The sequence below is a fragment of the Rhipicephalus sanguineus genome, chromosome 1, assembly GCF_013339695.2.
Source record: "Rhipicephalus sanguineus isolate Rsan-2018 chromosome 1, BIME_Rsan_1.4, whole genome shotgun sequence".
Lineage (NCBI taxonomy): Eukaryota > Metazoa > Arthropoda > Arachnida > Ixodida > Ixodidae > Rhipicephalus > Rhipicephalus sanguineus.
The window spans coordinates 246,126,711-246,198,509 of NC_051176.1; the positions used below are offsets into that span (position 1 = coordinate 246,126,711).

At 46.6% G+C, this 71,799-nt stretch overlaps 12 non-coding genes across 12 annotated transcripts; all 12 read left to right on the top strand.

Annotated features, from left to right (window-relative positions):
• Positions 1-15,529: 15,529 nt before the first annotated feature.
• Trnas-uga (transfer RNA serine (anticodon UGA)) lies at positions 15,530-15,611 on the top strand. The gene has a single exon. It is a non-coding gene; the product is annotated as a tRNA-Ser (tRNA).
• Positions 15,612-15,687: 76 nt separating this feature from the next.
• On the top strand, positions 15,688-15,769 carry Trnas-uga (transfer RNA serine (anticodon UGA)). Its single transcript has one exon. It is a non-coding gene; the product is annotated as a tRNA-Ser (tRNA).
• A 6,067-nt stretch (positions 15,770-21,836) lies between these two features.
• On the top strand, positions 21,837-21,918 carry Trnas-uga (transfer RNA serine (anticodon UGA)). The gene has a single exon. It is a non-coding gene; the product is annotated as a tRNA-Ser (tRNA).
• Positions 21,919-21,994: 76 nt separating this feature from the next.
• Trnas-cga (transfer RNA serine (anticodon CGA)) lies at positions 21,995-22,076 on the top strand. The gene has a single exon. It is a non-coding gene; the product is annotated as a tRNA-Ser (tRNA).
• A 76-nt stretch (positions 22,077-22,152) lies between these two features.
• Positions 22,153-22,234, top strand: Trnas-uga (transfer RNA serine (anticodon UGA)). The gene has a single exon. It is a non-coding gene; the product is annotated as a tRNA-Ser (tRNA).
• Positions 22,235-30,612: 8,378 nt separating this feature from the next.
• Trnas-uga (transfer RNA serine (anticodon UGA)) lies at positions 30,613-30,694 on the top strand. Its single transcript has one exon. It is a non-coding gene; the product is annotated as a tRNA-Ser (tRNA).
• A 76-nt stretch (positions 30,695-30,770) lies between these two features.
• On the top strand, positions 30,771-30,852 carry Trnas-uga (transfer RNA serine (anticodon UGA)). The gene has a single exon. It is a non-coding gene; the product is annotated as a tRNA-Ser (tRNA).
• A 76-nt stretch (positions 30,853-30,928) lies between these two features.
• On the top strand, positions 30,929-31,010 carry Trnas-uga (transfer RNA serine (anticodon UGA)). The gene has a single exon. It is a non-coding gene; the product is annotated as a tRNA-Ser (tRNA).
• A 76-nt stretch (positions 31,011-31,086) lies between these two features.
• Positions 31,087-31,168, top strand: Trnas-uga (transfer RNA serine (anticodon UGA)). The gene has a single exon. It is a non-coding gene; the product is annotated as a tRNA-Ser (tRNA).
• A 76-nt stretch (positions 31,169-31,244) lies between these two features.
• On the top strand, positions 31,245-31,326 carry Trnas-uga (transfer RNA serine (anticodon UGA)). Its single transcript has one exon. It is a non-coding gene; the product is annotated as a tRNA-Ser (tRNA).
• Positions 31,327-31,402: 76 nt separating this feature from the next.
• Trnas-uga (transfer RNA serine (anticodon UGA)) lies at positions 31,403-31,484 on the top strand. The gene has a single exon. It is a non-coding gene; the product is annotated as a tRNA-Ser (tRNA).
• A 76-nt stretch (positions 31,485-31,560) lies between these two features.
• Positions 31,561-31,642, top strand: Trnas-uga (transfer RNA serine (anticodon UGA)). The gene has a single exon. It is a non-coding gene; the product is annotated as a tRNA-Ser (tRNA).
• Positions 31,643-71,799: the final 40,157 nt, after the last annotated feature.

A 71,799-nucleotide genomic window follows, 5' to 3' on the forward strand; every position in this document is an offset into this window, starting at 1 on the left:
TTTACAGTCAGAACCCCAACGAAAGGTTCGACCGCGTCTCATACCTCTCTGAATGATCACTCACACCTCCACATTAGGAAAAGCTTAATGATCCGCTCATGTGATCACTCGATCATTAATTCTTCACAAGAAAAAGAACAAAACATAATGTTATAAACACTGCCTTCTAACAGGTTCATTCGGTTGAAGTTACCTGCCCATGCCAACGCCTCTGATAAAAACCACTGTGCTCTCCTGAGCGCTTCAATTACCTCATTCCTATAGCGTTGCACAGGACGAAGTACAACTAACCACTCACCTAATCCCTCTAAGTTCTTCTAAAAGCTGGTCCTTACGTTACGTTACAACACACATTGTACAAAAAAAAAAATAACCCCAGGTGCAATACACTTCAAACATTTGTATTGGTTTTATGCTAAAACCTTGCACCAAATGCCTGTCAATCCAACTGGCGCGTAACGAAAAGTGCACCGCTCAGTGCCAAACTCATTTTGCAAACTGATTTGGTCGCATGCTGGTATATCTCCTCAAATGCCTGATCACCCCAAATCGACATGAAAGTGAACGCATACGATATCGCACATAAACCTTTCAAAACTAGAAAAATTACAGCTTTCGCGCTAAAAACACCTTCATAATAAAGAACTTCGATGTCTTTTCCGCCTTTACTACTGTGCGGTTTTTCTTAAAACTTTGCACCACATCTCGTAACACACAAAATTAAACTGGCTGAATTCTACATTCCTAACAAAACCATGAGTAACCCTATTTCGCACGCATGCAAAATTACTCGAACTGCCCGTTCTCCTTTCTCTTAGACTTCATTTCTATGCGGCTTTTCTCTTTTGAAACCTCATACCACCTCTCATAACTTACAAAGTTAAAATTAATGAAATCTGCTCTCCTAAAAAAAAAAAAAACGCCAGGCCTGCTCTGAAACCGCAGCACAGTCACAGCGAAAGCTGGAAGAGCAGCGTTTCTACAGCCCGTTAAGCTCTCTTGGGGCTACAAAACAAATACACTAGAAAGGTACCCACTACATCACAATTTTTGTGAAGTTGGGAAGCACCTACTAAGCCCTTATTCGTCATTCTGCGGAGAAGCGAGGCACCAGCTACACGTCAGTAAGGCATCATGTGCACTTTGTTGACGCGACGACTGATGACGATGAAGAATTATGGCTCAGCCCTTTGTAATGGGTTGGAATCTTTAAACGGCCCACCAGTTATGTAATTTGCATTGGGTGACGCCCGGTCACTATTTCCCTCTCCCGTCATGCTGTATAACATACGTTGACGTGGGAGAGAGACGGGGGGGCGGGGGCGAAAAACTTTACTGAGACCCCGAGGAAATGGATCATGCGCTTATGGGCTTCCTTGGCAACCAATACAAATGCACTTGTGAGAAACCCACTACGCTATAAATCATTGTAATTTTTGAGAAGTAGGGCAGCAGGCATTGTGCCATTTTTCGTCATTCTACGGAGAGCGTTGGTACCTGCTATACGCATGTAAGGCATTATGCGCACTTTGTTGATGCTGTGCCTGATGACGATGAAGAATTATGGCAGAGTCCTTTGTAATGGGTTGGAAGCATTCAACAACCTACTCGTTGCGCAATTCGCATTGTGTGACGCCTGGTTACAGAATTCGCGTTGTGCGACGCTTGGTGCTTATTTTACTCTTCTACCACGCTATATTGCATATGCTAATGTGGTTCCTTTCCGACATGAAGCCTGCATAGGACCTTTTTGCAAAGCTGTTTCAAGCACCGGCATGGCTCAGAGGTTGAATACTGGGCTCCCACGCAGAGGGCCCGGGTTCGAACCTCGTTCCATCCTGGAGTTTTTTTCTTATTTCGTTTTTTTTTTCTTATTTCGAGCGATACTGGTTACGGACACCGGCGGCGGCGGCGGCGGCGGACAACTACGGCGCCAAAAACGGCCGGTGAAATGATCTCATAACAGCTTTCGCTGTAAAACGATTTACATTATGTTACACGCCCGTGCAAAATTACTCAAAATGACCGTTCCCCCTTTCTCAATTAGATTCGCTTGAATCGTACCCGATGGGGTCGCGGTCCTGCCGGCTTTCTAGCTCGCCAGAGGCCCCAACATGCACGAGCCAACAGCTGCACTCTACCGTCACACTTCATTCGGCACCTCGGTCGGCTCCCCTCAGGAAGGCGAATGGAATGCCAGAAACGGGGAAAAAACAGTGTCCGTTCTCCCTTTGTGCTCGCCTCCGCGCGGTGCTTTGTTACCCGCCGTACACTGGCCTTTCGACTTTGACGACTCGGACCCACCTGCTTTCCCGAAGCTGTCAATCTCAACCTCGCCTTCTGTCGTGGGAGCGCACCTTGCTTTCTTCCTCTGCGCCTCTCGCGCTGCTTGCGGCTGAATGAACGCCTCAATTTACGTTTCCGCAAACTGTCCGTTGGCCTACGCTGGCGTCTTTCTCGCTCCGGGGTGGGACCTTTCTTAAAGGACCCCTGACACCAAAATTGAAACCTCGAGATCTTTGTGTTGTTTGACTTTCCTGTATACGGGGGCACATCTGACCGATTATTAGTGACGAACGTTGCCTTTAAAATATCTTAATTTGGTTTTAAAGTAAGCATGAGTGCTCACATGAGTTGGCTGCACCTTGCGACATCCTGGTATGACGTAGATAGAGGCCCCGTGTGACGTTCCAAGTGTAAAGCAAGTATTGTGGACGTCACAGAAGGTTCGCGGGGCGCACGTGCACAATACGACGACTGGCACCCGGCGAGGCCTATTGTTCCTCACCCCTCTGGCTCTGTTGTCGGGCTGCTCTCGAGGTAGTTTTCGTGGTTTAACCCATACCGAGGCACCCACATACTTTCAATCTCTACCGCGCGTGGGGCCCCGATTTGAAAACCGCGCTGGCAACGTCACCACAGCTTGAGTGCACGTGGTCTTTGACGCTCCCCCGCATGGGGCGCCAGTTTCTTGTGGTTTTTAGGCGGGCGTTTTGAAGTGATGCTAAAATGGTCACAATTAACTACGCTAGAATTAGTTGTACGATACGCTAGAGCATTTACGATTTAATTTAGAGATTACCAGACACAAAGCTACAAATTACAGCCAAAAAGTCACCAACAAAAATTTCGCTGTCAGGGGTCCTTTAAGCTTACGCTGAGCCGAATGTTTCCGCCGCTTTCTTTTTCTACGATGTCGGCGAACCTCCTTTCTCTCGATGCCTCGATCATCTCTTCGGGTCGCGACATGCGGAGTTGTGCAGCTCGTTGGTGCTTGTACTACACCTTCATTCTCGCGCAAGCTTTTCGATTTCTCCGCCACGTCGGAATGTCGGGCCAAATTATTTGTGTCAACACTCACAAATTCTGAAACTGGGCCCTCTCCGATGGTATCGCTGCACCCCTGGAGCGTCGCGTCTTTACTACACTCTAAGAAAAAAGAGAGTCAAAAGAGGGTCATGGAACCGTGACTCTCTTCGGGTGTCCATCTGACCCCTTTTGGAAGGTACAGGCAGAGAAAAAGAGTTCGCATTTGGGAAGGAGTCACTGGACCCTCCTGAAGCGCGTTTCGCTTGGCTTCGGTATACGGAAGAGCCGCCGTATACGCCATACATATCGCACGCTCGCCCTTTGGCCACTTTGGCGCCGTTGTGGCGCCTTGCTCGGCAACGTAGACGGGGTTGGCGCCGGGGTGGCGCGCCGCTCTCCTCTCTCAGTCGTCTCAGTCTCCTGGTCTATTGGAATGCGTTGCGTGTTGCGTTGGTTCCACGTCTTCGGTGGTGTTGACGCCGGCTCCGTGCACAAAGTGACGCTTGGAGGGCGGAATATTCATGGAGCTGCGGACACCGACAACGGGCGCCAGTTAACGGTGAGTGTACTGCTTTCGTAGGCACTAATTATACAGCTTTAGCTGGGCGTCTGCAGCAGCTTTGCGGAAGTTATCTGCCAGCCATTTCCAACAGCCGTCTGTGTCCGCCGGGCTGTTGCGGATGCCCAACTAAAGCTGTCAGTTAACGAGTTGCCACCGTTATGCGCGTTGCTGTACAAGCTCCCATAAAGTGAGCTATGCAAACAATTATCGAGGGTCATTTCTTGCTGATCGCACGTCGTGTCTGCACTACTGAAGGTGCAAGATGTCGTTTTGAGATGCCCTTTAGTCTACTTCATAATAACATTTCCATCGACCTTGAATGTGCAGCGTGCTTCCACGCGTGGGAACGTGAAAAAAAAAAAGCTTGTGTACAGAACGCTCAGACGCACTATATATAATGGTTTTTGTTGGCTTAAAGACGGTAGTTTGAGGTGCAGATATAGTACGGTGGATTCCAGAACGTACGCGGTAGTCATTCAAGCTGGACACGCCTCGCCGGTAAAGTGAAAAAGCTCTAGACTTTCGACGGCGCGCGTTGCTGCGGCCGCCGGCGTGCAGTCTTTTCCCTCGTTTCTGTTTGCTGTTTTCGTGGTTTGCATACACTGCGATGACGTTGGGCGCTATAACAGAATCGAGTGAGTGTACGTGATTGTGGGAGTTATGTGCGCTAATTCTAGCATATGACACGTCTGATCTCGACGTAGACGGCGTACGCACGCGCTGGGTGTCGTTCGGGCCCTAGTACTCGCATCTGTTTATTTGAGTATTTAAGGATGGGTTACGTTTGTAAAACATGCGGTCAATAACCGCTCACGGCATGCCCCTGGCTGCCGGACCATGTGCTTTGTTGTTTTGTTGTTAGCCTTTAATATGTCTTTGTGAACCACTTATTGTGTAGGTTTTGCAAACCTTTACTGCAATTTCATTTTCTCATCATAATATCACGTTCTGCTTTTCAGATACCGTTTTTCATGGTGCTCACGCTGGACAGGAGCGACAACCTAGCAAGCCACAAGTCTGATGCCTCAAGCCGTCACCACTTTTTGATTTATTCTTAATCACAATGAATAAATATGGAAACTATGATGGCGATTTCTGCTGTTCATTTAGCACCATATGACACTGTGCACATCACAGTCACACATTTTAGTTGGCTATACTCATAGAAGCATGTAAATGCGGAATACCCAAACTTCTTAATTGGAAATCACAGGCCATCCTTTCGCGCTTTCTATATAACTTTGCTGAAAAATATGTGTTGTTTTGACGAGTTTTATTAAAATAATGCTAAAACTGAACTATTCTTTTTTTACAGTCGCTGGGCAGAACGGCAAGTATTATTGGACTTGCTTAAAATGAATACTCCACTATTTTCAACAGTAGTCGCGCAAAAGTAGAGCAAGGATCAAATGAGTAGCTTAAAATACTTGTGGAGTCGCTTGATGCTTCGGTGTGGGTCCCTTGACCCCCCTAGGAGCGTTACCGGCAAGAGTCATCTGACTCCCTATAAGTGGTAACGTGATCCTCCCGATGAGAGTCTTTGCACTCTTCCTAGAGGGTCAGGGGACTCTCCTAGAGCGAGCCGACCCTGACCCACCAAGAGAGTCACCGTGACATTTAAAGAGAGTCCTATACGTGGCAAGTCGGAACTCTCCGAAAAGAGTCACGCATACTCCTTTTTTTCTTAGAGTGTATGGTCGGCCGCCCCGCTAACCGTATCTACTTTTGACGGTTCTGAAACGTCCGCAGAACGCTTTCGCCTCTTTCTTTTTCTGCGCTTTCGGCAAACATCCTTTCCCCCGACGCCTTCATCATCGCTTGGGGTCGCGACATGCGGAGTTGTGCAGATCGTTGGTGTCTCTGCTACACCTTCTATCTCGCTCACACCTCTCGAATGCTCCGCCACGTCGGACTGTCGCGCCAAATTATCTGCGTCAGCGCTGATAAAATTTGAACCTGGGCCCTCACCGACGGTATCGCCGAACCCTTTAAGCGTCGCGTCCTTGCTATTGTCAGCCACTCGCTAACAGTGTTTAAGTTTGACGATTCCGAAACGTCCTTTCGAGGCACGAGGAAGGTTTCCAGCTTCTCCTTGAGCCCATCAGGGCGGCTGGCACAAACCTCGTCCACGCCAGGAAAGTCTTTCGGAATTGTCTCTAACTCTAGACCGGCCAAGACCTCATTCTCAACCTGCTCTGCTTTCATGCTCTTTTGAAACGGCGGGCCTTTCTCTGGCGCGATCTCGAAAACGGCGACCTGTCGCTCGTTGTTCTCAGGAGAAGGATCCCTTTGCATACCATTCTTGCTTTCCTCTCTCCTACCAGATATTCCGAAACTCCGGAATAAAGATGCCTTCATTACATCGTAGTTGTCCGCGTCCTTCTCACTGAGTCGCGCCACAACCTCAAGTGCCTCACTGGGCAGAACTGACATTAACCCCTGAGACCAAGTGTCTCGCTCAAAAGACAGTTCTTCACACATTTGTTCAAATTTTGCAAGATATAGGCCGATATCCCCTGATACCACATATGGCAGCATATACCTTGACATCTTGAACTCTGCCTTCTTGTTGAGAAGAGGTACCACTCGCTGGGGACAACTGCCCGACCTCTTAACTCCAGGAGTTCTACCTTCACTTCTAGTTTGCGGAGCTCAATCTCTTGCTCACGCCACCTTTCCTCTCTTTACGCTTACGCCTCTTTTCTTCCCTTTCGAGTTCTGCGCGGCGTTCCTCTCTTTCTCGCTGTCTGAGCTGCTCTTCCTTTTTTTGGTTGATGAGTTCCCATTCTGCACAGAGCTCCTCATCATCGGCCCCCAAATCAATGATTGCCTGTATGATTAGGGATTTTCCTGCCAAACCTTTCGTATCGATCCCCAATTCCTCACACAACAGCAACAAGTCCGGCTCCTGCAGCTTCTGTAAATCCATGATCGTTCTGAGTGCCCGCTAATTCCAAAACAACTATCCGAAAGTACGTAACCTTGAGTCTTTCGGCAAAGTTATCTGCCAGATCTAAAACCCCCGTTTAGAACCTGGTCCACATCAAAGGAAAAGCCAAGCACTCACCCACGCGTGATCGATGTCTCGAGACAGCTGCATTCCCTTAGGCCGACTGTTGTTGTCGCTTGTAGCTTCAGATCCCAGCGCTGATCACCAGTTGTCGTGCCTGGGTATTTGGATCCATCCCTCCTCGGCAACCATGCTGTTGCTACGATAGGGCAGCGTCGTACCCGGACTCCGTTTGGTAGCGTAGTCGAGTTTCCGGGTTGAGGAACTGATGCTAACAAAATGGGAAAACAATAACAAGTTTACTGGCACTTTTCGTACATTCAATTACATCGTGACAAGGTCAGAGTTCAGCGACGAGCGAATTGGATGAGCCTGTTACCGAGGGCTCAGAGCCCCATTTCTCACTTAGCATCGTCGTTTTAACTCCTCAGGCTGGCTCCTCCTTCTTGATGACCACCAATGACACACACGACCCCACCCACCATGGCACAGTCCATTTCACTGTTGCTGAGGGGTCGTTGCATTCTTGAAACAGCAAGGGTCAGGTGGTCGACGGCACGCTTGTGGGGGAAGCAAGGCGACAGGTTCCTCAGGCTTGTTCCTAGGACTCTTCCCCGAAGGGCAGAAAAGGGTCTGCGGCGACTCCTGTTAAAACATACAGGTCAGGTCGTTTCGGCAGCACACCAAGCCAAGCCCAGGTGGCCCATTGTCTCCGGCTTTGCCGTCCCCGACATTGAGGTCGAGACTCTTCCTTTGTCGGTCGTTTCGCGTACCGAGTCAGTTTCTGCGATGGATGCAGGTGTTCTAGCAATGTGAGAACGCATCGCTCGCCCATTCTCAGGGTCAGCGCGTCGCCACCGACTGCCGGTCATAACAATGATAACGACCTGGACGACGTTTATGAATGTCTATAAGTGAACCGTGAAGTCACGTATCGGCCGCGAGATCGACCTATAGGTGGCAGCAGCGTCGCCGCGTTAGTGTGGAGAGGCGGTCGGAAGCGCGTATACAAATGCACACAGCGGCGCTTCGTTGTGAGCAGTTTGAGCATTGTCGGCGAATAAAATGCGTTGATTGCTACTTACAGCATGGTAATATATACACTCCTCATTGTTGAATTGATATATATATATATCATCATCATCAGCCTGTCTACGCCCACTGCAGGGCAAAGGCCTCTCCCATGTTCCGCCAATCAACCCGGTCCTGTGCTTTCTGTTGCCACGTTATACCTACAAACTTCTTAATCTCATCTACCCACCTAATTTTCTGTCTTCCCCTTACGCGTTTGCCCTCTCTTGGAATCCAGTCAGTTACCCTTAATGACCACCGGTTATCCTGCCGACGTGCTACGTGCCCGGCCCATATCCATTTCTTCTTCTTGATTTTAACTATGATATCCTTAACCCCCGTTTGTTCCCTGACCCACTCTGCTCTCTTCCTGTCTCTTAAGGTTACACCTATCATTTTCCTTTCCATCGCTCGCTGCGTCGTCCTCAATTTAAGTTGAACCCTCTTTGTAAGTCTCCAGGTTTCTGCTCCGTAGGTAAGTACCGGTAAGATGCAGCTGTTATATACCTTCCTCTTGAGAGATAGTGGTAGACTGCCATTCATGATTTGATAATGCTTGCCGAATGAGCCCCATCCCATCCTTATTCTTCTAGTTATTTCACTCTCATGGTTCGGTTCCGCGGTTACTACCTGTCCTAAGTAGACGTACTCCTTTACAACTTCCAGCGTCTCGCCACCTATCGCGAAGCGCTGTTCTCTGCCAAGATTGTTCCACATTACTTTAGTTTTATGCATATTAATTTTCAGACCTACTCTTCTACTTTCCGTATCCAGTTCAGTAATCATGAGCTGTAATTCGTCTCCCGCGTTACTCATCAATGCAATGTCATCAGCGAAGCGCAGGTTACTGAGATACTCTCCATTAACTCTTATCCCTAATTCTTCCCAATCTAGGGCCCTGAAAACCTCCTGTAAACACGCGGTGAATAGCATTGGAGAGATCGTGTCTCCCTGTCGTACGCCCTTCTTTATTGGGATTCTGTCGCTTTTTTTATGAAGGACTATAGTGGCTGTGGATGCGCTGTAGATTTCTTCCATTATGTTTATATAGGCTTCGTCGATGCCCTGATTCCGCAGTGCTTGCATGACTGCTGATGTCTCCACCGAATCAAATGCCTTCTCGTAATCTATGAAGGCTATGTATAGGGGTTGGTTGTATTCCGCGCATTTCTCTATCACCTGATTGATAGTATGAATATGGTCTATTGTTGAGAAGCCTGTACGAAATCCTGCCTGGTCCCTTGGTTGATTAAACTCTAATGTCGTATTAATTCTGTTAGCAATTACTTTTGTGAATAGCTTGTAGACAACGGACAGTAAGCTGATGGGCCTGTAATTTTTCAGGTCCTTGACGTCCCCTTTCTTATGGATCAAGATGATGTTGGCATTCTTCCAAGATTCTGGTATCCTCCCTGTCGAGAGACACTTCGTATACAGGGTGGCCAGTTTCTCTACCATAATCTCTCCACCGTCTTTCAACAGGTCTGATGTTACCTGATCCTCACCAGCGGCTTTGCCTCTTTGCATTCCCTTTAGGGCTTTCTTTACTTCTCCTGTTAATACTGGTGGGATGTCAGATTCCTCTGGGATATTACTGCTTCTTACGTTATCATCCTGACTGTCTCGGCTGCTGTACAGATCTCTGTAGAACTCTTCCGCTATCTCAACTATTCTATCCATATTGGTTGTGACCTTGCCATCCTTGTCCCTTAACGCATACATCTGATTTTTGCCTATGCACAGTTTTGTCTTCGTAGCTTTGAGGCTTCTTCCGTTCTTTAGAGCATGCTCAATTCTCTCCATATTATACTTTCTTATGTCGACTACTTTACGCCTATTGATCAACTTCGAAAGCTCCGCCAGCTCTATTTTGTCTGTTGCATTTGAGGCTTTCATAGCTTGACGTTTCTTAATGAGGTTTTTCGTCTCTTGGGATAGCTTACCAGTGTCCTGTCTAACGACTGTACCCCCGACTTCGACTGCACACTCCTTAATGATACTAGTCAGATTATCATTCATTGCGTCAACGCTAAGGTCGGTTTCCTCGGTTAAAGCCGCGTACCTATTCTGAAGTGATATATATATATATATATATATATATATATATATATATATATATATATATATATATATATATATATATATATATATATATATTGTTGTTTTCTCTGTACGTGTTTAGCTTGTGTTCTGTGTACTACGCACTGCTGTATCACGACTGAACTACTAAAGTGTTTACTTCTTGTTCATTTGTATACCAGCCCATATTCCTGTGCAATGAGTTCAACAGCATTGTTCACGCGAATACGCATACGCAGGTAAGAGTTTAGCACAGAGCTTTTATTTATAGATTGCGTGCACGACAGTGATGCCACAAAGATCCGGTCATTTTGTGGAATAAGTGTCTTTTTTTAAAATAATAATGTCCGCTGCCTTCCATAAATTTATAATAACTCCACACAAACGCTCAAGATAATGTAAAAAAAAAGGATGAGGTTTTGCGTGAAATTATACGATATAAATGTAAGGCACGCCGTCGGGCTAAGAACGCGGGTGGTTCTGCATAAATTTCGCCCCAAGTTCAAATTGCGCGCGGCAACACCGTTTTGTCACTTCCGTGTCATTCCATTGTCTGTTTTTTTTTAGTGACAGTTTGAGTATCGAAGTCTCAGACTTGACTAGACAGAAATATTTCGCTGTAGCGGGACCACGACCGTAAAATAAAAGAACATCTTAAGCGCAACTAAAGCTCATCATGAACTACAGTGCCGCAGTTACACACTTAACAACGCGAAAGTGCATGAGCCTCGCTTTTGTTTACCACGGAGTCGCTAAAATGCTGCATTCACACACAGTTTAATGCTCCTCATGTTTGGGACTATGCCAAGCGCACTTTACGATGTGCTTGAACCAGGCCCGTAGCCAGAAATTTTTTCCGGGGGGGCCCACTTGCTGAAAACCTTGACTATTTGAGAAAAACGCCTATTTTCATGATTTATTTTCGATAAAACACCATGTGTCAGCAAAATTTCGGGGGGGGGGGGGGCTGCCCCCTCCCCCCTGGCTACGGGCCTGGCTTGAACCAGAAAGCGGCATCAGCACTGAAATGATTCTGGCGAACGAAGGGTACGACACCAATACACAGCCCCCTCGAAAGTCGCACTCACTGATCTTATTACAATGCGCATGCAGCCGAGCAAGCCCATTTCCTTCTGTACACCATGTTAGGTATACGTACGAGCAGTTAAAATCGCGCTAACATAACGGAACAAACCGCCCTTTGAGGACGTGCAGGACGTACCGCACATGCAAACACGACGTGGCTAGCAGACGACGCAGGGAGCAATCCACACTAGGCGCGCTTCAGCCAGTAGCCGCCAGGCGGCGACTGCGCTCGATCTCGCGGCCACCAAGGCACTAGCCATGCGCGGTTGGATCGAATGATCATTTCGCTCGAAATTATACCAATGTGTCATGGTTATTTGGTAATACTAGTGTCGTTTTCTGATCACTGTCTGGTACTATGTCAGACAGGTATGAAAAGCAAAAGCAAGCCTTTTAACTGGAAGCTGTGGAAATTGAACGCCGTGTTACTGAATGATGAGCTGTTTGTTGACGCAGTGCAGGGGACCATTAATGAAATGCTCGCGGAAAACTGTGAAACAATAGCAAAAAAATGGGAATGCTTAAAACAGAAAGTTAAAATAAAAGCATTAGATAGATCCAACTGCCTAAAATTCGAGGGGCGAATAAAAGAAACAAGCCTACAGAAAACACTTCAGCAGCTGATAACCCTGGAAAGCATATATCCGGGGGCGTAGAAAGATGGTGTGCGCAGTATAAAGGAAAAAAATAGAACAGCACGACAAGGAGCGTTATACCGGCGTCTTGGTTCGCGCACGAGCTAAGGAACTAGTCGTGGAGGAGACGCCCACTAAAAGGGCGCTTGGTTTAGAAAAAGCGCAAAGACGCCGTAATCATATCGATATGGTTTTTTGCAACGGGAGACTTGCGAGCGACAATGAAATCATCGGAAGTGCTTTTTTTTGCGCATTATCAGTTACTTTTCTCACTTCGAAATGCGAATGTAGACGGTTTTAAAAAGGAGTTTCTTCAGCGCATGCCTCGGCTGAGTGTCGACACGAGGGAACTGGGAGAAGGGAGAAAGAAGGAAAAATAACAGAAGGCGAAGTGGAATGAGCAATTTATCATTTCAACCTTGGAAAATCACCGGGACCAGACTGTCAAACCACTGGTTGGTATAAGACTTTTAAAATAGAACTGTCTCTTGTTGACAGACACATTCATTGAGGCGAACGAACGGAATATATGCCGCCTTCTTTTGGCAAAGCCCATACAATATTGATCCCTAAAACTGACGAAGAAGAAAAACCCAGACTAGTGACATCGTATAGGCCGATATCGCTGACCAATGTCGATTATAAGATTTTCATGACGGTTCAAGCAGCAAGACTTCAAGACGCCATCGAAATAGTCGCAGACCACCAAACGTGTGGGATGAAAGGCAGGACTCGAACGTTCACAAGACGCGGTGCGTGCTAGTGTGTTGCGACGAAGCTTTACTTGGCGTTGCTGTGCTCCAGCTAGCCCTGGAGAAATTTAATTTTTTAAAATATCTGGGGTTTAACGTCCCAAAACCACGATATGATTATGAGAAACGCCGTAGTGGAGGGCTCCGGAAATTTCGACCACCTGGGGTTCTTTTACGTGCACCTAAATCTAAGTACACGGGCCTCAGACATTTTCGCCTCCATCGAAAATGCAGCCGCCGCGGAGCCCTGGAGAAGGCATTCGATTATGTTGCGCATGATATTTTGTTTGTCATATTAGATCATGTTAATGTTGGTTCCATCATCAGACAGGGAGTGGCCTTGGCGCATACCAGAACTACACAATTCACTTTAATTGTTAATAAGTCTGGGCGCCCCGATTCACGTAATGCGTTCTGTGCGTCAAGGCTGCCCCCTCAGTCCACTTTTGTTTCGTATTTACATTGACGCGATGTGTTGGGCAATAACTGAAACGATAAAATACGTAGTTTCAGCTTGGCGGCGGCGAATTGAAGCTGCTGCAGCATATGCAGGCGATATTGCAGTGTACTGTACAAAGTGTAGTGTAAACGACAAGTGTTGTGAAGCATTTTTGAAACGTCACAGGGAGCCGCGTATGCTGGGGGAAATCTCTTGTGCTGTGGCACGGAAGGTGCGCTTCAACGACGGATCATTTTGTGATCATTTGGTAGGGTGTGCAACATGTTCTTCGCCACTAAGCTGTGGTATGTGATGCAGGTACTGCATTGTTCCAGGATCAACGTACAAAGGCTGCACATAGCGTTCGCGGTCTTTATATGGGGCTCGGAATGGGAAAAGTGCAGCTGAACCAATTTGTATACGCGGGTGCAGGACGGGGGACTAGGTTTACGCACCTTTTTGTAAGGCAGTTAGCGAACAGATTTTTATTCTTCCGGGATGTCAATGATCTGTTTGTGCGGTATGCCAACTCAGGTTAGGCAACGCCTTACCGGAACTCATTGTCACTGCTGATAATAGCATGCCGGGGACGTTGCGTGGCTATCTGAAAGAAGTTGTAGATATTGTACGTTTCTTATTTGTTCGTTTTCCATTTGAGTATTTATCTGTTGTTAAAAGAAAAGAACTGTACAAAGATATATGCGGCATGGTTCTTCCAGTGCCATTGTACAGGGCCACATACAGTCGAAGACCGGGACAGAATGTGCCGAAGCGGGTGAAATACATTCAGGTGCCTACGGGTGTTAAAACATTTTTCTTTAAGTTGCACACCGAAACAATGTATAAAGACGTCCACAGAAGAACGGGGCAGTTTTACACCATGGGGATCACACTGCGTGATATCCAAGAAACCTAAAATCATATAGTGCTTAATGCGATGGTCCGTATCGAACGAGATGGCCTTGCTCGCCTTTCGCTGCTGCTGGAAGTGGTCGCCCATGAGGAGACCACCTTCCGATCCGGTGCAATTCATTTCATAAGGTCAAAATTTTAAACTGTACCTTTAAGGTAAGCTTTAAACGTACATCTCTTTGGAATAAGCTCGATTGTAACCTAGCCAGTATAACAAATTTGCAAACATTTCTAAGAAACCTAAAGCACTCCCTTATTGACAGTGTATAGCACACTTGCTCGCAGTTTCCTTCTTTTCCCCCCTTTTTTTTTCCTCCTAAGATGCCTTTTAGTATTAAGCATTCCTGGAAAAAATTGTAATTTGTCTGAAACTTTCTTTTGTACTATACTTGTTTGTTGTACTTAATTCAGACACTTCTGCTCGATCTTATTACAATGTGTATATTAACAGCTGCTATCGATGTTTTTTACTAGAGCTAACTTCGGTAGGGACCCTTTAAGAAATTTGTTGGGTCCCAAAAGTGTGTTTTTTGTAACCAATACATGTGTCATGTTAAATAAACTTTCAAACTTTCAAAAATGGGGGCATACGGCTATGACACCTGTTCTTTAAGTAATCGGTGAGCAGATTCGTTCTTTGTTCGGGATCAAACTGATTTTTTTTTCAGAACTGTTATCCAAGCACGATTACAGAATTCCATACCTCATTTTGTTGTCATCATTTTCTTTGGGAGCTGGACCACTGCGTTCTTATTTGCGTGAAGTAGACACATTTTCACTCCTGCTCAAAGAAAATTTTCTTAGCAATACGTGTCTGATGTCACCAAAAAGAAATTGTATTGTGATCTTCTTGATGTATTTTTACCAGTACCTGTATATCGAGCTCCGTACAGGCTCGGTCCTGAGCCTGAGCGCCATGTGTTAAAACGTGTCAAAAGAATGCCGGTTAGACCGTCTGTCAAAACGTTCTTTCTTTTTTTCAGATACATACCGGTACTCTCCCTGTAGAGCCCCATGATTACAATGTAAAAATATCTTTCTACCTTGGTCAGTGAACTGTTTAATCTGTAGGAATCCAGAAGCAATAAAGCATATTTTTCTCGACACCACGATGGTGTATTTCTGTCGGACGTACAACAGCTGACCCTGAAAAAGAAAGATATACCGATAAGACCTTTCGGAATCCGTTTTCTTCCATGTGCAGGCACAGGGAAAGTGCCGAGTTACATGTTAATGTTGCTTTACATGTATAGTGTATGGAAGACAAGAATGGATATCCGACATGCTCATATAGAGACTCACTCAGCAAGAGACTATATATTTTGCTGAGAGTATGTTATACACACGAGACTTGTTCAAAGCGCAGGGTGAACTCCTACCTGTATTTGACCAATTGGCTCCTGTGAAGCATTTTAAACCATTCGCACCGGCCAAGGTGAAGCTGGTGTTTTTATAATGTGTACATATGCTGCGTGTGATCCTTTTGTTTGTGTTTGTGAAAATGCAATTAAGAAAAATAGTCGCGGCAGAGGGGTTACGGCGACGGTCTTGAAAACCATTGGGTTATTCCCGCGCAGGTTCGAATCCTGCCGACTGCGGGGTACGTTTTATTTATTGGTTTTTCTTGATATGGAGAACTAAGAGGGCAGGAAAAGAGTTGAGGACCTCGTCGTTGCAGTCGTGGCCGAGTGGTTAAGGCGATGGTCTTGAAAACCATTGGGTTCTTCCCGCGCAGGTTCGAGTCCTGCCGACTGCGTGGTACGTTTTATTTATTGGTTTTTCTTGATATTCTGAACTAAGAGGGCAGGAATAGAGTTGAGGACCTCGTCGTTGCAGTCGTGGCCGAGTGGTTAAGGCGATGGTCTTGAAAACCATTGGGTTCTTCCCGCGCAGGTTCGAGTCCTGCCGACTGCGTGGTACGTTTTATTTATTGGTTTTTCTTGATATGGAGAACTAAGAGGGCAGGAAAAGAGTTGAGGACCTCGTCGTTGCAGTCGTGGCCGAGGGATTTCACTTCCGGCCACTGCTGTGTACAGACGTGTGCATCATGCGCTCCGTAGGGGCGGATACAGCTGCCCAGATGGGTCGCGGAAACAGGATTGTCGCCGAAGATGAACAGGATTACGAAGTCGTTTTGCCGCAGTTGCCTACAGGTGCGTGTGTTATGAATACTGTTTTTCTACACGGAGATAATAAGGCAAGGCCGTATCATGTTGAAGACGTCCGTGACACTTTGGTTAGTCTGGGTATGTTGCCTGAGGTACTCGCCTTAGGCGCTTTCCAGATGAACCACGTCTGGGCCGTGACTTTCAGTACAGCGCGCGGCCACAAGAAAGATGCTAGCACGTGGTGACGTAAAGATAAAGGAAAGGCGCTGCCTCGTTATCGACCCGAACGAGCAGGATGTCCGGCTAAATCTTTATTGGCTTCTGCATAATGTACCGGATGAAGATGTGCGCACCGCACTCGCAAATTATGGAAGAGTGACAGAAGTATCAAAGGAACGTTGGCGCGTCCAAGGTATCGTCGATAAAGGAACCTCGACCAGGACTGTCACCCTGCAATTAAAAGCGGGCTTGACAGTCGAAGACCTACCACATCAGCTCCGCGTGGGCGGTATAACACCACTTTTGGTTGTGCCAGGACGGGCACCGCTTTGCTTACGATGTCGACGAACGGGACATATACGCCGGGACTGTCGCATACCCCGGTGTGGTCGGTGGAGACGCTATGGTCACGAAGACAGCGAGTGTGCCCAAACATACGCCAGTGTGGCCGGGCCTGTGGCTGGCGACCATCTCACGGAGCACATAATGGACCAAGTTGATGCAGAAGAAGCAGCGGAAAGCAGAAATCGGGGTCCCGTATTCACGCCCCTTTCTAAGGGCCCGAAGGACGAAGGAAGCGAAGCGACTCGGGCTGAACAAACGGGTCAACAGACCAACAGCGTGAGCTCTATACCGCGGGACGAAAGCAACAACGAAAAAGAGCAAGGTATTGGGTCGTCGACTGGACAACCTGAAGATATGGACGTCACAAGAGCGGGGACAAGCGCAAAGCGAACGCTTGAAGATGTCAGTAACGAGGACGCAGACCCAGAGAGGACAACAGGAGGTGAGCCGGCAACGAAAGCGGCAACGCTCAGGCGACCCAGCTTGAGGTTCAAGCCGAACATCGCTGCGGGCACACGTCCGCCGCCGAAGCCACCCTCGTAGCCACGGGGGAAGACAGTCAACGAGGGACCTAAATCCATAGGCCCTCAAGGACATAGCGAATATGGCTTCATTATGATGTGACGCGTGTGGAAAGTGCACGCCTTGTACGTGTCTATCCACAACTTCAACGGTGGAAGCCAGGGATGTGTCAATCGGCGAGGTAAGAACCATGCGGTCCGTATCTTGCCCGCGGCCTTCACAGCCCATAACTACGTTGCGTATCGCAACTTTAAATGTGCGCGGCCTTCGATCTAAACGAAAGCAATATCAGCTTAGTAGGACGACCTCGATATCATAGCGGTACAGGAAACGAAGGTCGAAAGTCAAGAACAAACGGACCGCATGGTCGAACCTTTTCGGTCCCGCTATAATGTTTGCATATGTCATTCTGTGGGCACCTCTGGAGGGTGTGCTCTCTTTCTGCGGAACTCTTTAGGATTTGTTGAAGAGTATGTTCATGCTAGCGATGACGGCCGTCTCGTTTTGTGCGATTTTGACGGTTTTAGTAAAAAATGGCGCATCATTTGCGTATATGCATCGAATAGTATAACTGAGCGGTTATCCTTTTTTTGCAAGTGTCGAGCTGTATTTAAAATCTGAAAGAAACGTGACAATTCTGGGGGATTTTAATTGGGTCTGCTTCAGAGAAGATAGAAGCAAAAGACTATCCGTTCGTGATCAAAGTGCTTTGTTGCTGTCAGCGCTTATGCCAAAGCGGGGTTTTGAAGATGAAGGAAACGTATTGGAAATTGGAAGTGGCACTAGGTTTACGCATTTCCAGCGCGATTGCCATTCCCGTTTAGATAGAGCATACGTATCAGACGTACTCGTGCCGCTATGCAACAGTTACGAGCACAAACCAGTAGCTTTCAGTGATCACAGTGCCGTAATGTTTTCTCTGGGAGTGAAGAAGAAAAGATCAACCTTTTCTTGGAAACTGTGGAAACTGAACAATAAATTACTTAGTGATGAAGTCTTTGTGGATAAGGTGAAAATACTTATTGAAAAAGTGCGCTCGTCTGAGTCGGGGCGAATGGTCGCTGCATGGGAACAGTTTAAGGAAGAAGTTAAAATTGCTGCAATTGAAAGGTCTTCCATGTTACGCTACAATGAAAAAAGAAAGCAAAAAGAACTACAAGGTCAGCAAGAATTCTTGTTGTCAGTCGAAAGCACGCGACCAGGCACTTTAACTAAAGAGATAAGAGAGGTCAAGAACCAGCTCGAGATAATGGACACTGAAAAATACAGAGGAGCAGTCATACGCGCACGCGCAGAACACCTTTGGCTGGGGGAAACACCGACGAAACGCTCGCTGCGCGAAGAAAAGAGCTACGCCAGCTACGCCTCGCGTAAAGAAATAAAACAGATTAAATACGGACGAGTGGCTACCACGGACAAACAGATGATAGAAAGCGCGTTTTTGGATTATTATAAAGGACTTCTTGGGTGCAGCGGTAACAGAGAAGCAGCCTTGGACAGCGAGTTTTTGTCAATAATGCCGACACTAGATAAGGAAACCACCGCACGCCTCAAAGAGCCAATATCAGTTGGGGAAATTGAAAGGGCCATTAATGAATTAAGTGAAGGGAAAACGCCCGGCCCGGATGGACTAGGCACAGTTTTTTACAAAGCATTCAAAGATGAGCTGTCGGAGCTCCTGTTACGCCTCGTAGCGGAGGCTTACGAGGTAAAGGAAATGCCGCCGTCCTTTCGAAGGTCACATATTGTACTCATACCCAAAAGTGAAGATCCAGTGAAGCTCTTGTCAGTGAGTGCTTATCGTCCCATAAGCCTCACTAACACTGATTATAAGGTTTTTATGAAGGTACTTGCCAAGAGACTGCAAAGCGTAATACGGTTAATCGTAGGACCGCACCAAATATGCGGAATTAAGGGCCGAACAATAGGAACCAATATCCACACTGCGAGGAGCATCCTTGAGTGTTGCGATGCATGATACAGCCAAGTAGCAATGTTGCAACTAGACCTGGAAAAGGCTTTTGACCGTGTTATGCATGTACTTTTTTCAATATTGAAACATGTAAATGTAAGAGATGTTATTTTAGAAGGGGTGAAGATGTCGTATAGGAATTGTTTTGCTAGCATCGTAATTAACAAGGAAGTCACTGCAAACTTTCAAATTGCAAGGAGTGCCCGTCAGGGTTGCCCAATTTCCCCCTTGTTATTTGCTATCTACTTGGAGCACTTTTGTTTGAGCATAATCAATAGCGACAAGATACATGGTTTTAGGTTAATGACGGCTGAGGTCAAAGTACTGTCCTACGCAGATGACATCGCTGTTTTTTGTAAAGACAGAGGGAGCATTAGTGAAGCAGTCAGTGTTCAGACAAGTACTGCAAGTGCTTGTTTCCTTAACGTTCCAGAAGAACCACGTGTGCTGGCAGTATTCTCCTAGATCTTCGAAACCGCTGTTAAATTTTTCGTCGAAGCACTCGAAGGTAGTAAAAAACGGCATCGCCATGTCTTGCCTAAGTCAGCCCTCACCAAGTCGTGTGAGCACAAAATGAGTGATAGCTTTAACGCACAGGTTACACGTCTTTTAGATGTAGGGTATCCTCGTGATGCAGTGGCCACGGTCGCTGAACGTTTAAAGAAGTCTATTGTGTTAAGTCCGAGCATGGTTGCAGAAAGCGATAGGAAGAAACGTGTCGTAGGTATACCGTACATTCATCGCGTATCTCACAGGCTAAAGAAAGTAGGAACTAGATACGGCGTTAATGTTGTTTTCACGGCTGCCAATAAGCTAGGTAAGATTTGTGCCGCTGTGCAGAGGAAGAATGAGGGAGTAAAAGACAAGAAGCGGACCGATATTTGTTTCGTGAAACACACCAACAAATTCATTGATTGCCGTACGAGTGTGGTGTATAAGATCCCTTTCAGCTGCGGCCGCTTCTACGTAGGACAGACGGGCCGATGCATCAACCAGAGATTATTAGAACATAAGAGATCGCTAACAGGAGGCTCACCTTCTAATCTATCCTTACATTGTCGAGATTGTAAGTGCACGCCAAAATTTGATGAATGCGCAGTGTTGTACCGGCATAGAAATGAAGAAACGCGCCTGATGATTGAAGCATGGCATATCGAGAATAGTGGTAGCGCATGCGTGAGCCAACCGTCGATTAACTTGCATAAAGATGAAATCAAATACCTTAACAGTTATCTTCCACGTAGACCGCCACGCGTACCGGATTGATAGGTTCGCCTGTTGGATGGGCATGCGCAGATAAGTTTTCGTGCCTTCTTTCTTTTCAGCCGTTGTGCGTCTCTTCAGTTGTTAGTCGGCGTTTGTGGTGTCCTGACTTCCTTCTTGTGTCCGTGTTTGCACGCCCTGTCTTTTTACAATGAATACTTACCAACTAGCTCAGCTCTCTGTTATTCTATACTGCAAGTGGTCAGGCAGTGCCTTAAACTGGGATAACAGTGCAGGTTTTTGGCATGGTACCTGGGACGAAAAGCCTGAATTTTTCGAAAAGGTTAAGTGGAGCTCCGTGCCGACGAAGTACCTCGGCGTGCCACTGCAGAAATATAATGATCCCAGTGAATACTGGAACGACGAGACATAAAAATTAAGGGAGAAAGCGAACAAGTGGGGAGGAATAAAACCTATCAATATTCGCGAGGCCAACAGTTTGCCACTTATTCTTAGCAGCCAAAATTTGGCATGTACTTCAGGTGCTGTGCATGAACCGCTCAAATGTACAGAAGATACAGAGTTTTTGCCACTTCTGTTTGGGCCTCCAAGTGGGAACGCACGAGCCGTACAAATCTTTTCCGCTCAGTGAAAGCGCGTGGGTTGGGATTAGCCCACTTATTTCTAAGGCAGATTGTTTCCAGGTTTATGTTTCTGCGAGATCAGAGCCAACCTTTCCTACGTACTATGCTACAAGTTAGATTATGCTGTTATCTACCGGAATTTGTTGTATCCACTTGTTCTGCTGGGCGTAGCGGCATTCATGGTTATCTCAACGAAGCTGTTTCGGCTTTTAACATACTAAAAGTACGTTTTTCTTTACAGTACCTTGGTGTGGTGACAAAAAGACAATTATATAGAGACCTTATCGATGTAATGCTGCCTGTGCCGATGTATCGTGCGATGTATGAAAAAGGCCAGGGAAAAGACGTTCTTAAAAGGGTTAAAAGAATGGTGGTACGGCCATCAGCAAAGACCTTTTTTTTCAGCTACACACTGGTACACTTCCCGTAAAACCATGGCTGCAGGAAAGGGGCTTATTTGTTCCGTGGTCTGTTAATTGTCTCCTATGCCGCAAACCAGAGAGTGTCGATCACATTTTTTTGGACTGTTTGGATGCTACGTTTCATTGGGACATCCTTACAGCGAACTTTAAAAAAAGACTTACCTTTGACACCCCATGGAATCCGTTTCCTACCGGTTCACAGTGACAGTGGCATACCGTACGACATGTTTATGCTGTTAAGTATGCACGCTATTTGGAAATCATGCATAGCATTTCGGCATGTTGACGCGAATGCCCTTTCTGTCAGAGAATACTTCATTGAAAGTATAGCTTACATAAGAGATGCATACAATGCACGAGAAGAACAGCCGGAATGGCTACCTGTACTGAATGAACTTGTAGCACTAAAGCGCTTTTAAACAATTTATGCCAAACAAAGTGTGATTGGCGGTTTTAATGCATTGTTAAACACTTCTTGTCAAACTACACCTGTTTTTTGTGTGTGTGTACACGATGTACCTCGTTCTGAATAAAAAAAAAAAAGTTGCAGTCGTGGCCGAGTGGTTAAGGCGATGGTCTTGAAAACCATTGGGTTCTTCCCGCGCAGGTTCGAGTCCTGCCGACTGCGTGGTACGTTTTCTTTATTGGTTTTTCTTGATATGGAGAACTAAGAGGGCAGGAAAACAGTTGAGGACCTCGTCGTTGCAGTCGTGGCCGAGTGGTTAAGGCGATGGTCTCGAAAACCATTGGGTTCTTCCCGCGCAGGTTCGAGTCCTGCCGACTGCGTGGTACCTTTTATTTATTGGTTTTTCTTGATATGGAGAGCTAAGAGGGCAGAAAAACAGTTGAGGACCTCGTCGTTGCAGTCGTGGCCGAGTGGTTGAGGCGATGGTCTTGAAAACCATTGGGTTCTTCCCGCGCAGGTTAGAGTCCTGCCGACTGCCTGGTACGTTTTATTTATTGGTTTTTCCTGATATGGAGAACTAAGAGGGCAGGAAAACAGTTAATAATAATAATAATATGTGGGGTTTAACGTCCCAAAACCACGATATGATTATGAGAGACGCCGTAGTGGAGGGCTCCGGAAATTTCGACCACCTGGGGTTTTTTAACGTGCACTTAAAGCTAAGTACACGGGCCTCAAACATTTTCGCCTCCATCGAAAATGCAGCCGCCGCGGCCGGGATTCGATCCCGCGACCTTCGGGTCAGCAGTCGAGCGCCATAACCACTAGACCACCGTGGCGGGGCAGGAAAACAGTTGAGGACCTCGTCGTTGCAGTCGTGGCCTCCATTCTACTTCCGGACGCGCCAGCGAACGGTCGAAGGATGAACGGCTCCGATGGAGCGGCGATAGCGGCCCGTGCCGGCCGCGGTAACAGGATGGCTGACGAAGATAACGCTTACGAGATTGTGCTGCCTACTCTGCCCACTGGCCGTGTTGTTAACAACACGTTGTTTTTGCACGGAGACGTGCGTGAGCGGCCCTACAAGGTCGAGGACTTCAGAGATGCCCTCGCCACGGCTGGTGTGCTCCCTGACGTTGTGGCGTTAGGGGCGTACCAAATCAACCACGTGTGGGCGGTGACCCTGAACACCGGCGATGCCACGACGGTGCATAGTGATCGACCCTGAGGACCAGCAGGTGAAACTTCGTCTGCATTGGATGCTTCACGGCGTCCAAGACGAAGACATTCGGACGGCATTCGCAGTCTTCGGCAGCGTCACCGAGGTGACGCGTGAGCGGTGGCGCGTTCAAGGAATGAGAGAAAAGGGGTCAACAACTAGAACCGTCCTGCTCAAGCTGAAGCTGGGACTCAAGGTGGACGACCTCCCCCATCAGGTCCGAGTCGCCGGAGAGTTGACCCTCGTGGTTGTGCCTGGGCGGGCAATGCAGTGCCTGCGCTGCCATGACACATGTCATGTTCGCCGAGACTGCAGGGTGCCCCGGTGTTCGAAGTGTCGGCGTTATGGACACGCGGACGCGGACTGTGTCCATACTTACGCGTCGGCGACCGGACTTCCAAGGGCGGACGCCAGCGAAGAACTAATGGACGTTGCCGAGGCCGAGGAGGCAGCCCGGGGAATCGACGACGCAAAAAAGCAGGTGGGGCCACCGGACACGTCGACGCCTTCCGGCGCTGATGCCGCGAAAGAAGAAGCTCCGGTGGACCAACAGGCAGCAGGCGACTCGTCTGGGTCGAAGGCCAAGCAGCAGGAGACGCAAGCTCTGTCAGTGGCTTCAGGTGGCGACACTCGCAAGGGCGTCACATCACCGCTTCAAAGAGCAGCGGGCGACTCGACTGGGTCATCTGAGGCGACAGCGAAAACCACGACGAGCTCACCACCACCCAAGGGCAGCGAGCTTAAAGGTGCCAACGAGTTGTCACCCGAGAAGAACAGCGTCCCCACACCGACCAGTGCCACCGCGGCCTCGAAGCGGCCCCACCCCCAGCGAGCAACGACGGTGCTGAAGCAACAGCGCCTGGAGTCGACGAACCCCCCGCAAAGACTGCTCAGGGACGGCGGCCGTCTCTTCGGCCGCGCCCGAACGTTACGGCCGATAAGCGTGCCGGCAACGTGGAGCCAGTAGGGCAAGTCCCGACAGTTCCGCCGGATGGCACCGCCGGCGATGGCGCCGTCTAGCCTCGTGCTGGACGCGACGGGTATGCACAATGCTGCTGGTCTCTTTTCTTTTTGTTAGAAATGACGTCTGTCTCCCCGTTAAATGTCGCCACTATAAACGTTAGAATATTGGCAGGGAAGAGAAAGTGAAGCCAGCTTTACAGACTTCTAACGGAACGTGACATTGACGTCCTTGCAGTTCAGGAGACGAAAGTTGACGGTGAAGAAGAGACCGGCAGCATGGTGCAACGTTTCGCGTCTAGATTTTATGTTGTCGTTAGTCATGCAGTGGGCACATCGGCTGGCTGCATACTTTTTGTCAAGAAGTTGCCTGGGCTTCGGGTGAATGCTCATTTTTTGTGTGCGGCTGGCCAGTGTGCTGCTCTTGATTTTTAACTGAACAATGCTGATTGGCGTATTGTGTGTATTTATGCGCCCAACAAGGTCGAGGCAAGGGCCCTTTTCTTTCTCGGATTAGAACAACTCGCTGATGGCAGGAATTTAATAGTGCTCGGTGACTTCAACTGTGTACTCAGCGCGCAAGACAAAACGAGCGCTCGTACTTTTAGAGATAAAAGCACCGATATCCTGACACCCAGTGTTGGAAAGTGGAACCTTGAGGATGTTGCGGAAAGTCTCCAAAGTACGAGTGCAATAAAGTACACTCGCTTTGAAGGCCCTAGTCACGCAAGACTTGATCGTATTTATGTTTCTGTCGACATCCTTCCGGAATGTAGGAGTTACGAAGTCGTCCCCATTTCATTTTCCGATCATTGCTTAGTCCAGTGCTCTATTGGTAGGTCAAGGGGAAATAACTCATTCTCCTGGGAACTATGGAAATTTAATAGTAAACGTCTGCAGGATGTTACGGGTTGGTATTTGGATCCATCCCACCGCTGCAACCAGTTGTTACGAGCGGGTATTTGGATCCATCCCACCACTGCAACCAGTTGTTACGAGCGGCGACGTTGGCCGACGCGGACTCAGGGGGTAGCGTGGTCCTGAGTGGCGGGAATCATACCGCAGGCCCAGGGATGTCCAGAACAGCAGGAAGCCGAGGCAGAGAGACCGGCGTTGAGGAAAACTTAACAGACGTTTATTCACAACATCATAGAGGACAGGATCGTCAGAGCGACATCTAGTCCGATCGATCCGTCCCGAGCAGACGCTCTGCTGCTCCTTAAATACGCTTCATTCCCAAGATAGGGAAACTCCTTGATCGGCAAATGTCCAATCACAAACGTGCATGCCTTTGAAGCTGCATAACTAGAAAACGTCCAATCACAAGCATGCATGCCTTTGGAGGGTCTGTCTCTTCGACACATAGGTCACCGCCCCCAGGATGGCACGCCAGGGACCACTGCGCTCTCACTCTCCACGTCCGACCAGTTCGGAAGAAAAGGGGGGGGGGGGACAATGCCACCTCGGGGAACTGATAATCCTTTTACGAACAAAGGCACCAGCTTTAACCAAAAGCACACTCGATGCAAATACGCGTCCCACGGAGGGGACCCGCGTGTAGCAGCCAGCTTCCGCCGAAGCGCTCAGTTCAAGGAAAAGACAGCAGGTGTAGGTAAATCCGTCCTCCGAAATGAGGGGGGGGTTGTCGAAGAAGCAGGAAAACTCGTTTGGAGACAGCTGGCCCAGGACCTTCGTATCTGCTTTGTAACAAGGATGAAGAATTTAATTTATCCGTAATGGACAAAATCAGCAAATTAGACCCCGGAAAAAACCTTTATATTTGGCAGCAATGGGAATTATGTAAGGAATCTTTAAAATTAAAAGCAATCGAAAGGGCTACATGTATTCGGCATGCCGAGAAAAAGAAGGAGACTGAGTTGAAAGCGCTCCTTGATAAGTTACTAAAGCAGGAGTGCCGAGCCCCCGGAAAATGGATCGAAGACATAAGAAAAGTTAAACAGACAATAGAGCAACTACAAGGTCAATCTAAATAGGTCGCGAAAGTCGGAACGAAAAGTGGTCGGAAACCTATTGCGACAAACATCAACACCCGCGTGACGATTATAGCGCTACTAGGTGAGGGGGGGACAAATAATGAAAACAAACAATTAATTAAGCGTTTATTTTCATTACTTTTAATTTTATTTGTCACGAATTAAATTAGTAGATTATTTTAATCAAAGTTTAGTCTTGGGTATGTGGTTGAGTGGCCAATTTGTTTCGTTTATTTTCAGAAACAGCGGGCACATGCAGGCAGTCTGGTTACATGGGCCAACGGTTTTGCGCATTTTCAGATGCAAATGGCGTCGCTCGTTTTTGCGCAGTAGGTTTGTGCCTGTCGTCCGTAGGTGATTTCCTCGCATAAGCGTTGTTTTCTCGTCGTGGTACTTGGCAGAAGGTAATATAGCCCGTCGCAGCCATCGGGAACCGTTTCAGTGACTGTTTTGCCAGCGCACGGCCGGCGTGCTGTCGCCCTTCGGGACGATGAGTCCGCCACGCTACGCGAAGAAACGCTGCGCTGTCTACGGATGCAAGAGCAACACGTGTGCAAGGTTTGTGTGCACGTTGAATTGATTTGCTACTTGTGATTTCTGTGTTATATATTTTGGGGTAATATCCTGTTCAACTGCAATATTTCGCCAATAAAATACACCTTATTTATCAAATCTGTCTTTTTCGTCTTCCCGTTATCTTGCAGGCTTCCATTATGGAGCCGTCATAGTGATAAGAAAAAGAACGTGCAGCTATAAAAAAAAAGTAAGAAGAGGCGCCCTGTAAAAAAAAATCCATAAATTCGCGCCCATCGCGTTAAAACGTGACGTCATTTCCGCTTCCGGTTGTGACGTCATCTTTTTTTTTTTTAATTCTGTTTGTCCCCTCCTCACATAGATGGCGACTGTTGCAACAACTAGCCACCGGCTTGACACGTGGGCTTCTACGGAAGTTACGCTACCAGTTTACATATATCTTGGCAACTAGACGAACAGCGTTATCGGGGCGCACTTGTGAGGGCAAGGGCCGAGGATATAGCTGCCGGTGAAATGCCAACGAAACGTGCGTTGTGCATGGAAAAAGCACGAGCCGAGAAAAATCACATTATCGAAATAGAATGGCGTGGTACCGTATCGAATGATACAGACGGCATCAAAAGAGCTTTGTTTGAGCATTATCAGGCGCTATTCGGATTGCATAATGTAGACATCGAAAAATTCAAGAACGAGTTTCGTCCAGTTTTACCCCGTCTGGACGAGGAAAGAAAAGACAGTTTGCAACGGGCAATAACTGTTGCTGAAGTTGAAGTAGCAATAGAGAAGCTAAACCCTGGAAAATCGCCCGGGCCAGACGGATTCACCGCTGCCTTTTATAAACATTTTAAGAACGAAATAAGCCCTATCCTCGCAGTCATCTTCAATGAGGCGTACAAATTAAACACACTGCCGCCGTCATACAGGTCATCGTATACAGTACTTATACCAAAGACTGACGACACAGATAAGTTAGGATCCGTTTCTGGGTACAGGCCAATAGCTCTTTCTAGCGTTGAGTATAAGATATACATGAAGGTTCTAGCTCGAAGACTTCAGAGTGTGATTAAAGACATCGTCGGGCCCCATCAGACTTGTGGGATCAAAGGACGGTCTATTGTCGTCAACATCCACAAAGCACGCAGCATACTCGAATGGTGTGATTATTTAGATGAACGAGCTGCCATCCTTCAGATTGACCTCGAAAAGGCCTTTGATTGTGTAGATCATAGAATTTTGTTTTCTGTCTTAAATCATGTCAACCTCGGTTCTGTTATCTGCGAGGGAGTGGCCCTGGCGTACAGAAACTGCACTACGAAGTTGATCGTGAATAAGAGTCTGGGGGCCCCCATTAACGTGCAGCGTTCGGTACGTCAGGGTTGCCCCCTAAGCCCTCTGTTATATTGCATGTACATTGAAACTCTGTGTAGGAAAATTATTAAAAACGCCAGGCCTGCGCTGAAACCGCAGCACAGTCACAGCGAAAGCTGGAAGAGCGGCGTTTCTAGAGCCCGTTGTAAGCTCTCTTGGGGCTACAATACAAGTACACTAGAAAGGTACCCACTACGCCATAAATCACAATTTTTGTGAAGTTGGGAAGCACCTTCTAAGCCATTATTTGTCATTCTGCGGAGAAACGACGCATCAGCTACCCGTCTGTAAGGCATTATGTGAACTTTGTTGACGCGACGACTAATGACGATGAAGAATCATGGCTCAGCTCTTTGTATTGGGTTGGAAGCTTTAAACGGCCCACCAGTTATGTAATTTGCATTGGGTGACTCCCAGTCGCTATTTCCCTCTCCCGTCATGCTGTATAACATACGTTGACGTGGGAGAGAGAAGGGGGGGGGGATGAAGAACTTTACTGAGACCCCGAGGAAATGGATCATGCGCTTATGGGCTTCCTTGGCAACCAATACAAGTGCACTTGCGAGTAACCCACTACGCTATAAATCATTGTAATTTTACTGAGACCCCGAGGAAATGGATCATGCGCTTATGGGCTTCCTTGGCAACCAATACAAGTGCACTTGCGAGTAACCCACTACGCTATAAATCATTGTAATTTTACTGAGACCCCGAGGACATGGATCATGCGCTTATGGGCTTCCTTGGCAAGCAATACAAGTGCACTTGCGAGGAACCCACTACACTATAAATCATTGTGATTTTTGAGAAGTAGGGCAGCAGGCACTGTGCCATTTTTCGTCATTCTACGGAGAGCGTTGGTACCTGCTAAGCGCATGTAAGGCATTATGCGCACTTTATTGATGCTGTGCCTGATGACGATGAAGAATTATGGCAGAGCCCTTTGTAATGGGTTGCAAGCATTCAACAACCTACTCGTTGCGCAATTCGCATTGTGTGACGCCTGGTTACAGAATTCGCGTTGGGCGACGCTTGGCGCTTATTTTACTCTTCTACCACGCTATATTGCATTTGCGAATGTGGTTCTTTCCCGACATGAAGCCTGTATAGGACCTTTTTGCAAAGCAGTTTCAAGCACCGGCATGGCTCAGAGGTTGAATGCTGGGCTCCCACGCAGAGGGCCCAGGTTCGAACCTCGTTCCATCCGGGATTTTTTTCTTATTTAGTTTTTTTTTTCTTATTTCGAGCGATACTGGTTACGGACAGCGGCGGCGGCGGCGGCGGCGGCGGACAACTACGGCGCCAAAAACGGCCGGTGAAATGATCTCATAACAGCTTTCGCTGTAATAACAATAGCATCCTTGGTTTTAAGTTACAAGCAGCAGAAGTGAAGCTGCTAGCCTATGCAGACGACGTAGCGATTTTCACGCGAGATCAGCGTAGTATAGCAGAGGGCGTCGAAATTGTTCGGAATTTCGGCCAAGCTACGGGTAGTGGGGTTAACTGGTCAAAGTGCCTTGGGATATGGCACGGATCGTGGCCAGCGAAACCAGACCACTTCGCTATCGTGCCTTGGGTGACGACCCCGGGCAAGTACTTGGGCGTCCCGCTCGACTGTTATCGCGACATCGATCAATATTGGAAAGCGCAGGCCAAGGATACGCGGGAAAAAACGGAGAAGTGGAAAGGTGCCGCCTTATCGATCTTTGCCAGCGCCACCACTTGCAACCTTTTTTTTATTAGCAAGCTGTGGTACGTAATGCAGGTATTGCATTGTTCACGTACAAATGTGCAGAAGTTCCATAGAATATTCGCTGTATTTGTCTGGGCTTCTGAGTGGGAACGCTGCAGTCGTACCAACTTGTTTCGTCGGGTAAAGAATGGAGGGTTAGGACTGGGTCACCTGTTCTTACGGCAGATTATAAGCCGGTTTTTGTTTTTTAGAGATATTAACGACCCGTTCCTCCGCACTTTATGTCAATTACGGCTAAGCAGACTGCCCCCCGAGTATGTCGTGTCAACGGAAGAGTGTGCTGGAGGAATCGGTGCTTACTTTAAAGAAATAGTGACCAGTGTAAAATTTCTTACCGTACGTTTTCCAGCAGAGTATCTTTCAAATGTCAAGCGAAAAGAGCTTTATTTTGCTTTGTGTGACATGGTATTCCCAGTGCCTTTGTACAGATCATTGTACAGTGGAGGCCTAGGTAAAAATGTTTTAAAAAGAGTGAAAAAAATGCATGTCCAGCCTGGAACAAAAACTTTTTTCTTTAAACTACACTCAGGTACGTTGCCAGTTAAAGCTTTTTTGGAAAAGAAAGGTTGCTTTTTCCCATGGGGCACTCATTGCTTAATTTGTAAGCTTCCAGAAACAATTGATCATGTTTTTTTGCATTGTTGGGAAGGGGTTTACTTTTGGGATGTTCTGCAGCGATCTGTGAAAAAAGAATTTCCTCTGGATCCGTATGGAATTCGGTTTTTGAGCGTAGAAAAGGAAGATGGCGTTCCTTTCGACGCAATTATGCTCCTGGGCCTCCACTCCTTGTGGAGATCGCGAATGGCAGGCTACCACTTTGATAAGGATGCGCGGCCTGCTCGAGCGTATTTCAGGGAAAGCATTCATTGGTTCCTAGAATTACATAAAGCGGAACCGGAGCCACCCGAGTGGCTTTCAAGACTAGAGCCGCTGGTGACCTTGCCAGAGTTTTAACTTGACGATACCAGCACCATGCTGGTTGACTATACAGTCACAACATGTACTTTGTACATCGGTCGATTTTATTATCAGTGGTGTTTCATTTATGTGTTGTGTACCAAAGCAGGTAATAAAGAAAAAAAAAAGTTGCAGTCGTGGCCGAGTGGTTAAGGCGATGGTCTTGAAAACCATTGGGTTCTTCCCGCGCAGGTTCGAGTCCTGCCGACTGCGTGGTACGTTTTATTTATTGGTTTTTCTTGATATGGAGAACTAAGAGGGCAGGAAAAGAGTTGAGGACCTTGTCGTTGCAGTCGTGGCCGAGTGGTTAAGGCGATGGACTTGAAAACCATTGGGTTCTTCCCGCGCAGGTTCGAGTCCTGCCGACTGCGTGGTACGTTTTATTTATTGGTTTTTCTTGATATTCTGAACTAACAGGGCAGGAATAGAGTTGAGGAACTCGTCGTTGCAGTCGTGGCCGAGTGGTTAAGGCGATGGTCTTGAAAACGATTGGGTTCTTCCCGCGCAGGTTCGAGTCCTGCCGACTGCGTGGTACGCTTTATTTATTGGTTTTTCTTGATATGGAGAACTAAGAGGGCAGGAAAAAGGCTGTGGACCTCGTCGCTGCAGTCGTGGCCGAGTGGTTAAGGCGATGGTCTTGAAAACCATTGGGTTCTTCCCGCGCAGGTTCGAGTCCTGCCGACTGCGTGGTACGTTTTATTTATTGGTTTTTCTTGATATGGGGAACTAAGAGGGCAGAGAAAGAGTTGAGGGCCTCGTCGCTGCAGTCGTGGCCGAGTGGTTAAGGCGATGGTCTTGAAAACCATTGGTTTCTTCCCGCGCAGGTTCGAGTCCTGCCGACTGCGTGGTACGTTTTATTTATTGGTTTTTCTTGATATGGAGAACTAAGAGGGCAGGAAAAGAGTTGTGGACCTCGTCGCTGCAGTCGTGGCCGAGTGGTTAAGGCGATGGTCTTGAAAACCATTGGGTTCTTCCCGCGCAGGTTCGAGTCCTGCCGACTGCGTGGTGCGTTTTATTTATTGGTTTTTCTTGATATGGGGAACTAAGAGGGCAGGAATAGAGTTGAGGACCTCGTCGCTGCAGTCGTGGCCGAGTGGTTAAGGCGATGGTCTTGAAATCCATTGGTTTCTTCCCGCGCAGGTTCGAGTCCTGCCGACTGCGTGGTACGTTTTATTTATTGGTTTTTCTTGATATGGAGAACTAAGAGGGCAGGAAATGAGTTGAGGACCTCGTCGCTGCAGTCGTGGCCGAGTATTGTACACATCTCTTATGTGCTTTCTGTGAAATATTTCTGCGCAGATCGGGCATCTTTATCTACGTGACGCACAGACATTCTTGTTCGCCACACGCTGTGAAGCACAAGCAACATAAACATGTCATAACGCACGCCATCTTGATTTTCCATAGCCAAAAATCTGATACCATATAGGCTTCCAAAGCAACGTCGAGCGGCGCCGCTGCTCTTATCGCAACTGGGAATGTTCACGGCCACAACGCTGCCGCCCCCGCTTCCGCGCAGAGCTCTCTGATTGCACCTGTGATGCGTCACAATGTAACTATTGCTGACTAGCAGTACTCGGGACGAAGGAGGAGCGCATGCGCGCCCGTGTCCTCGCCGCCGCCGCCGCCAAATCCGGCGACAAAACGCCTTCGCGGGCAGCGTCTGCCCCCAGTAATGCATAGCTTGGCCGTGCGAGCGTCGCGCCCAAACTTGAGCTTGGGTTCCCTATGGCGTGATTGGCAAGTTCTTTTTCCAGGTACCCTACCAAATGTCCCACAAAAACACAGCGTCGCAACAGTGAAGAAAAATGTGGCTGATAGTATCGGGGTTTTTTTGCAGATAAGGCAATCGATCGACGATGGGATGAAGAAACCCTTCTCTTGTAGCCACGGTTTTACCGGCAGTGTTTCGCTGTGCAGCTGGAAGAAGAATGTCCTTGCGCTTTCACGTACGGTCATCATTTTTACCCTCTTTAGTAGGTCACTTTCAGCACCAACACGACATATCGCTCTGTAGATGGGCTCAGGCAATATAACGTCACGTGAATCTCTGCAGAGACGCTTTCTCGTTACAACAGATAATTATCCCGTTGAAAACCGCGCCTTCTATATTCCGTATGCCATGACTACTTCTCTTAAACATTCCACGCAGGTTACATTTTACACACACATTTGGTACCACATAATCAGGAATCCCATTTACACAGTACAATTTGCATAAACGTTCACAGGAAAGGGTTATTACGTTGTCGCGTAAAAAAAATAAATCTAGACACTATTTGCTTTAGAAACCGATGAGACAATCCTACAGCACCATTTTTGGAAGAATTAAATAAGTTTGTCCGGCTAGTACGCTCCCATGCTGACCCCCAAACAAAAGCTGCTAAAACTCTATGATATTCTTGCAGATTTGCTCTTGACATAAAGAGGAACTGCAGGATGTACCATATTTTACAAACAATGAACCGCAGTCGCTCTAGAAAACATACAAAGTTCCCTGCCACTCCAGCTTGTTTTTTCTTTCATTGATGTTTCTCGATATGAATAGCTAAGAGAGGAGGAAAAGAGTTGAGGATCTCGTTGTTTTAGTCGTGACCGAGTGTTTAAAGCGATCGTCTTCAAATGCTCTTCCCGCGCAGTGCTGTTGATATTTTTTATCGAGCACAAGTAGTAATATCGGTGTCACACGGGTCACAATGAGGGCGGCTGATCCGGATTGGATTTCTTGATTGCGATGAACAATGGTCTCTGCTACACGGTCTAAACAAATCGGGATCTAGTTTGGCACAGACGTGAGCCAAGTCGCGATCTACGAGCCAGATCGCGATGCGCGTATCGTGATCGTCTTGATCCCTATCGCGCCTCAGCGCGACTAATCCGACCATTTGACGTCGGTGTAGTTTTATGTGCGTGTCCTTGTAAACACACCTGCTGTATTTCTGTATTGTGCATCCCGTTCGCTTGATTGTAACGATTGCTTGATTTTCAGAGAACGTACCATACAGATCATATCTTAAAGCAAATAGGCGCACTATGGGAACAAGGACAAAAGGAAGGAACCGACGACACAAAGCGCACTTGGTGCGCTTTGTGTCGTCGGTTCCTTCCTTTTGTCCTTGTTCCCATAGTGCGCCTATTTGCTTTAAGATATGAACCGTTACCAACTAGCCCAAATGGCTGTTTTGGTACCATACAGATGTGCATACCAGGGCCGTAGCCAGGAATTTTTTTTTTTTTTTTGGGGGGGGGGGGGGGCACTTGCTGAAAACCTTGACTTTTTGAGAAAAACACCTATTTTTATTATCTATTTTTGGTAAAAACACATTGTTCACCAAAATTTCGGGGAGGGGGGGGGTAGGCCCCCCCCCCCCCTCTGGCTACGGGCCTGGTGCATACCATAGTTATGCGAGGAAGCGGCTACGCCTCCACACAGTGTTGGTGAAGAAACCTTCGTTGCAGGACGACATCCGGAGCCTGCTACACATAGTACCTTTCTCATAGCTAAATATGTATGTAAAATAATTACTAGGGGGAAATAAGATATTTCTTTATGCATTCATTCATTTATTTATTTCCCAAACTCTCACATGCCGCGGATCACGTTATTCGACCTCCATGCTCAGAAACGCGTCTATACAGTTTCGCACATCAATGAAGCATGCGAAGCTGAGGCGCAGATGTTTTGGGCCAGCATCGCATTTATGCTCTACGTGTGCCGGTGGTGCACCGAAAGAGTGGAGGAGCTAACCTAAAGCGGTCGCTCTTGTAACATGCATGCTTCCCGAAGGAGTGACACAGCTGTACGGGCCATAAGCGCACGGCGAGGATAATGGAATCCGGACGTATTAATAATTCATGCAGATAAGCAACTGTACTCGGCGAGGCTGTCTATCATAAAAAAAATATAGAGGGAACGAAGCACACGCGCGCGGAACGAGGGAGGGTGAGAAAGCACTAGGCAAATGAAGGCTCATGTAGGCAACTTGAACGACCTTCTTGCCGCGTCATTTTGCTCAGCCGTCGCTGAAGCATGCACGGGTATAATGAAACGCTTGCCTCTCATTAGCGCCGGAAGGTAGAGGGAAAGTGAGAGAGCTGTGTACTTATAAAAGCCTTTGCCTCGCCACGCACTGCGCTTCCTTCACGGCGATCAAATTTCGCCCTCCCTCTGCTCGGTCGACGTTGTTCTCTCACGCAGACGCACCTCTCGACCCACGGCGCCGTGATGGGACCCTTCTTGGCTGGCGTACTGGCGACAATCACTTACGTGCCTTGCGCGGTGCTTTCCCTAAAACCCGGAGAAGTATTCGTATGCGGTAATGTATAAGCGGCTATATGCATAATATTCGAGAGCCGCTCAGCCGCTCTACAGGCGTGTACTGGTATCCTTTTGTGTGCGTGTGTGGTTTCCTTCTTTTCAACGTTTTTCACCCATATTTGTAACCGCTGGTGAGCTGGACGCATTCATCGCTTTATGACCGACGCAAAAGTAGCTCGCGTGTGCTGTAATTACTCACTTGTTCAATGTATAAACGCTGTATTATAACCTTCCAACTAATTACGCTTTTCAGCAACCAAACCAAAATAGCAATTATATGGACAGTCTCGGCTGACTTTTGCCGTCGCCGTCGCCGCCGTCATGCACCGTATATGTCTATATATATATATATATATATATATATAATATATATACATATATAAGCCACAACGAAAAATAATTCATAAAAACTTTTCGACGCGCGGAATTGAACGGGCGACCTCTCGTTTTGCAGCGCGCGGCGTTACACGGTTAGGCAACCAACAGTTCCGTCTTTCAGCCTGCTAACGGCGAGCTATTTATATACACCATTAACTTCAGCATGCTTTCTTAGTCACCACATAGATGGCGCGATGTGCGCAGCGCTTTAAAGATCGTCGCCCCGCACCTGCGAACGCCGTTGCTCTTCGCTCTACAGGGCGTGGTCGCCTTCGTGCGCTTATCTCGAGGAAAGAAGGGGGCGGCCGGGGGGGTGGAGCGTGGGGTTGTATGTCTTGTGCTTTCCCCGCGATGTCCGCGCTGAAGTCACAGAGCGTACGAAGGTCACTTCGCTCGCTACAGCGGCCGCGTTTGCGAAAGGAGCGCGCTGTTCAAACAGAAATAAGTAACAACTGTGACAGTTCGCGCCAATCCTGTGTGTACCTGTGCGTTCGTTTCGTGCGTCCTGCTTTATGTTTGAGCAGTGCGCTTCAAGGTGTCGAGCTGTGACGCATGATAGTTCTCGCTCGTCCTGTGTGCGTTCTTTTCGTGCGACCTTGGTCTCGAGCGACGCGCTGGGAATTTCGAGCTGGTTTCCGTTCTTCGCGTTACATTCAAATTTGTTGCTGTCGCATTCATTGCTTCGCCGTTGTGGCGAAACTGACTTTTTTTGCATTTGCTTTGCCTCTTTTTCTCGCTCTTCAAGCAAGTGGGCATGATGCTTCTTTTAAGAGTGAATTGATAACCAACTCCTCTTTCTTAATGAGTAATGTTTATAACGTGTTTACATGTATAATACAAATCACATTCGTCAATTTTCTTGAGAAGTAATTGAAGCTTTTGTTTCCAATACTCGGTAAAATTTATATTGATCTATAAATGCAGCGAACTTCATTAAAATTGGCTCACTCTCTATCTAAGAATAGGATTTCTGCGTTTTACGTGTATTTCAACCGGAACATGAGGCGGCTCTTTGACATGTAGCTAGCAACGGGTGCGATTGTCACGGCGTTCTCTCCGGAAAGCGAAGAACTCGATCATTCGCCCGTACTTGTGATCGCGGGACTGTAATAAACTTTAAAAAAAGTGCAATTATAACGACGATGGTTGCAGATGAGTAAGATACAACTGATTTCAGTGTCAGAAATATTGAGCCATTCGTAGAGTGTGGTATATAAAACTGAGGATACTGGAGAATTGAGCGCTCCTGTCCCTATATATAAAACTGAGGATACTGGAGAATTGAGCGCTCCTGTCCCTAATAAAAAAACTCGCACGATCCCATATGCACTCACCTAAGACGACTGGAAGGCGAAAGCCATCTTCTTTTTCTTCTCAGTCGATGTATTGATTCTGACCCGCCACCCTCCGAAAGCTTTCTGCACCTAACGCGGTTTTCCACTGCCTTTTGAAAGGCAGTTTAGGAGTGTGGTTTGCTGGACCAGTTGGTATATGATGAGTGGTGAAGGGTTCCAGCAATTTCAAACACGAGCACAAGAAAGGAAACGCACAGGACAACGCTGGACTTACAACTGAAGCTTATTTTTCAAATAACGGTTTTCCCTAGGACACCACCACGCATGTCCTGTGCGTTTCCTTTCTTGTGCTCGTGTTTGAAATTGCTGGAACCCTTCACCACTCACCCTTTTGAAAGGCTTTTGGTGTAGCGCGAAAGGAAACACGGACACGAGAAGGCACACAGGAACACCGCACAGCGCTACTATAGCAACAGCATGTTTATTTTCAAGAACCTCAAGCTCAATATTCTCGAGGTTCGTGACCCATTTTTAGTAAAGAGTTCAGACAATATTTTAGACTCCATGAAAGCTCACGACAATGAAGGGCTAAAAGCCTCTTCTATTGATGTCACTGACTTATACTATTCCCTCCCCCACACCCAATTGCTAAAATGTGTTGAAACCAGCATTGATGAATTCTGTGTGGTCAAGTTCTCTACTGAGTCGGGCGTAACTGCGGATGATTTTATTACCTTGTTACAATTTTATCTGACTTCGACATTCATTAAATGGAACGATGCGATACTTTTACAAAAAAAAAGAAAAGGTATTTGTATAGGCTCATGTATAGCGCCTGTGTTACGCAACCTTTTTCTAGCGGAACTTGACCGGTGTATGGCAGATCGTATCGAGGGGACAAATGTTAAGAAAGTGTTTCGTTATGTAGACGATTTTATTATTTTTTATTGACAGCTCGTGGAAAAATTTTGAAGGTGAGAGTGCCAATGTGTTGGATGTGTTTCGCGAAGGTCTTGATCCCCTAGAAGTGACAGTTGAATGGCCGAGCGAGGGGCGTATTAGGTTTTTAGACTTAAGTCTCGTTTGTTCTGACAACCAGCTATGCTGGAGCTACGAACCATGTGCTCAAAAAGCTGTACTCCCATTTCATTCGAATCATTCGAAACTAACCAAGAGAGGTATCGCAACGATGTGCCTAAGCTACGCGTTGAACAAATCTTGTGGCCACCTAACGAAGCATAGCTTCCAGAACCAGATTTCACGCCTGAAGTAATCGGGCTATCCAGATCATGTTTTAGTGTCTGTCGCAGAGAAACAGTTGAAAAGAAGTCGCAGAACTTCAAGCCAGTGTAACGCACGAGGCCGCGTAACGACAGAAACGAGACGCACTGCTGTAATTCCCTATCTTCACCAGCTGTCACGAAATCTCAAGAAGGTGGCACTTCGCGATAATATTAGGGTAGTCTTTTCAGTGTCCGATAAGCTCGGGAAACTGTGCGCCATGACAAATCCAGTCAGAGCAGGAAAAGTTGGTTGCACAAAAGAGCATGCAAACAAACTTGTTGATTGCAAGTGTTTTGTAATTTATCGTGTTCCGCTCTCTTGTGAAAAGCAATACATCGGCCAAACCAGCCGATGTGTCAATGAGCGATTAAGAGAGCAGCATTACAAATTGAATAGAGTGGCACCTGATGGGTTTCTAGCACTCCACGTTCATGCATGCGGTTGCCGACCATTGTTTCAACCGTCATTGTTGGTCAACATAAAGAAGAGATCCCCCGTCTTATAGTTGAAGCCGAGCTTATCGATGCGCTTGGTGAGTTGTGTGTGAGCAAGCCATCGATAACATTGTCACCTAAAGAGTTGGGGTTCTTGCGCAAGCGGTGATTTACAGTTTTATCCGTTCATGATTTTGCTTAGTGAAGTGGTTTTTTTACGCATTATCTGAGTGATCCCACGTGTTCAGCTGTCTGCCTGATTTTGATGGTATATAAGCGGTCTGGTTCTTGAAAATAAACATGTTGTTGCTAGTAGCGCTGTGTGGTGTTCCTGTGTGCCAGTGCTGGGCAGTATCAAAGATACATGTATGTTAGATACTATCTTAGATACTCTTTGGGTATCTTGTATCTGTATCGCGATACGCCCCGCAAAACGAGTATCTGTATCTGTATTTCCTATACATTCAATAATGTATCGTGTATCTTAAGATACTAGATACTTATACAGAAACACCCCCGAGCGACACAATAAACATCGGCTGAACTCCGCTTCTCAATCTGATACTGCTACCACTAAGCCACCAGAATAAAACTAGGCGACAGTGACATTCTTTTATTTTTCCGCCAGAGTGCTTCAGCGAGCACACGCTATTAGGTCTACGCGTCCCCGTTGGTGGAGCAGAGTCACGTGATGGCACTCGGGCCATCTCGACAAAAACTAGCGTGCGAAAGTCTACGCACATCCGGCCTTTTGTTTTCTCGATGTTTACTTTCTTTGTAGTTGTGTCAGTGTTATGACATTTGTTCGTAGCCACGGTACTGTGTTACGTACTCCAATGCGTGCGGCGCCTTCCGCTCAAACTCTGATGTGTCATGATTGTTATCGATAGTGTCGTTATCAAAGTTTTTCTCACGTTGTGCTTCGTTTGAAGTCTCAGGAATGCAAGAATGGGGTTGCTTTGCGTCTCGCTGCTTTCACACATCAGTGATAAGTGACATATCGTGGATGTAAGCTTCACTTACATACAACGAGATTCCCTTATATACAAATGAGGTAATAACAACCGTCGCACCTCTGTTGTCGATGCTGGATGCAGTAGAACGAGACGAGCATTTACGAACAACAGATATTTTGGCGTACTCTATCTTTGTACTTCCTGCTGAATTATCCAAGAAATTCTTTTAATGATAATTTGACCGTTAGCACAGTGCTCTCTTTGCTGTCCTCCGTTTGCATTACCTGCGCTTCTGTATAGTTTTTGCCCGCCTGTTTACTGTCATATGTCTTTTGTAACCTGTTCCTAAATACGTTCCCTGCTTTATTTTTATTTTTTAACTGCCTGCGTCATTGCTACTATTCCCATATATAAATTCCATGTGAGTTTATTGTTATGTAAAGGCGATGATGAGGACAAAAGTAGAATAATTTGAGCGTGCTTAGATTATACCGTAACAAAAATTCTGCTTACGATTTAGTATAATAGCGAAATTGAGTTTGCATTATAATAAATGAAATTATAAAACAAATCAAAAACGTTAGGAAGGGGATTTAAGAAACATAATAATAAGTACTCCGTTTTTCTCACGAGCGTCCCCACGAGCCGTTTCATGCTATTTACTATAGGCAATGAGTCTTCTCTTGTCTCACCTTAAGATTTAAGTTGACGATTCATCATGCTCTATTGTCATACTTTTTAGGGGTGCCGCCTTTATCGTATTTATACAGGGTTCTTCACGTAACTGTAACCAAATATTTACAAAGAAGTGGTTAACCTCAACTGAATAAAACCAGCGACATGGTTTATCGCGATGTGGTAAACCATGTCGTATTTTTATATATCGCTTAATTTGTTAATTCACCAAGATGAATTATGCAACATGTATAATATTCCCTTTAGGGCCAAGTGCGTTTCGTTACTTTGTAGAGGGCATTCCAAAACGACCGATCCAACTTTTTGTGGAAACGTACAAGGTGGATGGAAAGAAACGAGAACAGTGCGGCATCTACATTCTCCACTGTTTCGCATATCTTTTAAAGACGATAGTCTTTCTTGGGGAACTTAAACGCAGAAATTTTGGTCTGTCTTTCTGTCTGTCTGTCTTTCTGTTTGTCGGCACGTCCCTCGAATCAGCCACTCGGCCAAAGTTGAACCACTTGCCCAAGGGCCAGCCGTCTTGAACTGGTACGGCTGTTCATACTGGTGAACGTTGTCGATCAAAAAGTAAATATCATGCATATCTGAGGTGCAACATCACTAGGTAAGTATTAGGTGGCGTGTTCCTTTAATAGAAAATGCATACATACGTAATTTTAAGGACCCTAGTTTCTTAAGCTGCGCTGAAAATGCATAAGAATGGAAGCTTGAGCGAGTTGGTATGCGTTGATCTTTCTTGAAACAGCGCTCACTAGACGACGACGAAGTAAAAGAAGGCACAGGACAGGCGCTGCCTGTCCTGTGCCTTCTTTTACTTCGTCGTCGTCTAGTGAGCGCTGTTTCAACAAAGCTGAAAATGCGACTGCGCTGAAATTTGCCTTCCTCCGTGCCCTTCGCACGAGCTCATTGTTGTGTTTCGGTTTCGGTTCTGTATTGCACTGTACGAATGCCATGGGTTGGTGTTGAAAAACTTTAGTTTTGAGAAGGCCAAGAAGGTGAAAAAAAAATATTTAAAAAATGAAAAAGCAGCGTTGTGGGCGGCCTTCAGGCTGCCGGTTGTGGGCGCCGCTCTGGCGTTCCTGTTTTACCCAGGCGACGTGTAAATAAAAGAGTGTGTGGAGAGTACTCGTTGAGTGCGGACGTTTCTCTGCTTCAGCGCTTCGCGCCAAACCGCGTTTTCGGGCTGGCTGGCGTCCCCGCCGGTCGCGTTGGTCACCGCCGGTCTTCGCCTGCTGCTGCGCCGGGACTACCAGCACGCAACACAGCGCTCATGTTTCCCGACGTATTACCAGATGGCGTCCATATCTGACACAGCGCCTCTTCTATCGTCTTTACACGACATTTGCAGCGAAGCACGCAGATACGCGGCCAATTTTTCAAGCTATTGTACCCTGGATGATAATAAAGGCCAATAGAGTCTTCCATTATACAATCTAGAACCGTTCTAGCATCTTTTTATTGTCACCAAGGTCGCAGCGTGAGGAAAACAGCGCGCAGCGCTCTTCAAATTTCTTTCCATCCCCACTGTACATGCTACGTAGTGACTTTTTCCGGCGTTTGAAGAAAGCCGGAGAAATATTACCACGTACTGCCTTCGTGCGCTATCGTACTGCAGCGCTCTCAAACGTGCATCAAGCGCAACGACCGGCGAGTGGACCGCGGCAAAATGAGCGGCCGCTGATCTAAGCATCGGCTCCGCAGTGCGGCATTTCTAACTGCCGCGCACCGCAAGTAAACGCCATCGTCCCTGAGAAGCGATAGGCTCACGGTTCGCGCGCCGGTTGTTTGGGTGGAAGCACGTTTGAGAGCGCTGCCGTATGGTAGCGCATGAGCGCAGTGACGTGGTTTGATTTCATTCACCACGCAGCATGTACGTCGCCAAAAAAGTTCTATCGGTCGTTTTTAAATGGGCTCTATTACGTGACGAAGCGCACTTGGCCGTAAAGGGAATATTGAAAATGTTGCATAATTGCCCTTAGTTGATTAACCAATTCAGCGCTATACAAAAATACTACAACGAGCGTCACATGAATGTAGACCATATGTCGTCGGTTTCATTCAGTCGCGGTTAACCACTTCTTTTTTAAATATTTGGTTCTGCTTATGTGAAACGTGCATACTTATTCAATTTGATTGTTTAATAAGGAACCGCCCTGCTATTTCGCTTATATTCATTTTCCTTGTTTAGGTCACCGTATTTTTTGTTTTGTTTTTACTTTTAGAAATCAGCAGGTAGCAGAGCTAGAAGTGGCAATAGTGTGAATAGCAGCGATATCCTGCGACGCTTTGTGTCGGTATGCTATACGTCTGAGACGTCTCTGGGTGGTACAACTCCTCTCGGAAAAGAAATGGTACAAGATTGCACGTTAGTGAATATATTGCTCACGAACGCTTTACGCCAGCTGATAAGTAGAATATGAAAACCCATTGCAGTTTTATGTCCTGAATGCATTTTGAGCACTGACTCTGTAGTTATCGTCTTCAAACGATGCAACACAAGAAATATCGCTACCAGCGTTGCTGCTCTACAACTGTCGGGTGATGCGGTATGGGCCTAGTGCGCTGCAGTTTTGACTGAACAAGTGGCGCCGCCCGCGGCGCGGCGCGTTTCTAGTCAGTCGCGGCTGAGAGCGGGTGCGTACGGGCGGAGCTATAGCAACTCGAAAGGACGAAGCTGAATCGCGGTCAAACAGGTGTGTAACTATGTATTGTGGCGTGTATCACTGTCGCAACAGCTACAGAAACACTGTCGTTAAGCTGCCAGAAATAAAATTATATGGATTTATATGGAAGGCTCACGAGAACGAGCGATGGCAGCGTCGGATAAGGGCGGTGCGACGTGCGAGATAAACAGACGCTCTTAATTTTTTAATGCTTTCCTTGCTATTACTGCGCATATTTGCTCGTTGTGGTTATAAAGTCTGCCTTCTTTTAGCCCCGATGGAGGTCTTAGGCAGCTCGTGAAGCACCGAAACCGCATATGCAGTGCCCACTTCTTGCGCAATGATGAGAGAAGCTCGAAAGCCCTGCATTCTGCCTGTGTGTTCCGACACGTTTTCCTGCGTGCTATGGGAAAGGTGACAGCGTGACCCTGCGACGAAGCGTTAAACATCCTCATATCTAGAAGGGGACGCGGCGATGGCCAGAACCACGCGCATGACAGGTCTGTGCAGGATGTGTGCTCGCACTTGTTGACAAACATATACAAGGCGGCGACGAGCTTACATACACCATCTTCAGCGTCCACCCTTGCATCTGCACCTTGCTCCCACAATGTGCAATTGGGTCTATAGATAGCTGGGAAAATGTGCAGAAATCATTGAAAAGTCCGAAGGGAACGAGCCAGCATAAAAAAAAAGTGAGAGGAACGAACGTTTTTTCTCTTGCTTAGCCCGAACACCAACTAACACACGCAGACTGATTAATAGCGAGAAGGCCTGCTGAATAGCGAGAATGGATGGAAAAGTCAAAGGTCGCTCTTCGCGTAATGGATGAGGGAAGAAAAAGCACGAGCCGAGCGTGCCGAGCGTTGGCGATGTTGCTGGATGGAGGCGCATCTTCGTCACAATAATTTTATTTTAATGTAAATAATAGAAGACCTTGATAAAACTTTGATGACCTGAAGGTGGACGTCCTAGTCGACGCTCTTCACACACTTGCAACTGACTTCGAAGGGCCCCTTTGCTGACACAGATTGCTCCCTGACGCCGCAAACATGGTTAGCGGCGTAAAGATGGCTGCCGTGAAGAAGACTGCTTTTATTTTAAATAACTTTCTACGTATTCAGTTCCGCGGAATCGACACAATCACGCGCGCTGCTCGTTCCGCAATGCCATTGTTCTGCTCCCACAGAGCGGCGTTCGCAGCATGCCGCGACGGGATCACGCGCGCGGCCGCTACTCGCGGCGCTGACTGTCCTAGCGCCGCAGCGCCACCATACCAGCTGTCGAGGCCCATTGCGAAAACGTAGATACGCCTACGGACAAGGTAAGACTGCACAGCGGCAATCGCGACATCGTGCGGAAGCTTCGTAATGGTGTTCTTGCAAATAGATGCCGACCCGCTAGCTGATCGCCAAGTAGAGCAGCGACACCCATCCATTACAAAAGTGTCAAACAAAAACCACGGACAGCGCAATGTATAAAAAGCTGTCATGTTAAACAGCCAAAGAAATCTGAATAATTTGTTTCGGAATGAAACGAGTATACTTTCAGCAAGAAGAATAAAACTTTCGAGATACAAACAGGCATTTCAATAAAATTATACAGAGTTGGTCGCATTAAGAAATTTTCCAGTAAACACTTTTGTAAATAGGTCTTTGCTGCTTCACTATATCGATCTATAACAGTAAATTTGCAAATGTATCGAAGTATCTTAAGATACAATTGGGAAGTATCGTATCGGATACAATTATTGCGCTAGTATCTTGTATCTGTATCTCAAATACTTCTTGCCCGAGTATCTTGTATCGTATCGCGATACAATTTAAAAGTATCTTTGCCCAGCCCTGCTGTGTGCCTTCTCGTGTCCGTGTTTCCTTTCGCGCTACACCAAAAGCCTTTCAAATGAGTAACCAACAAGCCCACGTTGCAACCCTCATTTCCACTGCCTCCCGCATCGGAGGCACCTCATCTGGTTTTGCATTGCCTCCGTCATCGGCCCATCCGTGATCGACCCATGCTGCGATGTCATGTGATGACGCCATAATGACGTCACAAAATTAGGCGATCTGTGACGTCGTGATAGGTCATATGTTGACGTCATCATGTGATGATATTTTGCATCACTCGTGTTGACGCCGCCGACGGGGGACGCCGACGTGCGACGCCAGTCAACGTGCGGCGTCGGTCAACCTTCGCGTTTGATGAGGCATCCAAGGCTTTCGCCTTAAGAGTCCGTGTGCTCGGGGTGGCCTTATTAGCAGATGCCAGCCAGTCATTATGTCAAGCCTATTATTGACGAAGGCAGCCTTCGATACCGCCTATACCGACTTGCTGTGACCGCTATGTCCTTTTTTTGTCTATTTCCTTCGGACGATCCGGGCCTGCGCTGTCGTAGAACGAATTATGGCCTCTATCAAGCAAAATAATAATTGTTGGGATTTAACGTCCCAAAACCACGATATGATTATGGGAGACACCGTAGGCTCTGGTTTTCGACCACCTGGATTTATTTAACGTGCACCTAAATCGAAGCACACTGGCCTCTAGCACTTCGCCTCCATCGAAATGCAACCGCCCGCCGCGGCCGGGATTCGATCCCGCGACCTTCGGGTCAGCATTCACCGCTGCGGCTGCGGTTTAAAGGAAAATAAAAAAAACAGGCGATATCGATTCTAATTACTGCGATGCAGAAAGGTTGTGTTAAAAGTTCAGACTTGCACGTAACCATTACGTGTAATTGATTACTTGTAATCAAGTACATATTTTTACATTTTTTTACTTGATTGATCACTTTTTCCCGGTAATCAATGGCACGTAAGCAGGTACTTAATTCCCAAGGAAAACTGTTACCGGAGACGCAGCTTCTAGCATTTGTGTTTGGCTCGAACTACGGTAGCACGTCTGCAGTCGCGTAAGACGGCAGCCTCACGAGTGCTTCTATTTCGACATGCACATATGTGAGCGCTCTAAATTTATTTCCTAATTTTCACGGCAGGTCGCGCCACCTGTACTGTTGGCACCGCAGTCGGCATTTCGGCATTTCGCTATGGTTTCGCTTTTTCGTTGTTATTTGATAGATCCCCGACCACTGTTCTACAATTTCGCCGCCCGTGTTTCGGTGGTTGCGACGTTTGCGAAAGATCGTTACCTCATAGAAGGACGTGACGCAGAGACTACGCACGGGCAACCCCTGCCGTTAACAAGCACGCCTGCGCGTTTTACGAGAAGCCACTATGAAGCGCTAACTGCAACTGTATTCTTCCTCTTTTTTTCTTTCTTTGCGAGCGTCATATATGGTTTATTCTAAACGTAACCCTTTCAGACGCCACTTATGAAGAACTCTCTGTAAATGCATCAAATCGATACAACGTTATTCCAAGGCACTCGATATTCTATTGCAACAAAAATAATGTCATAAACGCTAATTTATGTGTGTTATAGTAATTATTTCCAATTAAATTGTAATTAATTCTCTATTTATGCTGAAGTCATTCCTGCCTTGTTCTTCCATGGGTAGAATCAAATCTCAGGCTAGAATGGAAATTCATTTTCGGTTATGTCAATTTTGAGCAAAGAAAAATTCTACTTTAGACGTGGCTCGCGGGAAGCGGCAAGTCGAACGACTCGTCAAATATGGTAGCGCCTTCAGCAATGCGATCATATGTAACAGTAGACTGCAAAATAAAGTTGAATGAAGACAAATTTATTATGGAGGTGGTTCAATTAATCAAAAGCTCAATGTATCTGGCTCTTTGTTAGCCACTAGTCGATACAACTAACAAAAACAATTGGTGTACGCAACTGTGTACATAGCGTGTCAGTACGTGCGCATGCATGTAGCGTAACAGACGAGAGTCTTGACTCTTGGGCGATAGCAAGGTCTCTGATACTAACAGTATTTAGGTTTGGGCATAGTCTAGTTAACCTCCCTACCTTTACTATGCTCCTTCTCTCTCTCTATCTCTCTGTCGGTTTGGGCGCGCCCCGCCACGGTGGTCTAGTGGTTATGGTGCTCGACTGCTGACCCGAAGGTCGCGGGATCGAATCCCGGCCGCGGCGGCTGCATTTTCGATGGAGGTGAAAATGTTTCAGGCCAGTATACTTAGATATAGGTGCACGTTAAAGAACCCCAGGTGGTCGATATTCCCGGAACGCTCCTCTACAGCGTCCGTCATAATCATATCGTTATTTTGGGACGTTAAACTTCAGATAGTATTATTATCGGTTCGGGCGCACTGGTTGATGGTCGTGCTGTTTGCGTGACCGATCTTTGGTACTGTTAGCGCCACTGCCAAGTTGCGGGACCTTTTTTGAAAACAAGTCAAAATAGCCGCATCTTGCTGATAGAATTCGGGCAAGAAAATACTGGGCACGTATAATTAGGAGGAAATTAACGTAAGACAACCGATCACCCTTTAGTAACTCGTCAGTTGCTATCGTGAGGCAGTATTTGGTAAATGTAATCGTTTACACTTTTGGCTGAAGTAACAGTAATAGTTACTTTCTTCCTGTAATGCACACAATTGTAGTATTGCGTATGCAGCACCTGTTAGAAGAAGGCTTCGGACTTCTAGCCGTGGTCTTCACGAGCGTGGGACGACGCTGCACAGCGTATCTCGAACAAGGAGTCTGTCTGTGTCACCTGCATGCTCTCGTTATTAAAGGGCTCGAAAGACTGCGATATGTGCTGGAGCGAGGAAGTGCTAACCGAACGAAGATTATCCTTCGCTCGTTGTCGTCTATCCTGATTTGCAGATTACAGCGACGAACAGATGAAAGCCGTCATTAACTGCCACTGTACCATCTTTCCACAAGAGGTATAAAACTCTCTGTTCACCGCTCACGAGTTTATTTGATCTATTTCGCAATTCCGTTTTTTTTTTTATTGACATGATGTAAGTAGTTGGCGCACAAATAAGGCTCCTGCTACTCCTTAGCTCTTGGAGTACATAGGGCCCACAAACATAAAGTACATAGGCCGTATTGCGGGGATATGAGTGGATGATCGGAATGTGGGGATATTTTTTGTCAATCAGGATGGTATAAGAGCCGCAAAATATAACATTGTCGAGTAAATAAAATGACTAGAAAAAAAATCAGTTTTGACGATGATTTCCACAATACACAATGAGCCGTCCTGAAGGTGCACAGTAGGACGAAAACAAGACATAATGCTACAAAATAATTATTGTACGTGTATCTGTAAGCCTTTTTTCATATCTGTGGCATGTGATTAAAAACTTTGTTCGTGTTCAATCAACTTTCCGTTGGCGCAACAACTTTAATGCCTCGTCAATGTTATTCTGCAAACGCAACAAAACTTCATCTAACATGCCGACTTCGCTATCCCTCTGTACGAGTTCAGCCGAAATAGTTTTACACATATCTTTCATATGCGGCACGAAAAAAACTAGGTCGTAGTTTTAAACACTTGATCACATTGTCTTGATACACGCAAAGGCCTATTTCATACTTAACTGTCGAATTTCGTAAAGCCAATTCAAGGCATCTTTTATAGAGTACGCGGTCCGTTAGGCACTCTAATGTTTTTTGTTTTTGTTTTTGTTTGTTGATGGAGACCATTTATTCCAGGACTTAGACCTTATGATTGCCGCCCGGCACAAGATGTCAGGCAACACCACCACTTTCCAACTGCTCAAGCGTTACTGCAAACGTCTTCCTGCATTGATGTACAATTTCGTAAGTGTGACGCATTGCCTTCCCTGGCCTGCTCTGCGCCTCACCACCACTAGAGCGTAATCGCTCCGTTAATTTTCTTATGGCTACAGCATGGCATTCCCTGCCCTGATTTACGGTCCCAATTTCATTAAACGTGTGTACTCCAGACCCCATGCATGCAGTCCTTTTCTTTCTTTCTTTTAATGAAGAAATGTCTAAGTATATTAGTGTCTAAGTATTTCAAAGAATATATATATATATATATATATATATATATATATATATATATATATATATATATATATATATATATATATATATATATAATCAACCAAGGCGCGTCCGTCGAAAAGTACAAGACCACTATACACCAATCTTGCTTTTTCCACTATTAACAAATAAAGTTATGTTTAGAGGCAAATTACACTGAAAAATTGGCCGCGTATCTGCGTGCTTCGCTGCAAATGTCGTGTAAAGACGATAGAAGAGGCGTTGTGTGAGATATGGACGCCATCTGGTAATACGTCGGGAAACATGAGCGCTGTGTTGCGTGCTGGTAGTCCCGGCGCAGCAGCAGGCAAAGACCGGCGGTGACCAACGCGACCGGCGGGGACGCCAGCCAGCCCGAAAACGCGGTTTGGCGCGAAGCGCTGAAGCAGAGAAACGTCCGCACTCAACGAGTACTCTCCACACACTCTTTTATTTACACGTCGCCTGGGTAAAACAGGAACGCCAGAGCGGCGCCCACAACCGGCAGCCTGAAGGCCGCCCACAACGCTGCTTTTTCATTTTTTAAATATCTTTTTTCACCTTCTTGGCCTTCTCGAAACTAAAGTTTTTCAACACCAACCCATGGCATTCGTACAGTGCAATACAGAACCGAAACCGAAACACAACAATGAGCTCGTGCGAAGGGCACGGAGGAAGGCAAATTTCAGCGCAGTCGCATTTTCAGCTTTGTTGAAACAGCGCTCACTAGACGACGACGAAGTAAAAGAAGGCACAGGACAGGCAGCGCCTGTCCTGTGCCTTTTTTTACTTCGTCGTCGTCTAGTGAGCGCTGTTTCAACAAAGATGAACGCATACCAACTCGCTCAAGCTTCCATTCTTATGCATTTTCAGCGCAGCTTAAGAAACTAGGGTCCTTAAAATTACGTATGTATGCATTTTCTATTAAACGAACACGCCACCTAATACTTACCTAGTGATGTTGCACCTCAGATATGCATGATATTTACTTTTTGATCGACAACGTTCACAAGTATGAACAGCCGTACCAGTTCAAGACGGCTGGCCCTTGGGCAAGTGGTTCAACTTTGGCCGAGTGGCTGAATCGAGGGACGTGCCGACAAACAGAAAGACAGACATACAGAAAGACAGACCAAAATTTCTGCGTTTAAGTTCCCCAAGAAAGACTATCATCTTTAAAAGAAGCACTTGTTATGCCCTTACGGCTCTTCGCTGTCTCGTCTACACATCAAGCATTTCCCAGACCACCGTCCAATGTTTCTCATTACAGTCGTCTCTATCAGCATATGCGTGGCGTGCCGCTCCCGCGAACTCCACCCTGATTACTGCGCTTCTGTGTCCTTCATTCGTGAACCTGTCCGGCGTGTGACTCGTGATGAGCAGATCCCCGACTGTGGGATAGAATGAAACCAACTTCTGGAGCCACACGTGTCAAAACCACAATCCTAATACGAGGCACGTCGGACGGTTCTAAACACACCGGCGTTTAGGCTCCCATCGAAAAGCGTCCGCCACAGTCGAGCCCTCGAACTCGGCAGCCGTAAGCACTGGACTACACTCTAAATATTTTCACGCGTAGCAAGCGTGAGAGGGGGGCGTGTTTTTGCACGCTTGTTCTATGCGTGGTGTGCTTTCACGCTAAGCACACCACGCTTGCCAACCGTGACTGTCAACCTTTTTAACGCTTAGAGAAGGTGTAAGAGAGGAGTTTTACTTACTTAATGCGGCGTTCTCCCGCTCCTTAATGCCTTTCTGACTGTCACAAATCATCCAAAAAGAAAGCTGAAAGAAGATAATATTTGTTGTGCTGTATGGGCTTGGCGGCTTCTTGAAGAGTATACATACTGATGCCCGGCATTAATTAGCGCATTACAAAAATTAATTTTTCCTTTTCATCTTGCACATGTGCAAACTGTAGAACGCGACACTGCGAGAGGGTAAAATGAGCTTGCTGGCTGAACCATAAATATGGGTTTTGGTTTATAGTACAGAGAGTAGGCTAGAAATAAGAGACAAGCTTTCATTATTTCACTGGCTACTCTTTCCATGTTGTACCCATCGGTACATATATACGCACAGCTCAACATCGGCAGTGCGGTCTGTATTTACGGTGCAGCTAGCAAGTTCGTGTTCTGCAGAACCAATAGAATGTTCCCGTGCCCAATATGAAAATCGAAACTTGATTTTTGTAATTGCCCATTTATTGCCGGGCAACCAGCATATATACCCGCCAAAGAGCCGCCAAGCATCAACAAATACAGCACAACAAATATTATCTTCTCTCAAATTTATTTTTAAACACTTTCTGACAGTCAGAAACACATTTTATAGAGCAGGAGAATCCCGCATCAAGTAAGTAAAAATCCTCTCTTACACCTTAACTAAGCATTAGGAAGGCCTCCCGTCACGGATCGACAAGCCTCACATCGCGATTGCGGCGTCAGATCTTCGTTATACACTGTTCAGAATTTAGTAGTGTTAGCAGAATGAAGGCGTTCTCGATTGTCTCAAACTTTCATAAAGCATCTTCCACAGGTGCATCTGACGAATCCTACAATTAAGCCTCTGATGTGCATGCATTCTTTCGAGGCGATTACTTATATATACGGTAGTCCAGAAATTTCAGTGAGGAATTTTGCGCGGAGTGCTCTGACACTTTACATTTTGAATCAAAGATAAGGGGTTAAGTAGAACGAAATATTTACAAGAATTTAAATTTGAGTAAAACTTTTATTGACCATAACTTACAAAAACGCTTCTTTTTATGGAAGAGCAATCTAAGAAAAAAACACACAGGAACTGTAAAATAGGCGCTACATGAATTTTGGATGTCTCTTTAAGCAGCACATAAACTTTGATGTGTACTTAACTCAAACGAAGTGTAGTTTCGTGAACAAATACCGTAGCCTTTTCTGCGCCCATGGAATTTCGTCGATGCCGGCACGTTTAACGACTGCTTGAACGAAGCCAAGCAACTGGCCAAAAGCAGCCGGATACGCAAGGTCCTTGACGTAGTACACACACAAACAAAGCACCAGTGCTTTTTCCAGCGACGTGTTCGGCTGTAGCTTCCGGGTTTCGCTGGGCTCTTTGCCGCATACAAGCTCCTCCATGTCGCCCCACACAATGCACGGGCCAATAATGTCTACGGGGGAAACCTGGCAAAGATAAAAAGGAGAAATTAAATTGGTACCTGATGGAATGAACCGTTCTCCATTTTCACTTGGTACAGAACTACAAATTCATGAAAATGATTTTGTCGACAAAGCTCACATTGCGACTGCGGCGTTAAATCTTCTGATACACTGCTGAAAACTGAGTATAGTGTCAGAAGAATGATGACGTTATGAATTGCTTCCGAAACTTTGGCTCTTAAAAAACTATTTTACTCACCTCTGAAATTAGGGCCATTTTCGCGAGCCTTGGCCTCAGGTACGCATCCATCTCTGTGTACGATGGGTCCGCTAAGGATGACACTGTCGCCACTACAGGCAGAATATTGCTGAGGCTTTTGACATTCTCCTCCATAGTGCTTAAAAATATCAGTTCACTTTCAAAGGCAAGCTGAAAGAGAAAACGTTGAGTTAAACTTCATGAACACAGAATACAGCGCACAATCAGCAAAACTTCGTGGCTCTTTGTTGATTTAATTATAGTGGCATTGGAGGTCAGCAAGAACAGTACAAAGGGGTTTTGATGTCGTAAAGTCAAGTATAGTTCGTACACCGGCAATCTGTTTGAGCACGAATGAAAAAAAAAAAAAACGTGAGTGCTCCAGATTACACTGATGGGCGCCAATAAAATCTTCTGAAATATGGCAATCTGAAGAAATAAAGAGGGACATAAGAAGGTACAGGACTGTCTTACCAGTTCTTCGTTTAGGAGATAAGCCGGTAATAGCGCCACTGGTGACGTGTTCCTCAGGATAAAGGATGCTTTTAAAAGTGCCTTCACGCGGGGTGCATCTATTCCGCTTTCAGAATGTCCTTCTTCATCTATTGTCTGCACAGATCAACAAATATAAATTTCACAGCGATAAATATAATTGCGGAAGTAAGACGAGTGCCTCTTTCTGAACCCCGTACACTCCAAAAGTTCTTGCGAGCTTTTCAATCAAAAGTTGTTCTCTTGACAAACGAACTGCGTTGGCAGAACCGTTAGTCCTTCTCGAGACTAAATGCAGAGAGGTTAACCGTATGTTTGACATCCCGTATGACGCAACTGTAAGCCCCAAAGAAGGAACATTGTGGTGCAACCGTTCGTCCATAGAGAGGAACAGCTGCAGGAAAAAAAAGGATTTGTGCCCGCGGTGGGAATCGAACCGCTGTCTTGTCGGTTGGCAGCCGGGTGCGCTAAGCACTCTTCCGCAATTATAGTGTTTGTGGAAGTAGAACTCAACTCGACTGTGAACATGTGCACTCAGCGTGGTATCACAGACATATTCATCCATTAGAAAGAAAACCGTTAACCTGGGGATCGTATACTGACCACATTTCACTGCGAATTTCAGAAACGGCATTCAAAATATCAGCTATTAGTTACACCACTGATACGAAGCACTTCATTTTTTGTACTCGCGACAATTTTGGGCTTTTACAGTAAAATGTGCAAGCTCGAATGGACTGTTTTGACACGTATGCTCTACCTGAGGCGCTTACAAAAACAGCTTTTCTGTAATTCCGTATAATTTTGCTATAAGGTCACAACATAACTGCAACAGAGCTCTATTCTTGCTGCCGCGAAAGCTAGCATTACCGACCGCCGAGGCACTGGCTGTTTATGCTACCTTACGGTAACGCAAATATTAGGGAGTTTTCGAATAGGGGCCCCAAAGAAATAGCGCCAAGGCCGCTGCGCATGCGCGAGACCCAAACAGCTTCGGGTTTTGCGTTGGGCACGCTATTTCGCCAATTTAGCGGGAGCCCCAAAGCCTGCCCCAAAAGCTTTGCGTCAAACAAACATGACGGCACTCACATCGAAGCGACGGCTCTCGGCCAAGACCACAGTGACCTAGAATAGGGGAGTGCCCAAATCGCCGCGGGCCCTATTTGAAAACTTTATAACTCCTGCTTGACCCAAAGCGAGCCCACGCAAGAGGCCTTGGGGCCCCGAACGTTTCGGGGCACTATTCGAAAACTCCCTAATAATTGCACACAAGTGCGACTTCACCCAGTAGCCTGAAATTCCTGAAGGTGACGCAATCGTATCTTACTATAAAAGGCGAGGTTGCGGCATAAATAGTTCGCGTGTAACCAGAGCGGTCTCTTGGCAATAGAATATTGGCGAATTGGGCCTGTTGGTTGATCATCTTAAACACTTTGCAGCGCAGGAAAAACAGACACAAAGAAGACGACACCAGACAACATACAAAATCATACATAGACAAAATCTTGGCAATAGCGGCTTCAAATAATACTTATGGACTCACGCGTTGCGCACTCACATAAAAAAAAAGCGAACTTCAGCCTTGATGTGCAGAAAAAACACAAAATTTTATTTTGGCCTTAACGCGCTTGTTTTGCAGGATATGGCACAATTTTAACGCTTCGTAATGTACGCATCGACTACATGAATTTACGGCATACAATATATTTTTGGTCATTTTCGAGGCTCTGCGGAGGACGGAGGAAGCAGGCGCTGTTTATTCACCGCACGAGGCGCCAGGCGGCCCCTTTACCGGCGTTCCGCCTCCTGGCCCGATACTTGTCTTGAACTTATCCTGATACTAATGTCAAGTTCAGAGGTCAATAGGAAGAAACGTCACTGTTGGGAAAATAGTTGTAAAATATATAATGAGCAAACACATTTCAAAATATTTGCTTACCCAGGTATTCCAAGCGGCCGTGACTGGCAGGCGAGTGCCCGCAGTATGCACACCATCCGGCCGGAATAGCAGAGTTCGCAGTGAGTGGCGCCGTGTCGCGCGAGAACTCCGGGCAGTCGCATTCGGTGTTCTTGCATCTACCGCGCGGCACACCACGCAGGTCAATCGATGTCAGGTTATTCATGACTTCACCACTTTTCTACACCACAAAGCGAACCCTCCGCACAGTACACGCTCGAAGGGCAGGCAGAGACGATGCACAAAGAGCTTGATAAGTCAATGACTCCAACGACTCTAACCCCGTTTTCCCGCCAAAAGCATATATCGAAGCAAGCGCCACCTTTCAAGGCATTCGCGTGAAAAACAAAAATAACTGAAAGGAGGCGCAAATCACAGCAGCAAATCAGAGGCGAGTAACGGCGACGTCGCACGGCTGTCTTGGCGATTGTATCAGGATATATATACGCGTGATGAGGAGAAGCGCGATCGGCGTCGCAAACTTTTCCTCAGCGTGAGTTTTCCGGTTGTCACGCGTAGAATCCCGCATCATGCGTAAATTACCGCGAATGTGCGTGTCCTCGACCGGCGTCACGCTTGGGTGGAGGAAAACAACGCGTATTTTGAGTCACGTGGTACATAAAACGAATTTTAGGAGGCCGAGGGTCGCGTTTCACGCTTACTACGCGTGAAAATATTTAGAGTGTAGTACGATGGTTTGCTTGCAACGTAGCTCGTTCGCTCAGTTGCCCGCTAGCACTCACGATGTATTCTCGTACAGCAATGTTTTTCAGTGCTTGCACTGGCGGTCGTGAATCACAGAAATTCCAGGCGAAACCACGAGGCATCGCGGAATGCTGTTGTTCTTTTCGTAGTAGTTTTGCCCGTTTCAGAGTCAATCGACGGGCGCTCAACGTCTATGTGTGTCACTCTTGCCACTTAGAGGTTTGCCCCCTGTAGCCTCGCGCCGGTTTTCAAAAGCAACTGTGACGAACGCTCAAGCGCGTTTGTTTGTCAAGACGCCTGTCATATGCACGCTTTTTTCTTGCCTTTTACAGAGAACCATAATCAAGGGCCTCGCAAGGGTAAGCTGCGCACTGGTGCACTGGCATATGCACACGTCTACTTAGTGCATGCGGTTGTACTTAAGGCGATCGGATTCGTCACACAACATGCGTAAACTGCATGCAAAGAAATTGCTCTGACGCAGAAGGTGCTCTTGCACGGAAACTGCGCACTCGTTTTGAAGACTTTGTTAAATGTTGCTACAAGTGTGTCAGCATTATTGCCATGTTTCTGCTTGTGTTTCACGGGAAGGTGGGACTAGTCAAGCTGCCATCCTACCACCCTCGTTGTTTATGTATGCTGTGTACAAATAATAAATTCAATTCTAATTCGAATTCGAAAACAAGCGCTCAGATAATTTAGACTGGCAGCGTATTAAAGTCTGAGTGTACCCGCCACGGTGGTCTAGTGGTTAAGGGGCTCGACTCCTGGCCGTGGCGGCCGCATTTTTGATGGAGGCGAAAATGCTAGAGGCCCGTGTACTTAGATTTAGGTTCACGTTAAAGAACCCCAGGGGGTCAAAATTTTCGCAGCCCTCCACTACGGCGTCTTTCGTAATGAAATCGTGCTTTTGGGACGTTAAACCCCAACAATTATTATTATTCAAGTCTACGCCTGTCCGGTATTCCCGCATACGCAATGGGTTTCGCGTAATACGATGGTAACATCTCAATATGCTTCGCGTTGCCTCACATTGCCTCAGATGCGTTTTGATTCTTGGTGAGTGTTCTTGTCGAAAAAAAACACCTTAAAAGGCAACGAATCCCAATTACGCTGTTGCCGAAAATTTACCTTAGCAGTGAATCCATCGATCCGGCCACTCGCGTTTACATCTCCTGTAACGCCGTCATACGTCATGATGATGTCAGGAAGCCAGAGTCAAACCTCTGAATGGTCTATACCCTTGTAGCACGCAGTGTTGCCACATTATTCAAGCAACTTTCTCAAGATGGCGGCAACGTTGTGCCAACATTTGGTGCTACTATGGTAGCGTTATAGAATTTGCCTGTGCCAAATGGTTTTAGCCGGGAAGCAACTGACATTCATAAAGGCATTTTGGTTCAATCGAACAGGTTAGACTTGGAGAAATAATTTATTCTGCGAGTTTCACAAAGCAGACAACACAGATAGCAAGATCGTCGCAAAGCAATCCGTCTGTATTATGGGTGAAAGCACGGCGCCCAAGCTACTTTACAGTTTTCGCCACATTATGCTTCTCATCTCATTGCCACCTTCTGCGTCTTTTTCTTGAATTCGTCAGTGCATGACGCCCAGAAAAAAAAAAGAAAAAAAACTCGAATAAATATGCTGAACATGATTTTCTCTCTCTCTCTCTCTCTATATATATATATCATTTTTTTTTTTTTTGCAGAACGAAACCGCCGAACTAGTAGGGTATATGATGGCCATATGTCAAAGTGCGACGCTCTACCACCTGCCGCTTAAGAATAAAAGTCCGAAATAAACAGAATGGTGAAACACGATTACACGACTGTCTGAATGTGTTCCCTGCTTCGCGACATGTGTCCATCTGTATGGTTATCTAACTTGCAACTTGCCCCACTTTTGTCGTCGCTGTCATTGCGCTACGGTAGCAATCAACGGATAATTTCCTGACGTTCACAATATTCATATTTTTTTCTCTGTCTCTGTCGTTCATTGATATCACGCTGAGGGCTTGTTTTAACGCTTACAGTTACTTGACACTTAATCGTCTCCATTTAGCCGTTTGCTGCCATTTATTGAACGAGATTTATTGAAAGATGTCATCACAACAACAAAGCCGCCGAATAGGGGCTTTCTTCGTTCGGCCAGGTGGGAGCCAATACCACAGTAAAACGTGTGAGCTTTAAAGTCCCCATCAAAAGATGACGCAATGTACCGAATCGGCGTATCCTCAGAAGCGCTTGGTCATGCAGAGGCAGCTGTGTCAAAGCGAATTGCTGCGAACTCACACGAGTTAAATAATTCAACTGCACAGATGTCAACACTTTCTTTATTTTTTTTTACAGCAGGTTCGCTCGCTACGCTTAAAATTTACAATACTTTGAACCCTCCCGCGGGATGTCGATAGTATCGGTACTACTCGTGAAAGAAGCATTCAAAGCCAAACAGGTACTAACATACTGCGCATTACACATGGAACGTACCTGCGTGAAGTGCCTCAGGTAGGCAGGCCTATACTATGTCGATATAACGTACGTCATTGCCTAAGGAGACTTTGTCGTCGTTGACGTCTTAACCTGGTTCATCCCATATTTATTCACATTAGATCTGCGTTAGGTGTTGAAATCTGTCTCGATTCTACAGGATCGACTATTTATTGTTGGCTTAGTCGCTAAAGAATTGCTGTTAGAAGAGAAGCACACATACATAGACACACGTGCCGAAACGACTGCCAAGACGGCCGCGAAGAACGGCCCTCTTCCACTTACTCCTTTTACTCATTTTTTTTTTCCTGCTAAGACGGAGCGATTGGCCATTTGCATCGAGTACTGCCGCTGTCAGTTATGTGGTGTTGCTTTCTTGCTTCGGTTGCCTTTTTGTATTCTTGAGTGCAAAAGCGACAGATATACCCCCCGCGTCGGATTCATGGTCTTCATGATCAAATAGTGCATGGGTGGTAAGAAGAAATTGCAGGCCATCAAATCTCCAGGCAATGCTCGGAAGCTGACAAAGGCGGGAAGTGTGGGAAGTGCACCTGTTGATCCGCGAAAAGGATGACGCAGGGTGAAATTGTAAAGCAGCAGAAGAAGATATGGGTGCCGGAATGAATTCTTAAAACGCGAAAGACTGATACGGCGACGGATTCACATTCAACGTGACTTTTTGTCCATCCAAATTGTCATAGGCGTGCGCAGGGTTCCCCTTCAAGGGGGGGGGGGGGTTCGATGGTTAATCGCAGCGCCCCCCTCCCTCCCTATTAAGTCAAAGTATGGGACAGACCTTGCGCCCCCCCTCTTAGGTACTAGGGGGGGGGGCGCTCTCCTGCCCCCCCCCCCGTGCGCACGCCTATGCCCATTGTAAACATATATATATATATATATATATATATATATATATATATATATATATATATATATATATATGTGTGTGTGTGTGTGTATGTATACGAGGTCATTATAACTACCTCGACTGGAGGGCCAATATCTAACTGAATAAATGTTTGTTCACTTGAACATGTTTCACAATATGTGTGTGCTTAGCGTTCTTTTTATTTGAATGTTATTTTTCTTGGTAGTCGCAGTTGAGTACCTTCTAACGCAAAAAAAAATGATTTGGAGGATGCTTGAGCTTCGCCTTCAAGAGTAGAACGCGCTAGCGTAATCGGGCCCCGTGCGCATCGCCGTCAACCGTGCCGTAAGGCAAGGAACGACTGTGCGCGTAACATTGGCCGTTTCAAGCTATCCTAGAATGCCTACGGCAAGTACTACAGTTGCGAAGCGCCTACTACGCCATAATTCTTCCTTCTGCAAATTGACTAAGTACCCACTACGAGTCCGTTAAGGTGCCAAGCGCACCTGTGCAGCTGCACACTTTGTAATGGGTGGGCAGCTCTAAACCTCCCACTCGTTGCGCAATTCACATGTTTTGACGCCCGGTGAGATTCTACGCCTCTGCCACGCAACATTACATGAGTTAAGGAGACTCCTCTCGCTACATTACATTCTGATAACGTTTTTTTACGAAGCAGTTTAGAGCACTAACGTAGCTCCGTGGTAGAACACCTGACTGCCATGCAGAAGGCCTGGGTTTGGTTCTCACTCGGACCAAATGTTTCTTGTATTATTTATTTATTTGCATCTATCTCGAATTTTCGCTCGCGGACAGCGCCGATTTTTCGCTCACAACTAACGACGACGACGACGACACCGGAATTTCTGCGAAACGAGCTCTTTAACGCTGTCGCGTTAAAAACAAGTTCTTGTTTGATAGAGCTCAAAAATGTCAATAGGGCTCGCGCACATATCAACGCTACATGAGAGTAAACATAAAGAATACGCGTGCCACATTTCGTCTTCATTTAAAGTATGACTATGGCCGCTATTGATAAAAGGGGAGGGCGAAAATGGGTGTAACCATCTAGAAAAGGTGCCTATTTAAGTGGCAGTACAGGCGATAGCAGGATGCATGGCTACGTCACAACTAAAAACACAGTAACACGCGGTGTCAAAGACCCTATTAATGAACGGTCGCTTTGCTCACTGAAGCACCGTCTCATTCGGGCGTATTACACATAGGGTTATTACATCTGCCCAGTTATGGCATAATTATGCAGATGCAGATGTGTGCCGTCAATCGGGTGTGGCCATACTTCGAACGGTCCACGTCGGACGCTTATAGTGCACAGCACGCTGGCTCAAGTCCCCCGGAGTTCTGCTGCTGCTGCACGCGAAGTCGCGGGTTCGATTGCGGGCCGCATTCCGACGGGAAGAAATGCAAAGCGTTGATGTGCTTAGATTTAGGTTTTGCGTTAAAGAACCTGAAGCATGGCGGCGTTGAACGTCCCAAAATTGTAAAAGCCATTATGCAGTTTCGGGATGTTAAACCTTACGATTTAGGTTCCGATACAAACGAAAGTTTGTGCGTGCTAAAACTGCCGTATATACGGGACCATCAGCTTTTCCCTAATCGTATTATGGTTTTATAATTTTCTATTTTACAAGGGCTGCAGTACCCGACAAGTACGTCTGACGAACGTTACAAACTACTGCTATCGTAAACGATACCTTACTGCTATCGTAAACGAATGTCTGTTGAAGGAGTAGGTGTTGGCCCTAACCGAACCGATATGTAACCTTGTGGCCAAACGGGAATCGCAGCGCGCTCGTACGCGACGCAGTCAGCGCGCCACGCCTTCAATTTTCTCGTGAGGTCACGCTTCAGTGCGCTTGGGTCACAGCGCCGCGTTCCGTTTATTTTTCGCGCGATTGCGCGCTCAACGAGCCGCTCCATGTTTTTCAGCCTCACTTTTTCCATCGTGGTATAGTCACTCCTTTCTCGGCAACGAGAGGTAAGAAATACGTTTGCGTACAAGAAGAGGTTTTGCAACGAGCACTGCGCACAGAATACCCGCTATTGTTTTGATTAAAGAACCCTGTCACTCCTTGCCCCCCCCCCCCCCTATTGATATCACGCCTGGCTGAAACACCATAATTCACCCCTGCCCTGGGCCGTCTGAGGTGTCTACTAATGAAAACATTAAACAGCCAAGCTTTTGCGCGGAGGCGCCACACTAACTATGCTTAATCATTTCTTCAGTTTGCCAGGAGAGAGTCGTGTAGTGCAAGAAGCTCGCGATACGCCTTCAACCCTTGAGAAATTGTTACAATCTTTCCGGTTTCCTAGAAAACACAGATTCGTTCGACTCTTTCTTCTTTTTTTTTTTTTTTTCGTGCTACGGCGTTATAATGAACGATGCGCCAAGCCGCTTTCACGGCTTCTTTCAGGGCTTCAATTAACTCAGCAAAATGAAAAATGTCCACCGTGACTCGACCTGCGCTGCATTTATCTGAACGGATTTGCGAAGCCATCGCGCAGCGCCATGCCTTCTGACGTTGTTTTGACTGGCCTTCAACTTTGTCTTTGTGCGTGGCTTTTGGACGCCCTTTATTTTTAAGGCTTTTTTTTTTTTTATTCTTGACTTCGTATACGTAACGCACGAAAGACGAGAAAAAAAAAAAAGGAGAGAGACAGATTAAAACACGCGTAGCGCATATTCTCTCCTCCGTTTTCGTGTGATTTGCTCATCAGAAGAAAACACGAACTAACTCGCATAAGCCGACAGAATATTGTTATGCTTCGTAAGCTTAGCTTACTTAAGCTTACTTACTTAGCTTACTTAAGGGATAGGGTAAAAACGCGAATCATCAATCAAGTTCACTTTATCTTTCGACTTGATAAGCCCGATTAGGAGAGGAGTAAAACGACGACTTTTAAAACAAAATTGGGGTTCGCCTTTCATGCGGTGAAATTTTTTGTATAGAATTGAAGGCCATTCATTCTGAAGGACGATCTGGACTAACTCGTTGAACGAATTCGACACGTCCTCATCAGCGTTCTGGTAGCTTCTTTAGGAAACTGATAAAACTGACGCCACATTTCGGTTGGATATTTTGTCAGTTTAATAAATTTGATTACTCGTTTCCCACAATAAAGCCATCTGCTCACGGATAAAATGTTGCGCTGCTAATCTCGAGGACACGGGTTCGATTTTCATATATATATATATATATATATATATATATATATATATATATATATATACACAGGGGATATCAGCAACGACAGCGATAGCAACTACAATAACGCGTACAGTGATACCGTGCGTAATCAAATATATGTACTAATATTTCCGTACCTCTACCATACTTTTCGAGGGTACGCATACACGCTTATCCAGCTACACTAACGGTTCGAGTGCACTCTCCTATAGTGCACGAACTGCTGTGAGCCAGACGTGAAAGCTCCACAGATGCCACAAGGTATAAAAAGAACTGCAGTTAGGAAAGTCTCGGTCAGCCTGGTAGTAAGTGCAGAACACTGGGCCTTTTTTTTTTCTTTTTCATTTTCGAACCTTAACAAAGTTTGAAAAAAAGATCTGCGGCGTGCAGCAGAAATATTTTTGTGCTGGGCTACTTCAAAAGGCGGACATTGCTTTCACTGGAAATCAAAGTTATCGATCGATGAATTTACAAAAATCTCGGTAATCAACTTTCTAGCTAATTATACTTTAGCGTGCTTAGTGCAATATACGAAACGAGACCACAATGTACAGGAACGGATCGATATCATGAACACTTTTGAGGTAAGCGCTGTCAAATTATCTAGATGCACTGTTTAACGTTTTTGTTGAAAGTGGTTATTATGCACTGAAGCTCGGAAATTACTATGCACCAAAGACTTCGTCGCAAACTTTGAGGACGCACATCTCCAGACTAGCGTAATCCTCAGAATTTTTTTCAAATGGATGTGACTTTCGTGGTCACCATGCAGCTACCACTCGTGGAATGTCTTATATGTAGAGCTGTGCGAATGGCAAAATTTTGGGTGCGAAGCGAATTCGAATAATAAAGATTGAGTGCGAATCGAATCGAATAATTTTCGAATATTTCTCAAACATTTTTCGAATAATTCTAAGTGAAATTACAGAAAAAGTTGCAGAGAATCCCTAAGTATGTTCTTGCGAGATAGCAACATGAAAGTGTTTCTTTTCGCGCTAGGTTGATGAAGCGCTGGTGGGGTCATATTTCATAGTTGTCTTTCTTATCAAGTATGAGGCAATGTAGAGGCCGAATTGTATTTATGTGCTTGCTTGACTTGGTGCAACCAAAGTGTTGCCGACAACACTTTACACGTGATAGGCAGAGATGCCATTTCCTCAGCCTCTCCTCCTCTTTAAACTTCTGTGGAAGCCCAACTGATGTGGCGGACAAGGGTGTGCTCCCTTCAAGTCCGGAGTTCCAAATCTGCCTCGTAGACGTCGATATATAAGAACATCTGAAATTTTGGATGCTAAAAAGCTTCGGCGTCCAATTTTTCGGACTTCCTGCCCAAATTTCAGGTCCAAAACAGCATTAATTGAGCCCCCAACTGTGCCACATCTTTCATCTCCATATTGAAACCAGCGTTTTCTTGAGTTAATACATTTGCGACCGTAGCGGAGCTTGAAAGGCAGCTTTGCCGCATTACGGGAGTGTAATGAGGTGAAGCATATTGAAAATCTAGGGACGACTTCTTTAAACGGACGTTGACCGTCTCTTGGCTAAGTTCGACCGTAACAGAGCTTGAAAGGCAGCTTTGCCGCAATACGGAATTGTGATGAGGTGAAGCATATTAAAAATCTAGGGACCACTTCTAATGGGACTTTGTCTTTTGGCTAAGTTCGACCGCAACGGAGCTTGAAAGGCAGCTTTGCCGCAATACGAAAATGAGGTGAAGCATATTGAAAATCTGAAGGGGTCACTTTCAACCGGACGTTGACTGCATTTGTCTTTGGGAAGTTCGAATAGTTCGAATAGTAAAATTTCAGTGCGAATCGAATCGAATAGCAAACACTATTCGAAAAATATTCGAAATTTCGAATATTCGCACACCCCTACTTATATGTCATAAAGTAGTTAGGTCGAAAGCTAATTACCGAGAGCGGTTTAAATGATCAAGTATTTGTTGTGATTTCTTGTCCAAATGTTGCCCCCGTGAGAGCAATTCAGCGAGAATTGTGCTACATGCCCCGGAGGACTTCATCCATAGTCCTCGAAAGCCGTGGACTGTGGATGAAAGCTGCGCCTAGGGTCTAGAAGCTCACTTTGTTCGATAGATTTGGGTCAAGTTGGAATAAAATGAGTACAATGGTGACAGTGGAGCCGGACAGCTTAAACATGAGCGCTCGGTCGACGCGGAGCACACCGCACCCGGCCATGGCCTCGGGCTTCTCCTTGTAGACGTGCAAGAAAAGTAGCAGGTCATTGTACGCTTCGGGCATGGCGGGAACCTTGGACACCTCGTACAGGGCGGTGCTCATTTCCGACGACAACTTGCCCGACATCTCCGCGATGGCGGTGTTCTGGAACACGTTGATGAGCGTCAGCAGACCTTCGTACGCCAGAATCCAGAGCTTGGTCTCGCGGCCGTCTTGGATGGAATAGAAGATGACGGACGACATGAAGTCGAACGCAGTGCGGAAGAAGAACAGAAAGAGAAGGCAGTTGAGAAAGCGAGCCGTCGACTCGACGACCACGCAGAGCCTCCTGTACTTCTCGCGAATGAGTGCCACCGTGGCGGTTGTCAGCAGCGGTATGTCCTTGACCTGAGCCGTCAGGTGGCTGGACAGCATCCAGAGGAGAAACATGAGCGAGAAGGCAAGCGACTCAAGGCCGCAGTACATGGTCTGCAGCACGTAATGATGCGCCGTCTTTCCAAGGAAGATGACCGCCTTGATGGGCAGTGTGCGGTCGCTGTAGCGCCACGACATCTCGAAGCAGACGCGAACGGTGTTGAGGGTGTGGAAGCCGAGCACTAGAAGAACGGTGGCCGCCAGGTAGGCCCCGGCCAGCAGCCGATGCTTGGCCAGGCAGCGGTGCTGGGAGAAGGCCACGTCACCGCTCTCTTCACGCCAAGTCGTCAGCAGAAGATCCAGCGACGCGCTGCGTCGGGCCACGTACGCATATATGAACGGGAACAGGAACGTATTGACCAGGGAGTGGAAGAAACATATGAGTGACGTCTTCTCGCTGCTCATGTAGTCTTCTACGAACTCCTTGAGCCGGTAAGCCTCGTAAGCCGAGAAGCCAACGTAAAGTAGGCACTGGTACATCCTCATAAGCGCCTTGTTGCGGGAGCTCATGAACTGCAGGAAAGGGCCGGGCATGGCGACTGCGCACATGAGAAGGCCTGGAATCATCAGCTCCTGAGCCCGCCATACTACGTACTTGTCATCCTTAACGGCGCTTGGGTGCACTCGGCGGCGGCTCTTAAGACGCGCCAGTTCGGAATCCCTGGCTCCAAAGACGGAAACATGTGAGATGCCGTGCGACATGCCTTCGGACCTGGGGATTGCGACTTGCCACTTGTTCAGCATGTCGATCTTTTGCCTGCAACGTGCAATCATGAATGATCAGTGTTTAGAAATGCGACACACAATCCAAACTTGTATAGTACGTACTACAGAAGGCATCCTCATCGCCATCACCATTAACAACAACAACACATGTACATTGCATCTGCCAATTTTTCGGCCACCACACAATCACCCTAACTTATTAATTGGCTATATAGAACCGTTTTATTGCACCGTTAGTGGGAACGGTTGAAGTACAGTGCGAGTATACAGCCTCCTTGACAGTCCTCTCGACCCATATATACAGGTGTATACATCGTCCAAAGGGAAAACGGATACACACTGCAGCATGGTGTCGTGTGGAACAGCTCCACCTGTAACATTAGTGTGCATTCAGATATGGAGACAGAGAAACAGAAATTTCTTGTTCGATGGCAGCTCACACAAGCATCTCAGCAATAGGTGTTTAGTCAACAATCATCATCCTCGTCATCGTCGTGACGTCTGGTGACGTCTAGTATTGGTGACGGTGACGTCTAGTATTGACGAGGTGATCGCGGTGGAGTAGAACTTCAGTGACTCAGTGCGCTGCCCTATGGCTCCGCCGGAGCAAAATGTGTATTTATTTCGGCAACTTGGGATTGTGAAATAAATAAGATGAAAGAGGACGTTACCGCAGAAAAAGCTCTTTTAAAGGCTCAGGTACACCGAGAGCTATATAAGTTCATGGTAAGTGAATGCGTGGGAGTGTGTGTTTCGATGCCGCTGAAGAGGTCATCTTCAGAAGAACAGAGGCTGTATATACAGCACCTGCGTGACTGTTTATATATAAAACATACAGACCGTGTTTCGAGGAAAGGCCAAACGCGCTTTCCGAGGGACTGCGCCAGTTTGCTGTGATAGACAGCAAGATGGATGAAACCCCATTCGCATGCAAAAATGTGCACAAACATTGCTACGGCACAGTTGCAGGTATCAGGCGGGAGTTTTTACGTGTACCGAAGACCTCTAGTTTGAGCGGGACTTGGTCTTGCTCAGCTCAGCATATCTTGGGTAAGTGTGTTATGCTTGCGCTTCCGCCCGTGAAAGGACTTTTGAAGAGACGCCGCATGTCTGCAGTTCTCCGGACAGAGCTTCTCAGAGCGGTCACTCACTACAGCGTCCCGCCATGGCTTAGCAGTGAAGCGACTTCGATGCCGGACCATTTTCCTGATGCTATTATCTATTTAACCACCCCACTCCCGTGTGACTATCCCAGTAAACATAATGTTCAGCAAAGATACGTAACCAATCAAGCCCAGTTCACAACCATTCTGCATTCCCAACTACGCAAAAGTTCGTGTTGAAAACACGAACTTTTGAAAACACGAACTGTGCTGCCGGGAAGGTAGAGAACGCCAATCAACTTTCTCTGAGTCTCGCGTTTTTTCTATTGCGGATATGTTCATCGGTGCCACTTCATCTGCGTATACCTTGCACAACAGTGACTTTACAGCGCCGCTCTGCGCCATCTCGCAATGGCTAGCTGATTACACAAAAGGTTAGACTGTAATCCGGTATACGGTGACCCGGACTCTTAGGTGCTTACCAGCTTATGGCGCAAAGTATTGCTGAGTGTCGCGTCTGATAAGGTGCGCTGTACACTGTGCGTAAGCCTATAACCTCGTCGGCTACATGTGCGGCAACCCGGATTTACAGGCAACGGCGGGCATGTTTCGGTGTGCTGAATTTTCAACATACGCGAGCTCCGTGGGAAGTGTCAGACGTCCGAAGGGGCTGATAATTAACGCCGCCTTGTTTGCAGACAGATTGCCTACGCTCCAAAGCGAAACGTTTTCTTGGAGACCTAATTACTTGTATAAATGGGGCTCGCAAACTACCGCAGCGTACATCTATCTCTAAATACAAAGGGCTATCATATAGAGTTTATTTTAATAACGTTACTTAACATCTTAAAGCGTCGTTATGCCTGGTTGAGAGGCTTCCGAAGTTGAGTCGACTCACAAAATTACACGTCATTAGTTGACAAAACGTCTCCCAATCGTACAACTCGAAGACAGCCTCATCTTCAGAGGGCAAATATTTGTCAGTCCTGCCTCTCGTCTACACACCGCAAGAAAAGCCTATCAATCATTTTTTTACACGTACGGGTTGCATTGGGAGAGAGAAGCGCACATTCTATTGATGATCTTATTACAGCGCTCGTCATGCGTCCCGGCTCGGCAATTCTTCCAGTATCTCATTATTTCGCCCTCCTTTATTTAAAGTCGGCTACGACACGGCTCCAATAGAAGGCTCATAAAATGAACCACTGGTGCTTTAACTATACATGTTGCTCGTGCGCCGATGTTGGCGTCGTTTTTATCTGAGCGAAACAGTCTTCTCGCAGGAGCAAACGCAAGAACAACCCGGCCTCAACCTGCGCACGCAAAATGCTATTACTTCAGACTTTCTCGTCGAGTCGTTACGCGGCCCTCGGAAATTGAGCAAACGCGAGTTTCTCAAATTCCGCACGAACTTTTCTCCTTTCGTCGGCGCAAATTTTTCTCGAAATGAACATTCGCCTTCCTCTGCCTCCTCATTTTTTTTCTCACTCGCAAACCCACTACGAGTGCCGCGGTATCACGTGCAGGAGGAGGAGAGAGTCGGAGAGACAAACGACCATGCAGGAATGCTTGTAGCGTAATGACGGTTTATCATGCACTCAAGCGAAATGGCGTACACAGAGAAGTCCGTCTACGCAGATGTAATGCGCCAGTTCATCACGCGGGAGAGAAATAGGCTCATTCGTCTTCCTCGGTGAGCCTCCCGAGGCGTGTCTTTCTCGTGGGCAGCCCGGTTTCAAATTACTTCTCGCGAGTACAGTTTCCACGCATTGCACAGGGAAAAACACCATGCGCCATATGAGCGGCCTCGCCTCGAGGGGCCCCCCGCTCTCTTCCGCTGCTCGTCGTCGTCAACGAGACAAGCTTAACTGAAGCTACACCCGCGGCGTTGTTTCCTCCGTGCTTATTTCCTCAGTTTGAAAAAAGACTCGCTATAGGCTTCATTTAGAGCCATCTCGCTTTGTGCACCGAGTTTTCACGCATCGAGAAGAAAAACTTTTTCAGAAATGCACTTTCAAGGAAAAACTTTGCATACGCATGTGACCAATTGCTCTCGGTGGTCTTGATTAACTCAGAACTCAGAATATTATGGACAGTATGAAATATTACAACCTTTATGTTGATATGGCTCATTTATTTTTCTGCTTCAAATAGTCACGGTGTCCTTTGTATACTTTACTTACTTTTTTATACATGTTAATTAAGTATTTTGCGACCGTACGGCTCTCTGTATTATCTGTGCACTACTGACACTGGTTTATCTCCGACGAGTTAAAAATGTGTTCAGACTCCAAGCCGACTGTTCTGCCGAGTATGTAAGCGAAGTCATAGCGTGTCAAGCTGTGTTGAGACGCAGCTGTTTTCCTGCTTTCCTCTTCGCATCATATACATGGGCGCATTTGTTTGTTATAGAGCCGCATCACCGAATGCGGCTCTATAACGACATCCTTTGAAAGCTCGGCTTACGTTCTCACCCAGCAGACATAAATGAAACGCGACGCGCACGACGCGAACGAGATCCTGTACCGTGCCGCGCGCCGGCTGTTTTCGCTGTGAGCTGCACTGAGCCTACACGCTTTACGATAAACCCTGCACTACCATTCGCGGTAAGACCAGTTTATAAATAGCTACACGATGTGTCTTTTGTGTTTCTCATGATGAGCCTTCGATCGTTCGTTGTTCCAGCGAAAGTGCGGATGCACCTCGTGTATAGCGGCGGCGCTGAAGACGAGTTTGTACCTTTGTTCTCTTACCGACCGTTAGCGCTTATTACCCGATTGCGTACCGTGAGAGCAGCATGCTCTTGGAATCAAGGCTGTTTCCATTTGCCGCAATGAAATCCTGGCTGGCGTCGGCAGTTGCGGTGAGAGTTTTGGTTTAAGAGAAATGGCAAACTAAAGTGGTTCCTGGCGTTCCTCTTTCTTTTTTTGTACATTTTACTATTGCGGAAGAATACAAATGCTTCGGAAGCATTCAGCATATGTGGAGGTAATTCGGCTTCACCGAGTTCAATTTATCTGGAGACTAGTGTACTTGAAGAAGTTGTACAGCGTCTTAAAAAAGAACACACATCTCTTTGTTACCACGTGTCCAAAATTTTCTGGGTTCTTTCATTCTTTTCTGGGGGTTACTTGCCCATGGCTACTAAACGCACACGCTTTTTCGTTTAGTAGTGCCGTTTTTGTGTGATAAAGTGGTGCAAGCAATCTGTGTGCGAGTTTACTTGGTTCCCAACATTATACTCTCAACTTACAGGGCTGCCCAGTGGACGAATGAATCACTACGAACTGCTCTAAATGTGCTCTTACGGGCGCTAGTGCTGGCCTCGGGCACTTTATGGAGGTCACCGGAGGCCTGGCGAAAGTGCTTTTGATGCACTTTGCTGTTCGCCGAATGGGAAGTCGCATCTTAGATGAAACACTCCAAGGTCCGTCCCGTCTGATAATGTCGCGAGGTCGTTCTGTTTTAAAAACTTGCCATGTGAAAGCGCTTGCGGTTATACAGTTAGGAAAGAGAGGTGTGACGCTTGCTTTTATTAGTTTAGATAGCATTCTGAGGTGTGTTTTTCAGTATTATAAGAATAAATAGTTTTTTTTTTTTAAATCACTAGACGGCGACCGTATGCCGAAGCATCGTAGTACTCCCCACAAAAGAGGTATATGGACCAGACACGGCTCCCGAGGCTGCTGATAGCTGATACATCTCAGTACCAGCGTTATCTCCGTTATGGGCTATACGAAACGACGACTTATTAGTACAAAGAGGTGGAATGGAAAGAAAAAGAGCGTAAGGAATTAAGCTTCGTTGACTAGCTAATACAGTTAAGTTACCGTGCCGTATGCATCGGTAATTCGATCACGCTAGAATTTAAACATACATAAACGACTATTTATTTCGGTATATAGCTGTGACTCCTAAAGCGCACATGGCTACGGTCTGCTGAACACCAAGGTCACTTACGAACTGCCGAGCATCTCCACTAGTCCATGCAGGCTGAGCGGTCTCCACAGAATGACTCGCAAGTAACTCCTACTATAATAAACCTCTGTCGGTGCGCGAGACCGACTAGTCGAACATGGATGACCGTCTCAAAGAAACCACGATGATTACGCACATTCGCGCGCATGCGCAGTTGCGTTCTCTTTGTTAGGGGAGTCCTATCCAGTTCTTTGGCCATGACATGCAATTTTCGGTGGGAAAAGCGACACCGGTACTGCGACGACCATGCAAGCCCCACCAAAGTCACGATGTCTATTATCGGCTAGGCGGCACCAAACGCTTGAGCAAATTTTCGCGGTCGGAATCGAGAGTCTTCTTCGTTCAGGGGAAACTGCCAGGACCGGTGGACGCCTATCGATTGCAATGATTGTGGGCTGCGATCGTTTTACGCCACTTCGACAATGTCGAAGCTTCGCCGAGTCGATAAGGAACGCAGTGAATTATGAGACGCGCATAGCGAGGTATGTGCTGAAAAGACGGACTGACCTTGTGTGAGCTTTCGTTTCTTGCACGAGAGCGCGAGCGAGAAAGAGAAGCGAGACAAGAGCTCTGCAGCAGGCGCCCCAATCAACTTTGGTTGGTGAGAGCGCACGATGATTGATGGAAAAGGCAGACGAGGCGCGAAATACCCATGCTTGCTGCACCGCAGAAATTTACAACCGTACGGTAAAAACCACGTCTCATCGACCTTCCAAGACAACTCAGTTCTCAGCGTTTAGGCCAGAGGTCTCAAACACGCGGCCCGCGAGCCACATGCTTCCCGCGCACATTTCGCTACCGGCCAGGTCCGCACATGACTGCCTTCGTCCCATATTTTTCGTGAGGCAGCCCATGCGGTCGCCATGCGTAGAAACACAACCGTGCAATGAAAACTGTATTTCAGGATCGGCGTCCACATTTGAGTCATTCTGCAGATCCGTATCGATATGTTTCTCGAGTCCTGAGGCCCAATCCGTTTCATAAATGACCCACATATGAGATAGGGGAAAGGCCTTTAAAAAGGCAGCGTTAGCTGACATTTTGTTCAAAATCAATCTATAAGATGTCTCTTCGTCGTAAGACCTCGCGTCTCTGTCTGTTTCGTACAATGTATTGTTACATCCCTACGACTTTTTTGTCACCGCTATTGCACATTTCTTCCGGAAGCGATCTTTCTTTTCCGAAACAAAAGTTGGCGTGTCATGTTGCGCGCTCTTACATTTCACTTCTTGAGTTGACACAACAAGCGTGGAGTACACTCTTAATTAGGTCCTGGTTAAATGCTGGCTCTATCCAGGAAACCAGACGAAAAATGTCCGGTTTCCCGGCTATATCTAGCACTTTAAGCGGGACCTGATTGAGAGTGTAGCACCGGAACCACCTTACCGCTTCCGTCATATCCATCGCAGATGTCGACGAATTCATGAAAGTCTTTGACAACAATTTGTTGCAACCCTCATACCCTGCTAATATGTCTTTTTTTATCAACAAATCATGTGTGTAAGGCTTTGGTAACGAGAGTAAATAAATGAAAATGAATGTAAGCGAATCTCAAAGATACTGGCGCCATTCTTGTCTCGCTTGCACAGTATAAGTCTAGCATGGTCGAGTGCATTCGCGTTAGAAAAGAGCGAATATAGAGCAGGAGCTTTTTCATAACCCTGCGCAGAACCGGGGAATCGGAAACTGCGCGACTGCGAGCAGTATATATGCTACGAAAGGTGGGCCCCGCGACTTCTTTCTGCAAGTATTTATCTTCACTTGGGAGCTAGAAAGCCTGCCTAGCCCTTGTTTCTTACGCTTGGCTTCAGAAATATTTGCATAAGCTATGGAG